The sequence below is a fragment of the Cibotium barometz genome, chromosome 57, assembly GCF_041138505.1.
Source record: "Cibotium barometz isolate CiBa-2024 chromosome 57, ASM4113850v1, whole genome shotgun sequence".
Lineage (NCBI taxonomy): Eukaryota > Viridiplantae > Streptophyta > Polypodiopsida > Cyatheales > Cibotiaceae > Cibotium > Cibotium barometz.
The window spans coordinates 14,072,973-14,145,061 of NC_141102.1; the positions used below are offsets into that span (position 1 = coordinate 14,072,973).

The window sequence follows — 72,089 nt, forward strand, 5'->3', positions numbered from 1 at the left end:
GCTTGAAATGCTGATGGAGCTCCTTCTCTCGCTCCAAAACATGACTCTTCTCAAGGTCAATCCACCAAGGACACATCTCTAGCTCCCACTTGGACAACTTATGCATACTTTGAGGGTACATACACAAAGCCTCGTTATCCAGAGCCAACCATTTCTTTACTCTTACAGACATGACAACCAAATAATCCCTTTCTTTTAAACACACAAAATATCTGAAAACATTGAAAAGAAACATATGATTGAGAATGGATTTTTAAGTTAAAAAGAATGTAGAATTTTCTTATAAACATTTCCAACACTACTTGCAAAAAAGATCAACCTGTAAATCAACCTCTAGGTAGCCATCTGGACCATGTTAGACTTCTTTGTTGCCTTTTCAGCACTTCTTTTTTTCCTTGTGTCTTGGCCTGTCTCAAGAGGGAACAATTTCTTCCTCTTCTCAATCTTTATCTCCTCATAATAATAATAGAGCAAGCAATCATTGGGCACCACTAGGCCATTAGGCTCATCCACAAAATCTTTAAGGACATCATTTGTCCTTTGCAAAATCTTTTCAAGAGTGACCTCTTTTCAAATCCAGCTTCAAAGCAAAAAGACATTGCATCACAAAGGAAAGTATGCATATGACATATTTGCAAAACTGCAAACAACTAAACACAAATAGATATAGAAAACCATGACTTACTATTTATAGATATGATCTCCGTGCACAAGGCCGCCAAATATATTTTTGGTTGTCTTATTTGTCTCCAATAAAACCAACCAAAAGATTTTGGACGCTATTGGTACATCACACAATGCTAATAAATTCAGCTTCTCCAATGTTGCAAAGCTATCCACATCGCACTTTAAGGACCACACCTTAGCCCGCCATGCATCACGATGCTTTGGATCAATAATGGTAAGGATCTACATAAATGGAAACCATTCTTAATACACTATGTCCAAAATCAATATTGTCTTGAAAAGCAATTAGAATCACACTATATTACTCTCAACATTCATGCAATTCACCATTGCAAAACACACTGCAAAATACCTTCCCTATGCGGTCACCATATCTCGTGGGCCGATTTCTCTATCTCCTTAGCTTCAAATTTTTTCACCTCATCTTCTCCCATGGTCAAGCGCACTTGCTTAAGCTTTTTGTTCAAGGCTTGAGTAATTTTAACCTTCACATAACATTGAATCCCATCACATGACAATTTAAAGCAAAGTGTGAGTATTAAGCAAAGCTTAAGCTATCAAATACTCACATTATAAACAAGCTTTCCCAAGTATCTATGAGCAAGAGGGTACCAAGGCGGTTCAGTTCCCTTTGTATTATTCTTTCTAATCAAAGTAATTAACTTTTTATCTCTCTCTAGAAAAGCTTTCATGTAATCATCATGATTGGCAACACTAATGTTGGTAAAATTTACAATCTCGTCCCACAAGGTTGTGGTTACCAAAGCATGAGTATTCAAGATTTAAAAAACGGAAACAAACAATTACAATTTGCCAAGCAAAACGCTACATGATCAAGATCTCAAACATAAATTTATAAGAAACTTACTAATTTATCCTTTGCAGGCTTGCCACCAAGAGAGTGATCTTGCTCACACGTGTAGGATCAATGATCGTACACAATACACGATGGTGCTTTGCTCTTATTTGAGAAAATCTTTCCTTTGATATCTTGTGTCCAAGCCATCGTACGATGGTTGCCCTCCCACACATAAAACATCCTACCCTCAAGGATTTGTAACTCTGGTCTACTTCTAACCTGCTCATCAAACTCCCTGTTAATGTGATGCCAAATAGCATACCAACCACTAGTAATCTCATCATTCACATAGGTAGTCTCTTTTTCACATGTCTAAAGAGAAACTATAAATGCTCCCTTTTCTGGCACATATCCCTCTTTGCCAAATGAAATCTTTAGACTAGAAACATCTTCCCTTAAACCCCTGACACGGGCATAAGGAGTAAGTCTACACAAAGGGATTATAGGACATTGAAAATAACTAAACAATCTAATTTTTTGCATGATGTCCTCACCTTTGTCAATGTAAATCTTATTCTCATCTTTGTTGTCCTCCAATAATGGAGGCACCTCCGATCTCATCACATAAGGCATGATCTCTGCAAGAAAGCTTCTTTGCCATTCCACTCATCCATTGTATTAAGAGAAGTACCTGGTAAAGTGCTACCACCCTTTTCTTGAGTGCTACCTATGATTATATCATCAACACCACATGTGAGCTACCCGGCAAAGAGTCAATCATTGTCTGACTGTCAACCTCCTCTCCATCATATTGAACACACTTAAAATTAGTCTCAACCACTCAACTAATTTGGTCCAAGCTAACTGTTGCCTTAGACTTCCCTTCATTTTCAACTGCTTGTGCCCTTTCTCTCTTGGTACGCTTTCCCCACCACCAGTGGTGGATTGTCTGCACATCAAAAAAATATAAACACAACCATTAATCCTTCCAAACACAACCATTAATCTGAATGGATGAGATGTGAGTGAATGTGATGTGGTCTGAGAATGGATGAGATGTGAGTGAATGTGATGTGGTCTGAATGGATGAGATGTGAATGACTGTGATGTGATGTGATGAGATGTGGATATGGGTAGATGTGAGTGGATGAAATCTGATGAGGATAAATTGAGGAAAGATGTGATGAGATGAAAATGATGTGATTGGATGAGAATAGGAATACTTATGAAATGGTTGTGGAATTAATTAATGTGGTTTGATGTGGAGCAATGTGGAAAGACGAGAGTTCATTATAGAAACTGTATTTTTAAACTGTTTTTAAATGACTGTTTTATGTCAAGAATGCTGGAGAAGCATTTTGACCGTCTTGTGAATGAGGTCGTGGAGACCTAATCTGATAAAGTTGCAACAGCTCTGACAGAGAGTCAATGGAGGACGTCTCGCATAGCAAGGTTGGCCGAGGTCTTGACCAGCCTCGGTTCGTTTAAAATGGTGAGCTTCCAGTACGGTGGATGAGGGACCAAGGAAGCGGCCTATGAGTGAAGCGCTAGGTCACCTGCGAAGGATCCTAGAGGGTGCTGACCATACAGTGCTCAGGCTCTGGGTCACTGCCGACGATACCCACACGTGCATTGTGGGAAGATATTGGAACAAGGAGTAAGAGTTGTTTTCTGAATTCGGGCATGGATCTGGTTGATTGACCTTGCTGGTCCTTAACGGATGAGTCCATGGCAATAAGCTGAGCAAAACCATAATGAGGATGAATGGGATGAGTCCCTGTGACGATGTTCATAACTGGAATGATGTTAATGACTTCAGCAAATCACTATAAGATTAGTGGATTGTGCTGACAGATTGCTACTGTTAACACTTGACCCAGTGGATCAAGTTAAGGGATGTTAAATTAAAAATATGTATAATTGAAAATTCCCATGGAGGACTGTTCAGATAGAAAGTTCGGTCTAATGGACCATTATTGTGATAAGGATTTAAATGATATGATCTGAGTGAATTGTTATCTGATGATGAGTTCTATATAATGGATCTTTATCCCAGGATTCTGTTGGGTTCACCAGACTATAAGGAACCCCAGAATCAGTTGGATCTTAAGGGAAAGAGTTGTCCTCTAATTTTGCGAGATGAGGACATCTCGTGTATTTTAAGTGGGGTAGGATGTAAGATTCCTCCCTCCAGCTTTTGAGGTGTGCAGGTGTAAGAACCTCCCCTTCTGATCGTATAATTATTCCCCTCTGAAATAAAAGAAATATCCTGTTTTGGCCTAGAGAGAGAAAATGTCTAGAGGGAGGTAATTCAAAATTGAGATATTTTTGGATATAAAAATCCTCCTAGTGTCTAAAATGGTTTCCCCTGAAACAGAAATTCAAAAATAACTTTCCAATGTGCAATTGGAATTATTTAAAAATAGGTAAAAAGGACCTTAGCCTGAGGGTTCAGATTTTCTAAAAATTTTGAATTAAGGTTCCTATGGACCAATAAGATTAATCCAAATGTAGGGAGGAGATAAATTGAAGAATAAAAGAAAATCCCCCAAAAATGAGTAAATGCTCACATAAAATAAAGAGTTGACTAAGGACAAGGTTTATTAGTTAAAAAAGAAGAGATATTTAGAGGAAATGATGCATTTTTAACACCTCAACGTGGGGAATTTCCCTCATGAAGGAGGCGCCTATTTCACATGTGTGGATGAGTTTTAAACTCACAAATAATGAGATATTTTCATCTCTCCTCTCTCCTATTTCAACTAGATCCAAAAAGTAAGCTAAACTGACCTAAAAATGGTCAAAAAGTGACCAAACTAATCTGGAAAATTCTAGAATCAGTTTGCTTGGTTAGAGGCTCACTTTTTCCTATAAATAGAAGCCTCCCCCCTTGTAAAAGGTTAATGGTGTTTATGCACTGTTACTCTGCTTCTGTGTCTTGAGCCATTTAACATTGAATTTCTTGATAATTCAATTGTTTTTTGGCCTAATCCTCTCCAAGTGAATTTGGTGGCCACTCTTGCTCTGCAAACAAGAGTAGAATCCTCAATCCCTCAAGCCAAAGGAAAGCTTACAAGCTCCATGTAAGCTTAATTCTTACTTATTTGTGAATTTTAAATCTATGGTTTTCTTAAATTTTATGCTTTGAATTAAAATCTGATGCTATGCCTTGATGGAAAGGCCACCCTTGGTGGAAAAGAATAGCAACACTCGAGCTTCCCCACGGGATGGTTATTGTATCCTTGGTGGATGAGGCACCCCCAAACTTATCAACATCGGAACCCTCGTCCTCCACTTACAATCCATCACCTCAAGTAACCCCTAATATTCATCAACAACTCTCTCACCTTGTTGCACGTCATAATCACCCCCTCAAACCCCATTATGGAGATCCAAAATCTCATTAGCAAAGACAAAGACCACCCCCAAAACCTCAACCTCAGCAACTCTTTAGGAAGGTCACCAAAAAAGAGTAGGTACACGAGTACCTTGGCCAGCATGCCCAAGAAAAATAACTACTAACCACCATTTAGCCATGAGTGGAGATCATCCAAGCAGGATCTCCATGCAATAGAGTTTTACCCAAACCCTGGGAAACCCTCTGTTTGGATCTCAAAAACCTCGCGGACCGCACCCTAATCTCTAAAGCCAAAGAGAGCATTACAGCAGCTAGAAGCTTACCCATAAGTGATGATATGCCAAGCGGGAGCCCCATGCAACAGAGTTTTACCCAAACGCTAAGTCCCATTGTATCCCTGTCAATATGTTGATGCTCCAAGATTCTATTATGGAAACCCTTCTGTGTGGGTCTCAAAAACCTCACGGACCACATCCCAATCTCTAAAGCCCAAGAGAGTTAGGCGAACACCCGGTCAAGCTCAACCAGCCACCAACATTTCATTGGAACCCATTAAGGTTGTTAGAAGCACAAGGCTTCTAGGAAGGGAACCCTTACATTTGGGTTTTAAAGTGAAGAAAACCCGCACCACAAGCCAAAGATGGATTAGAGACTAAAATCCATGCCTGTGATGCAACCCCAAAGCTAAGCAAGAATGGAGAGCAGTGGGTTCCACCTTGACTCTGTTGGAAATCAATAAGCTGCAAACTTAAAAGCCCCTTGTATATATACAATGTAGCACTTCCTATTAATTGTACATACACATCTACCCGCGAATTATTAAAATTTTTGAAACTCAAAACAAAACAAAAAACAATAAAATTAAAAAATTTTCATATACCTCCTACATAGCACATACATACATCCATGCATGTACATGTGCACTCTCTACTTATGATGGTAACATATGCACATCTATGCATGTACACAACCACCCCCCTCCCCTCCCCCTTCTACCCCTCCCCGGCCCTTTAAATTTCTTCCCCCTAAATTTTTGAAATACCTCCTTTTTTAGATTACGTGTACCACATGGCAATGTAGGCCCACATTCCCACATGCCATTGGGCGATGATATAGCATTGGGTGCCATATCATCACCTAAAATAAATTCAAAAAAATAGGGTTATTTGTGCCATATACAAATCCAAGCCCACATTACCACGTGACATTGGGATGTCACGTTATCACCCAAAAAAAACTTGAAAAAGAATGGGTTTGCATATGCCACATATGACAACGTTAGCCCATGTTGCCATGTGGCATCGAGTGAAACTTTTTTTATATTTACTTTATTTTAGAGGGGAGAGAGAGAGAGAGAGAGAGAGAGAGAGAGAGAGAGAGAGAGAGAGAGAGAGAGAGAGAGAGAGAGAGAGAGAGAGCAAGCATAAATACCTCCCCCAAAAAGAGAACCGAGAAGAGAACCTAACCAGGGAGTCGGCAATGCAACCAAAGCTGCTTAATGGATGCATGCTAGATAGGTAGGTTTCGCTCTTGCGCATTAGTTTCCTCTTCTTCCCTTGCATTCTGTGAGAGAGAGAACCACCATGAAGACAAATCTCTTTTTACCTCCATCTAGGCATAGAGAGCTCTTCCTTCACTCCATTGGCAAAGATCATTTTGATGTGAAAATGGAGTGAGGGTACAATGGATGAGCTACATCTTAACTTAAGCTTCCCCTAGTGCTTTCCCATCCTTGAGTTGAATACTAGCACTTTGTTCCCCTTCTTAAAAACCCACATCGGAAGTTGTAATTGTGGCTCTAAATCTAGGCCCAACAACATATGCTTTGGCAAGGCTAAGGTAAGCTCTTGACTTGAACAATAGGCTTGTACATTGCTTGGAAATTTACCTTGGGCATGAGAATGCCCTTCTATATAGTCTTTTAGGTCTACATACATTCTCCGAATTAGAGCATAGGCATGCAAAAATGGAAGCTACATCATCACCTTCACAAGATAATCGTGCTTCTCCAAATGTGGATCTATAATAAGTTGTACCAACCCTTTAGTCAAAGACTAAAGGATCTTGTAATAATGGATCCATAGAAATTTTAATATTATCTACACTAAATTATGCTCTCTTTTGCTATGGTTATAAAGATAGAAAGAAATTTATATTAATGTCTTCAAAAGAGTCATAAGCAAGGCATTCCTCATGGATAAGATATCCTATGGGATTTTTGGTCAAGAAGACTTTCTGGACCTTGCAATGGATCCATAATTATGCTCTCTTTTGCTATGATTTTAGTTTCTAATATTATCTACACTATAAATTCTTCTCTTTCTACACTATAAATATTTAATGAGAGAAAGAAAGAAATTTATATTAATGTCTTCAAAAGAGTCATAAGCAAGGCATTCCTGATGGATAAGATATCCTTTGGGATTTTTGGTCAAGAAGATATCTTGAGCTACTTAGTTCTTAAGAGCATTGGATTCATCACATAGCCTCTCTCATATTGTTGGCCATACCAATGTAAAATCTTGTAACTTTATGTACAATGAGGAAAGTCTTAGTATTGCATGAGAGAGAATAGAAGTTTATGAGCTTCTAGATATATTATTTATGTTCCCAGGGCCATTTGGTTGTGTCCATAGATGACCTCTTACGCAACATACCTCTTGGGATAACCACGATTTAGAAACTTAGATGCTACATAAGCTTGATGTGCCCTAAGGCGAGTGGTCCAAATCCATTTCTAAAAAAGGCAATGAAATCTCCCTTTGATCTCATAATATAAGGGGAATCTACAAATGTAATGCTTCTCTGTCTCCACCTCTAGTGAGCACAACTGACAAATTCTCTCCTCTCTACCAATCTCGACAGCTCTCCCAATATCCTCATCGCATGTGACATATGTATGAGCACATACTAGGGTTTTTGGATGAAGGCATCCTCCGAGGTGGAGAAAAATATATCCTTCTGTAATGGTGTCTCCTTTGGCACAAAGATAAGCTTTAGCAGCTTCAATTCCTTGGACTTCGATGGCTCGAGCCTTGATGAAATCTTCAAACGTTTGAGCCCTTCTATGGTCATATTCCTTCTTGGCTCTTGAAGCGAGAAATTCTTTGTCTCGCTGAGGCTGAGAGAGAGAGAGAGAGAGAGAGAGAGAGAGAGAGAGAGAGATGTGATGAAGAGAAAATGACAATGAGGAGCGCTAGATGAGATCTTTCAAATAATGTGTTATTCAAAGAGGGAAAAAAAGGAGGGGGGGGTTGAAATGTTTATGCACTTATGATAACATTACATCCTATAACCTTAATTAGTGTATTAAAATTTACAGACTTACTCTTTATTTATATGGTTTTGTTATGCCTCTCAACAACTATAATCTATATAGTTTGTTATGCCTCTCAATTGATTCAATCTACATAGTTTGACAAAATCAATTAATTGTTGTATTCTATTTATGCTTGTTTTTTCTTAATTAGTCCCTTTATAACTATATCACCTATTTCTTCACTTTCAGATTACTATTGTTGAAAAATAATCTAGCATAAGTTATAATTATTTTATATTTTAATTTTATAGTATTTATAAGTTTTAAATTTATTACTATCTCCAATACCAATCGTACACTATTTTACTATGGATACCTACTAGCTATCTTTATTATACTATAATTATGACCTAACAACCTAAATCTTACCATTGAAATTATCCTTGCCCCACCAACCTACAACTTGCCCTATGTATGCCTACCCTACATAACTTAAACTATAACAAATTGCTATGTTAATCCCAACATCTATAACTTTTACACCTTTTTATGGGACATTAGAACCTATAACCTTAATGAGTAAATTTAAATCTTGTAAAGTTTTCAATTCATAACCTACATAGTTTTGTTATTTATCTCAACAATTACAATCTAAACAGTTACATAATTAGATATATTCGCTATATTTTATTTTTTTTTAACCCTTAAAAACACTTTTTTTTATTAACATTATTGTTATGTCATCCACATAGAAACTTGTGCAATTGATGAGCCAATGACACAATGCCATGTAGCTTCTTTCCATTACCTTGGAAATATTAAACTTAGGGCTTACATTTGGTCACATGTTTTATGCTATATTCATATGGTTTAGAAGGACAGACTCCTCCATAAAAACCATATCTACCAACAAAACATATCCTTCTAATAAAAGACAATTTTCAACCATGGATTCTCAATTTCCAAAGCCACAGTTATCACTAGTCACCCAAGATTTTGATGTGGATGACATACACAGCACATAAGCTAGTGCATTTTCAACTATGAGACTGAAAAGCTAAATTCAAAGAGGATTTAGCTACAAAAACCTTCAAAGTTATCAAAACCAGGATTTACCCCTATTTTATCCATAACTATCATATCTTGGTTTAATATGGGAGCATTTGTTGGGTCAAGTTGGAGTAAGAAGAGAACCTAGTAAACCTGAACCTGAACCCTGAACAAAGCTTAAAGGACAACCTGAATTCACTAGCCAAACCTCGAACAAAGCGTAAAAGGCAGCTGAAAATCACTACCCATCTCTGACAAAAAAGTGTGTTGCAATTTAATATTGTGCACACGTGAATCAGAATCATATTTCCAAGGCTTGCCTCTTATGTATATTTACACTTCCCATGGTTGGTCATAGAACATGAACATAAGCATGGGCATGCCCCTCCCCTTCGCATACAAATAAATTGTAGCTCATAGTGCAACCCTTCCTACAAAATCACCTCTTCCCAATGAGATTTCATGAGTACAATATCAAAAGCATCTCCAATGTAAAGCATTTAAGTTGCCAAGCCATCAGTAAAACCATAATCTAGCACATGGTCATTCAAGCAATGAAATTCATCAGCAACAAAATGAAATTCACATGTTCAAGCACTAAATCTCTGAATACCATTTTCAATCTGTTAGTTTAATACACTAACCAAAAGGTTACAATTGTTATGAGCATCAAAAGTCTTGGTACATCCAACCCCAACCAACAAAACCTACAAGCTTCACAACAACACAGCTAGAATCCATGCAGTAAAAAATCCCACTTTAGTGTAAGAAACCTCAGTATGCAAGTCCCCCCCCCCCCCCCAAAATATATATATATATATATATATATATATCATAAATTAGTTTTCTGAGTCACCAGATGAAAGCCTCCACTCCCCTTGGGTGCCCATAATCCTTGACACAAAAAGGGGGAACTTCAACCATAAGGGCACGTTTGCATGTCCTGGTTGTTATAGTGCCCATTCAGAATGCAGCTTAATTATCCTTTCCACGACATGCAACCATTGAACGTAAGAATCCGCATTACTACCAATCATAATAGAAAGTCATCCAGCATTAGCATTTGATCTCTTGCATTAGTATCCTTTAGAATCACAATCAAGATCACACCACGCTTCTTTGAAGATCCTCCTCCACCGCTTCTTCTTTATTTTTAGACCTTGTTCAACCATAGCATAATCATGTGGAAAATGCTAAAGGTACATTACATCCCAAAACATTACTTAAAGCCTGGAAGGAGGGCTATTCAGTGATATATGAGCTTGTTTTCAAAAGGACTACTAGCAAGTTGCACATAAAGCATAAATACAAGAGGAAAAAACAGTTTCGATACTTAATGCATGAGTCACTTCCCATTGTCCAAGCAATTAGGGAGACAAAAAAGCAAGTACTTGGGGTGGTGTCGGAAGGGAGAACCCCCTTGGCACACGAGTGCATCGAGTGGCATCCTCATGCTGCCCTCCCTCCGGATGAGCCGTCTTCTGGATGATATGGCATGGTTGCTAACATGGGATGGCCGCTTTCAAAGCTGACCCGCCTGTTCAAGTCGTGCATATATGAGCATTCATAACGATCCTTTTCCAAGGGCACCACAGCACCCTCATGGACACCACCAGAGGAGTGTGTTTGTGAGTTTGAAGCCATGGAAAGCATGATCTTTTCTACAGGGAAATCACGATAATGCTGCTGCCCTCCTTGCAGCAGCAACTGTTGTGGAATGATAGCTTCCTGATGCACATGCTGATGATCGACTGTTGTTATGTTCGCCAGACCCGACGGGTCTAGCGATACCATGTCTCGAGCCTGCTGAAAGCCCCGTGTCTGCAGTGATAGAAGAGAGAGAGCACGCCCAGAGTCTGTGACTCTTGTTACTCCACGAGTAACTGGTGTGGATTCAAGGCCTGAAAACATTTCTGCTCCTGTTGATGATGATGCCAAAGTTAGGCTGTTACTGACGGGAACACCAAGAGGCCTAGGTAAGTACTGGTGGGCCCTCAGATATGATGCATCAGTTGGCATCACAGTTTTTGGACTCTGAAGAAGAAGAAGCGAAAACTTATCATGGGTGAGTGGTGATGAGAGACCCTTCATGTACATTTGTCTCTCCATTCCCGGTGCTTGGATTGTGTAGTCGTAGGTTGGCTGATCTTCAAACTGTGCCTGCGCCATCATCCATGGCCATGTCCCGCTTGATCGAAAATCCCCCGGGTCTTGCCATAATGACATTCTGGAGGACCTTGGTTGGTGCAGGAAAGACCAGTCTGCAAAACCCACAAAAAAAAAGTAGAAAAAAGTCGCTTTCTTTCATCATGTATCTCTAAGTAGTCAAGAAACCCACAAAGCTCCCACCACCCTCGGTTTGTTCATGCACGCATTCCACTTTGCTCACAAAACAGCCAAATCTTGATTGAAGGAGACAAGGAGCTTTACTGGTGCCATGGCTGTCAAATACCTTCGAGAGTAGAACTCCACAGGGGAGAGACTCAGTTCAATCCCCGCTGGCCACCCATTTGTGTTGTGGCCACAGCCACAAGTTAAAAAACCATATTCAGGCAGCAGGCAACACCATGCGCCTACAGGCGGGGAAAAATCACTCCTACAGGTGGATCTAACTCCGGGGGGGGGGGGCCCGCGAGGGGGTGGGGGGGGATCAGGGGATATACCTTCAAGAGTAGATTGCAATCGTGCTTGTAATGCCAAGGGGTCTGGTTGTGGCTTTCTACGACGCTCATTATGCCCAGCAAGTCGCCTCCTACAGCTTCTCTTTGCCTCATCGAACTCAGCTAAGAGATGAAACCTACAAACAGCCAAAAGGTAGTATGGAAAGCAAAGATGAGTAAGGGAAACTAAGCACACATCCACAATCTTAGCGCACACAAATCCTATATCCTTACACTGCATGTGATCAAAACACACAAGAGGCCTCTCGAATTAGGAACAGAAAAATCTGTGCTGCACATCAAGGCATATTTATGCATGGTACACCACGTATATACACGAAAACATAAGATCAGCACGGCCATGAGTGCAAAACTCCTATAAAAAACAATAAGCTTGTTATGTATACTACATAATTCAGCAAGCAACTCCTATATACAAAAATATTTCTCAAGCCATTGAACTGCCAAAAAAAAACCTTACCATGTCTTTGAGCATGCTCTCCTCTGAAAGGTTTCAGAGTCCTAGAGGCATCTAGCCTATGAGAGTGGTATACCCGGAACAAGAGGGCAAATGTGGAAAGCAGTGGGGGAGCAAAAATCAGAAGTGGACAGTATGTACAGCAAGGCAGCCAGCAAGTGTGGGCAGCCTTTCACCACCCATAGGCAGGCCAAAACTTCCTCCAGCCAAAAGCTGAGCATGTGAATAACCCCTACAATTCGTATGGTGGGGTGGAGGGGGGGGTGTTCGTTACCTTGAAAGTCCCCCCTGTTTGTGCGTTCATGCCTTGCAGCAGCCAGGAAGCCACTTTGACACACAGACCAGTAGCAAGATAAGCTTCGAAATCAGCTTTCATCCAGCAACAGTTTCAGCAGCCTACAGAGAGAGGAGATCAGACATTTTCTCTATTCGTGACCTCATTAGTGCACGCACACATGCACATACACTGTACACAATATGTAATAGAGTCCCCTGAAAGCTATTGCAACAAAGAAATTATATATTAAATGACTTCTAACCATAGTCACAAGAAACGTTTCGAGGTTTTGAAGGTTTTTTTCGAAAGGTTTCATCCCTCACTAAAATAACCGCAGATTTCGAATATATATATATATATGTATGTATGTTATATATGTATCTTTCAAAAACCACTAGAATATGGTGTCATCTCACACATTCCAACTATTATCATTTTTGCTGCACCAAGGCATTGTATAATTTGAGATTGTAACTGCCTGCCCCTGTCAATTCTCTCCCATGCCCTTGCCGTCTTCCTCCCTCCATTTCTTCTTCCCCCCACCCTCCCTCACCCGCCATGTTGGAAGAGAGCGCAACGGAAACCTTTGTCTACAGCAGCTGTCACATACGTAGTCGTACATGCAAAACAAGAGACCAAGAGAGGTTGGTGGTGGAATCTCACATGTTGAATTGTGTGAGAATCTCTTAGCAACAAAAGTAAAAGGTGCCCCCTACATCTAAGGACCAAGGGGTCAAAGTAAAAAGTGCCATGTGTCAGCTCAAAGCTTTTCGGAAAGCTTCAAACTTCACTTAAGGAAGCGCCTTGGTGAAGAGATCTGCCACGTTGTCCTGTGATGACAATAGAAGAGGCTAATGTCGCTTGCATGAAGCCTCTTCCACACACAGTGATAATGCACCTCTATGTGCTTGGTCCGTGCGTGAAAAAATTGTTAGCTAATGTGAGGGAGCTCTGCAAGAGAACACGCACAAAGACACACAAAGTTGAGCTCAGAGAGAAACGTGAGAGTAAGACGTGTTGAAAAAATTACTTGATGATAATGAAAGTACACAGTACTAAGTACTAAATACTCTAAGGCGGCTCAAGGCCCAACACACAAGGGTGTGTTCCCACGAGGAAAAAACCTCTGTCCAGCCAGAGTAAAAAGTGCCCATGAGTAGAAGTGTTCACACCAGGACTTCCCGGAGGCCAAATGGCTAACAAACCCCCCTGAAGTGAATGATGTGAACGTGTACAGGGTGTAGCAGACTACCTTGGTAGAGGTAATAAGTTTTAAGCTTTGCAAAAAGCTTCAGACTTCTCTCTCGAAAGAGACTTGATAAACATTGGCCCTTGTACGCACATAAGTCAAGGCTCTCTCTCCTACATGGAGCCTCTCCCTGACATAATGATAATGCATCTCAATGTGCTTTGTCCGTGCATGAAAAACCGGATTCTGCGCCATTGCCAATGCACTCTGGCTGTCAATGAAAATGGTGGTAGAAGACGGATGTCTAATACCAAGTTCTACCAATAGACAGCGGAGCCATACGCACTCCAAGTAGCTATGAATGTTGCCCTGTACTCAGCCTCACAACTAGACGTGGCCACTGCGGCTACTTCTTGCTGAGCCATGAAATGCATGAACTTCCAAGAAGGAAACAATTACCACTGGTTGACACCCTAGTGTCATAACATCCTGCCCGGTCACTATCAATGTAGGCGATCGATCATAAAGAAGACGCATTGCCTTAAAACAATGCAAAGTCCGGAGTGCCTTTAAGATAACGAAAGATACGCTTCATTGCTTGCCATTGCCTAGTGTCATGACAATGCATAAATCTGCTAAACTGTGACACAGCATACTGAATATGAAGACGGGGAGAGCATAGGTAAATAATGCATCCCACAGCCTGTTGATAGGTGGCAACATCGAATGGCTCAGAAGAGTCCTCAAGTGATAGTCATAAGCCTGGTTCCATAAGAGTAGAAACACGTTTGCAATCTGTCATTTGAAACCTTTCTAAGAGTTTCTCAATGTATCTTCTTTGAGATAGCATGATACCCCCCTCAACAACTGGTATAAACTGAATACCCAAATAATAATGCAAAAGCCCCATATCTGTAACATCAAATGCATGCTATAATTCAGCTACGAAAGCTGAAATTTTCCCTTCATCAGGGCCAGTCACTAACAAATCATCCACATAAAGGTTCATGATTATGAAATCATTCCCTTGTTTGTGAACATAGAGGATACTCTCAATAGGAATATTCTGAAAAATATGAGAGAGCAAGTACGCATGAATCTTTTGATACCAAGCACAAGGAGCCTTTTTAAGGCCATAAAAGCTTTACATAATCTACATACTTTATGCTCTACACCTTTCTAAACAAAGCCAGGAAGCTATGATACATAAATCTCTTCCTGCAAATCACCATTCAGAAAAGCAATTTTGACATCCAACTGATGCACCTTCCAACCTTTATGCGGAGCCAATGCAACAATAGTCCGTATGGTAGTCATACGAGAAGTAGGTGCAAAAGTCTCCTCATAGTCAATGCCCTCTCACTGGGCATACCCTTTGGCGACTAAACAAGCCTTATAGCCATCAATCGAGCCATCAGGCTTGCGTTTCAATTTATACACCCACTTTGTGCCAATAGCACTCTTGCCTTCAAGCAAGTCACATAACTCCCATGTAGCATTCTTTTCAATGGAGGCCAACTTCGAACGCATGTTTGTAACCCAATTATCATTCTCTAATGCATCAAAATGAGAAAGTGGCTCCTCATTCAATGCGGTAGCAACAAGAGCTCTGTCAACAAAATGAGATACACCATCAGGTGGTGCAATTATGTGTGCTAATAATGCATCATATGCCATTAAAGGCATTGGAAATGTGGAGTTGATGTCATGTACTGGGAACACATTTACTCTTGCAAATACTTTGTATGTACCTAAAATTCGCAAGAATCTTATTTCAGTCTCAGCACTTGCAAAAGTTGGTCTCAAAATCCAGTTCTCTAGTCATTGCTGCTCCATTTATGAAAGAACAGATTCTGATGCGCTTATGCTCTCTAGTAAATTGAGCAATGATCTTTCCAGGCTTGACATGTATGACAGGAGTAGTGATTCTCATGATGATGCTATGGTTGCTTCCACATCACAGGTTATGCACGACACTGAGCTATGGCATGCTCAGTTTGGTCACCTTAATTTCCCTTCTCTTATGCATTTACAACATCTCAACATGCCATAGCTCAATGTCACGCATAACCTATGATGTAGAAGCAACCATAGCATCATCATGAGAATCACTACTCTTGTCGTACATGTCAAACATGTAAAGGCCATTGCTTCTACATCACAGGTTATGCGTAACACTAAGCTATGGCATGCTCAGTTTGGTCACCTTAATTTTCCTTCTCTTATGTGTTTACAACATCAACCAACATCTGAGCATGCCATAGCTTAGTGTCACGCATAACCTATGATGTAGAAGCAACCATAGCATCATCATCAGAATCCCTACTCCTGTCATACATGTCAAGCCTGTAAAGGCCATTGCTCAATGTACCAGAGGGCATAAGCGCATCAAAATCTGTTCTATCATAAATGGAGCAGCAATGATCAAAGAACTAGATTTTGAGACCAACTTTTGCAAGTGCTAAGACAGAAATAAGATTCTTGCAAATTCCAAGTACATACAAAGTATCTACAAGAGTAAATGTGTCCCCAGTACATGACGTCAACTCCACAATTCCAATGCCTTTAATGGCATATGATGCATTATTAGCACACAGAACTGTACCACCTGGTGGCATAGTCACATGGAACGGAAACGGACAGATGGAACGGAGGTCTGTTCTAGAACGGGAACGGAAACCCGGAAAGAAAATGGGAACAACACATCATCACCATATGGCTACTATTAGCAAGCTAAGGAGATGCAAGGGCATATATTGCCAAGCCTTTTAGATGCAAGGTCATACACCACTCTCATATGATATGATATGATCATAGAAAAATACAAAGATTCTCATTTACTCAAAAATTAGACCCAGAATGCCTTTAGCCAAGGATGCACATTTGTGGAACGGGAACAAGAACGACACAAGTTATGGAACGCGTTCCCTCGCTCCCAAGGCTATGGAATGGCGTTCCATGTTACTATGCCTGATGGTGCATCTCTCAAGGTAGCAAACAGCTTCTTGCATGAAGTGATGTGCTTTGTAGCACCTAAATCAAAATACCAATCAACATCCGACAATGACAAACAGAGGTAGGCAAATCCCTGCATGTGACTACTAAGGCATAGCCATCATGTGCAAAATTTGCTTCCTCGGCACTGGCACCTGCAGTTGCACCTTGCTACTTCTTCTTTTTCTCACTCTCTTTACACTTCTTGCATTCCTCAATTACATGACCAGGTTTCTAACAAAAGTTGCATCTCTTTTTCTTCTCAGTCTTCTCCTCTTTAGACTTAGGAGGATCTAAATGGGCTTGTGCTTTGCCCTTAGGTTTAGCTAACACTAGAACCATGATAGGAGGCAGCAAAAGCCTGACCTGCAGCAATCATGTTGTTTCGGTTGGAACGAGATTGCTCTTCCTGTAACAAGAGAGCTACCAAATCATCAAATTTGTACAAATCTGTATTTCTCTTCGTCAAGAGGCAAAGAGTGGTAGCAAATCCGTATGACTTGCCGTTTACATAAGAGAGCAATCAAGGCATGAGCCTATTCATCTTTAGCATCCCATCTGAGTTGTTCTTGTGTAGAAGGAACAAGTGCAGGTGGTGCACTGCCACTAGAATGAGAATCACTTGTTTCAACAGTGGATCCCCCTAACATGCTAGCTGCAGATGCGGGACTAGCAGGCCTTAATTGAACACCAGATACATATATCCACAAATTCTTTGCAACCAGTACATGCTTCATTATATATGCCCACATGGGACAGTTAGTCCCATCAAGCTTGTCGTCGACAAAGAGCATCTCAAATACACCACTATTAGCCATGTCTCAAAGGTAACTGACAATCTGTCCCAAGCTAGCTGCACAATGCACTGCAACCCCTCAATGTCCACTGAAAGGCAGGCTTCTGTGATGCCCAATGATTCACTGATGACAAGGACCTACAAATGTATTGAGATGACAGAGTGTAGGGATAGAAAACATATCTGAATAGAGGCTTGATGACCAAAACAGACCCCAAAGATGGGTGTGACAATGTTGTATTTCGATGCCAAGTGCACTGAGAGAGAGCACAAGGAATGCAAGATTTAATCCAGGGCTCGATTCAGCTCTGTTTTTGGAGAAGCTGACAATTTGCAAACGGGATTCGATGGCCTAAACAGGCTCCGATTGAGGTGTGCTTCGGCTTGGGAGACTCGACAAAGGACGAGGAACACAGCTATGCAAAATAAAAAAATTGGTTTGAGATTTTGGCTATGCAATGGTGGCACCGCTGGCAGCGGCAGGCGAAACAACGGCTCAGCCGGCGGAAATCCCCAAATATAAAAATTGAGTTGGGAGTTTGCTAATTAAAGGCTGGGTGAAGCCCCTGTGTGTAGGCGACCCTGAGGAGTACGAGGCGGAGCAGACGGCGTTGATGTTATTGGCGACGGCGGCTGCTGCTGCAGATCTAGCTCAGCAACAGCAAAGCGCCCACAGCTAGCAGCACAGCGACCACAACCAGCAGCAGGCAGCACAGCGACCAGCAGCTTCCAACAAGCAATGGGCAATTGTTGGCACGCAATGAGCAACTATTGGCGGACAGTAAAATAACTAGCAGGCAGCTGTTGGCGGGCTCTGATACCAATGTTGACTGATGTGAGGGAACTCTGCAAGAACACACACAAAGACACACAGAGTCGAGCTCAGAGAGAAACGTGAGAGTAAGATGTGCTGGAAAAATGTACTTGTACAAAGTACTAAGACTCAAGGCCCAACACACAAGGTTGTGTTCCCACGAGGAAAAAACCTGTGTCCGCCCAGAGTAAAAAGTGCCCATGGGTAGAGGTGTGTTAGCCTTCGGCCTCCGAGAAGTCTTGGTGTGAACAATCTTACACACGGGCACTTTTTACCATGTGCTAGCAGGGCTTTTTTCCCCGTGTGAACACACTAGTGTGTTGGACACTTTAGCCCTAGGACTACTAGTACTTTGTACTTCACACATTCTTATTATCTATTGAGTACTTCCAGCTATCACATCATGCCTCTCTCTCTTTATAAGCTTGATACAATTGTGTGTATGAGTCTGTGTGTGTGCAGAGCATCTTCTCCCCCATCCAACATTGGTATCAGAGCCTCTATCAGTCCTGTAGCTGCGCACAGCTGATCACAGCTGCCCGCCGTACGCATCTGTTGAGCAGCAACCAACAGCCACCTGCGCCGCCACGAAAATTGTTGTTGCCAACTGCTACGACCACTGCTCCATCGTTTTGCCTGCGTGACCATTTGTCTGTCTAGGATAACCTCATCAATGTTGAGCAATTGTTCCTGCAAATCTTTCACTTTGGTGAGATGATCTACCATGGAGTCACCCTCATCCATAGAAAGAAGATCCAATTGCCTCTTCAAGTAGGCAACTCTTGCCTCGTTGCGTACCTGATACATTGCTTCCAATGTGTCCCATGCAAGCTTCGATGTCTTGCAAGAATGAATGTGCGGAATAATAGTCCTTTTCACTGAAAGGGCTATCAATGACATGGCCTGTGCATCTCTAGAGTCCCATCTCTTCTGCTCTTGTGTGGGAGCAGGTTCTACATCAGGAGCTCTTTGAGCACCTCCCGTTTGAGGCGTAGCTGGCTGTATGGTAAGTGGGCGTGTGTCATCACCACACGATGCCCCAAAGCCCTTTGGCTACCAGCAAATTACGGATCATGAAACTCCAGAGGGAGTAGTTAGATCCATCCAACTTGTCCTCCTGGGTGAGCACACCAAATACATCTGTAGCATTCTGTGCCATGTCAACAAAATATACCTGCAAGCAAACCAAGCACCAATGCACTGCCAGGCAACCAAATGTCCTGTGCAAATGTATGCCTGCGAACCAAAGCAAGTGTAAACCTGCACCAAATTGTCCAATTACACACAATGTGTATACATACGCGACAAATCACAGCTGTAATGCCCAATTACATGCTCCAATCAGAAAAGCCCCAATTTTTATGCACTCCAATTGCTCCAATGTGCATTTAATTGGCCAATTTTCACAAAATCCCCAATTTTTTGCAACTGAAAGAGGCTCAATTTGCTGATTTTGACTTCAATGTTGAAAACCCCCAAATTCCAAACCAAACAAAGTGAATGGCACCACCTGCAATTTTTCTAGCAGAGGGCAGCTTCTGACAAATCCCCAGAATTATTTGTATTTGTATTTGTGTTTGAATAAAAATGTGTACAAAGAATACCTTTGGGCGAGGGCGCAAGTGTTAGGAGGGGAGCACACAGGTGCATATGTTGACGGGCTAGCAGCAAGGCGAAAGCGTTAGGCGGGGAGCACACAGGCGCATATGTTGACGGGCCAACAGCGAGGCGCAGCCGTTGGAGGGAGCTGCCGGAGCTGGAGAGTCGACGAGGGGGAGCACATGGGGTCCACAGACGCGGCGGCGGCGCACAGAGCAGGCGGAGGTGGCGCGCAGAGCAGACGGGCCAGGCGGAGGTGCGCCGAGGAGCCGACGGCGGCAGAGGTGCGCCGAGGAGCCGGTGGCGACGGAGACCTACCCACTATCGCAGCCGGCCGGGCTGGGCAGCGGCGGGTCTCTGCGCAGTACGCGCGCCGGCTGGGCTGGGCGGCGGCGGTGACCTGGGCATTGGCGAAGCCAACAGGGCTGAGCGGCGGCGGCGGCCTGGGTGGCGAAAACCAGTGAACGGCCGGCAAGTCAGAATTCGACGAAATTTCGCCGAGTTTGGTGCAGATTCTCCACGGGCAGAATTCCAAGGCCAGCTCCCAGATCTGATACCAATTGTTGGTGTTGAACTCACACTCACACACACAAACCTGCACATTAGGGTTCGGTGCACGGTAGAGAAGCTCACACACAGAAATGAGAGAGAGAGAGAGAGAGAGAGAGAGAGAGAGAGAGAGAGAGAGCCAAAAGTGTGGTATCCACAAAATGCAAGTCAACCCTTGCATATGTGCCACATCCATATAATATAGAAGTACAAAATATTATATGTAGAGTGTCCTTTCACACTTGATATCCAAAGGGGAAAAACCACATGGAAAAAAGTGCCCTTGGTTAAGCCCTGTTCACACATAGCACTACCATAAGTGAGCATATGCCTACACTCAACCCAAAACTTGTGTAGCAACTCTTTACCTTTTATCATGCATCTTGCATTTCCATCAAAGATCTATTACTCACAACAAGATGTACTATTGTTGCAGATAGATGTCGTAGAAGATAGTACAGTCTATCTTGATGGCTTATGTACAATTTTTCTTGCCACTATTGGTATGGACAAAGAAACATATCACTACTTTCATGTCTTAGACCATGGAAGTTCTATGAAAAAACAGACATTTTAAAAAAAAGCTCTTAGGCTCTTCAGATGTGAATGGATTTGTTTGCCAAAGATGCATGGAGGCTGAATATTCTCAATATTCATATCATGTTTTGGCAAGAAAAGCAACTCTGTTGTCCACCTTTTTTGCCCATGAGCAGCCTTGGACAATGATGATTGCAGCTATGTGTATGACACAGGAAACTTAATCTTTTGGCAGATGGCAATGTACCCGTGGGATTGCTTCTTGGAGAGTTTCAAGGGAAGATACCACACTATCCTTTCACTACTAGATTGATTGTTGATTGGAAAAAAGTCCTCTAGTACTTGCATTGGTCTGGAAGATCTTTAGAGATAGGTAACTCACTGAGATTGGAGAGCATTCACTAGCGCAAAGATTTTCTCGAACCTCTAGCGGTTCATGAGCCAAGGAAAGCCTATTTCTTTCCACTAAAAATATACATCTAATCCAGGATTTGTCTCTCCACATGGCAGAATACTTACATTCCAACAAGCGTAGAAGATATGAAATTTGGGCATGCACTACAGGCCAGTCTAACTGAAAATTAGAGCTTTGTTGCAAAAAATTGAAGTGACTCCAAGTGCCATTCTAGAGAACATATTGTTAGATTGGATGTTGCAGAGAGATGAGCCTTGTTTTCCCAAAGTACCTATGTCACAGCTCATGGCTGCCCGGATATACAAATTGAAAATACCCGTGCCATGGATTGCTGCTCATTCGAACATGCTTTGGAATATGGATGAGACAGATAAGTGATGGAAACAAAATCTCCAATATATTTGGACCAATAAATTGCCATTAACACACAGAGTTTTCCTTTGGTGATGCTTGGTTGAAGTGCTACCGGTTGGTGAAACTCTAGCCAAAAGAAGGATAGCTTCTACCGTGAGACTGTGTCTCATTTACTATGGGCTTGTTTGGATATCAAAAATTTCTTACTCAAATTATCTGTTTCTTTGTGAAACCGATCCCGTCAAGTGGGAAAGACTCCGTTGGACACCCACACGCTTAATAGCACAACTTTGAAACCACAAATTTGAAATGGACAACTTAATACAACTTGAAATTTAAATGAAATGAAATGGAAAGATGGACACCAGCACTGGGGCCGGAACGGGCCGACCCCCCCCTCAATATATGATATATTTATTGGGAGTATTTAATAAATACAATGCTCCATGGGTTCCAAGAACCAGATAATGTCCATGTACATATGAAAACAGTACCAAACAAATAGGCTCGAATTTCGATGTAGAAGCTCGAAGCAGAACGACCACTAGTGTGGTCCAATCGCTACGGTCCTGTGCTTTCACTGGACTCCGCAGAGAGCGCCTCACTGGTGTTCCGAGACCACGCACAAACAGGCGCTCTCGTACTAACGCCTGGCTCTCCCGATCTCAGCACCTTTGGACCGAGGTTTGCCAATATAGCTTGGACAACCCGGCACCGAACGGGTGTTGGCCGGGCGGGATGAATCCTTTATCAGATTTAAATATAAAATACTTTACTCAAATCTGAAAATCACTTACTTGTAGTTGGTTGATAGAAAACCAATACTTGTGGTATGCTGAAGCCACCCTTGTGAGGGACACCGAGACACAGCAGCCTGTCGAGGAAGAAGAGGGGTAGCTGCCTGTGGAGTAGATGTAGCCACCTGAAGACCGCCTGGCTACAACAAGTGCAGCCACCTTGTAGAAGGCACAGCCTCCTGTATGGAGAAGGGATCGCCTGCTTGGGAGGAGGAGTAGGCGCCTGCACGAGAAGAGGAGTAGCCCACTGAAGTTGGTCACACAGTCGCCTGCAGAAAGAAGGCAGCGTAACCTTGTAGTGAGGGTGGAGCTGGTGCAGTCGTTTGCTGGAAGTGGGCACACATCCACCTGCAAGGGGCAGCGCAGCCTTGCTAGAGATGAAACACACAGCCGCCTGTAGAGTAGACAGCCGTCAGCCTTATGGTGCAGCTTGAGAGATAGACAGCTGCCTGTGAAGAGCAGCAGTGTAGCCTGCACAACCTGTATGGAGGATGGAGCGCAGCCTAAGGAGAAAGGCCGCCTGTTGCTGCTGATGGACACTGCCTGCTGGCTGTAGCCGTCAGCTAGGGCTCAGTCGCTGTCTGTATGCAGAAACGCAGCCTTGCTAGAGGTGGCATGCGCAGCTTGAGAGAGGCAGAAGCGCAGCCTGAGAGAAGTAGAAGCGCATGTCGTTTTCTCTTTTTTTTTTTCTACGAAGGATGGTGGAAGAGCACGCCGATGGTGATGATCCACGCATGAAGAAGGGAACCTTTTTTTATTAAAAATGAAAGTGGAGTTTACTCCACGCTTGCATGTGGATGGGGAGTTTGGGTAGGTGCCCATGCCCACCCCCACACTCACTTAAGTGGGGCTCCCCACCTTGGCCCCTAAGTGGGTGCCCAAAGGGAGTGCCCACATTTAAGTGAATGTGAACACCTAACCTTATAAATTAAAAGGTTAGAATAAAATATTAAAAACTACTTGTGCAACATACTAACCACCTGTTCACATGCACCAAAACTCGTCAGAATACAGAGCAGACTTCACGACTCACTGGCAGGCGTCCCTGCTCAGTAAGTAACACGTCAAGCAGGCAAACACACAAATACATGTCATGCGAAAACAGTTTCAAACATGCAAAATATGTGTGCATGTGCAAATAGTAACATGGACATATCTCCCGTTCATGGAACAAGTACAAAATATCTGTCGGCACAAAACTGGCACGACATAAAAACATAAAAACCTGGTCTTCCTATGGAGTGACAGTCCCATAGGTAAGACACAGTTCCAGGCACGAGTCTCCCTATGGTGTGACAGTCCCATAGGCAAAACACGGCACGAATACTGGCTCTTCCATGGCGTGACAATCCCATGGGTCGAACACAGTCCAGGTCATACACGGGTGGCACTAGTCTGGCTCCCGTCCATACGACACCATCCTGCTAACACACGGGTGGCACCAGTCTGGCTCCCGTCCATGTCAGCAAAATACTGGCCTCTTCACATGAGACACTGGCCTGGCCTCAAGTGAACGAGACGCAAAAACTGGAGATGGACCAAATGGTCGGCCAATTGGTGACATCCCCCCGGGCTTCTAAAGAGTTGACCTCAACTGAAAAGCCTCAAGATATGCCTGCAACAATTGTGGATAATCTGCAAAATAATCCTCATTTACCCACTTGGCATCAATAGGCAAATAATTCTTAAACTTCACAAGGTATCTCCTGGAAAGCTTTCCTGCAGGTAGCTTTCTCTCCTTGTGAAAAACAATCTGTTCTGGCTGGAGGATCTCCTCAAGCTCTTCAATTTCTAGCGGATCTTCTGTGTGACAGGCTCATCAGGATCTGGCCCCACATATTTCCGAAATAGACTCACATGAAAAGCATTGTGAATCTTCCAATGACTAGGTAAAGCAAGCCTGTAGGACACTTCAGTGATCTTCTGAATCACCTTGAAGGGTCCATAATAGCGAGGAGAAAGCTTAGGATATGATCCTTCTCGTCCTGGAGTCTTCCGAAGCCTAGCCTTCTCAAATTTCAGCAATACCCAATCACCTTCTTTGACTTCCATGTCCCTTCTATGCTTGTCAGCAGCCATTTTATGCTTATCCTGAGATCTGGCAATGGCTGTCCGCACCTGACCAAAGACAACATCCAAGTCACAAACATATTCATCAGCTGCAAAAATCTCATCCTTTGTTCGAAGGATAGGTGGCAAGACCACTCTGCTATAAATAATCTCAAACGGAGCCTTTCCTGTGGAAGCATGGATCGTATTGTTGTAGGCAAACTCAACAAGTGGAAGATACTTCTCCCATGCACTCTTTTGATCTGCCACATAACATTTCAACAAATCCAACACGGCTGAATTTGCAGCTTCACTTTGGCCATCCGTTTGGGGATGATAAGCTGATGAAAACTCAAGCTTAGTACCCATATTATCAAACAAAGCCCTCCAAAATACGCTTGTAGTCCTGGGATCTCTATCCCCAACAATGGATTTAGGCATACCATGATGTTTGAAAATATTAGCAAGAAAAAGCTTTACCATATGATCAGCTTTGATGGTTTTCTTGACGGGCAAGAAGTGAGCTTGCTTGCTAAACCTGTCCACAATAGTCCAAATAGCATCATTCCCATGCTGGGATCTAGGTAAATCCATAATAAAATCCATCGTGATACTTTCCCAAGGTTGCGAGGGAATAGGCAATGGCTGAAGCAAACCTGGAGGCTTTTGCCTGTCAAATTTCACCTTTTGGCAAGTAATACATGCACGCACATAAGCCTCAATGTCTTTACGCATGCTTGGCCAAAAGAAGTACCTCTGAATCATGCGAGTAGTAGGCATAATACCTCTATGACCAGCATAAGGTGGAGCGTGACATTCGTCCATAACCTTTGGACGCAAATCCTTCACCACACATAGGCAATTATCCTTCATGAGATAACCCTCATTGATAACATAAGAGGCATGTGAATGACCAGCCATCAAATCAGTCCATATATGGCAAAAATCAGCATCCAAATGATACAAATCTCTCATAGCAGATAGATCTCCATGAGAGGCCACTGAGACTGCAGCAACATAAGGCCTCCTAGATAGTGCATCGGCCACCACATTTTTCTTTCCTGGAGTATGCACAATCTGAAAATGAAACATGGAAAGAAAGTTTGCCATTCTCATCTGCTTCTCTGAAAGCTTGGTTTGAGATAGAAAGTATCTCAAGCTTTGATGATCTGTCTTGACTACAAATTCAGCCCCAAGAAGGTAGTGTTTCCAAATCTTTAAGGCGTGAATTACAGCCAAGAGCTCTTTCTCATAGATATCCATATGAAGCTCAGCATCGTGCAAACGACGGCTCTCGTATGCAACTGCATGCCCTTCTTGATTTAGGACAGCTCCTATGCAATCACCACAAGCATCACATTCAACCACGAATGACTTGTGCAAGTCAGGAACAATCAATACTGGACCACATATGATCGCATGCTTGAGTTGCAAGAAAGCATCCTGTTCCTTTGAAGTCCATTTGAAAGCAGTTTTCTTCTTCGTGAGATCATGTAGAGGAGTAGCAATCATGGCGAAATGCCTTATGAAACGCCTGTAATACGAACATAATCCCAGAAAACTACGTACTTGATGTACGTTTTGCAATTCGGGCCAATTCCGAATAGTCTCTATCTTTGCAGGATCCATTGTAACTCCATCCTTGGATACAATATGTTCCAAATAATGAATCTCTGAAAGGAAAAACTCACTTTTCTTGGCATTGACGAAAAGTTTATGCTTCCGCAACTCTTCGAACACTGTGACCAAATGAGTTCTGTGTTCCTGCTCATTCTTGGAGAAAACCAAGATATCATCAAAGAAGACTCCTGTGAACTTGCGATGGGGTCGAAATATCCTATCCATCATACGATTAAAAGTGGCAGGAGCATTGGTGAGACCAAAAGGCATTACCAAGAATTCATATAATCCGAAGGCTGTCCTGAATGCAGTCTTATGGACATCTTGTAGTACCACGCGTATCTGGTGATAACCACTCTTCAAATCAAGTCTGCTAAAGCAAGCTGAGCCATCAAGCTTATCCAAGATATCATCAATACGTGGAATTGGGAATCTGTTCTTGATGGTAAGCTTGTTCAAAGCTCTATAGTCCACACACATACGGAATGATCCGTCCTTCTTTTGAACAAGAAGCACAGGAGAGCAGTAAGGTGAGGAACTGGGCTGAACCAAACCTTTCTCTAAAAGCTCGTTTACCTGCTTCATGATTTCTTCTTGTTGTGCAGCACTCACTCGGTATGCGGGTTTGTTAGGTGGAGAACTACCTGGCACAAGATCTATGCGGTGATCTTCGGGCCTTTGGGGAGGTAATTCACCTGGCAACGAGTCAGCAAAACAGTCGTTGAATGCATTAAGAAAATTCAGCCTATCATTAGACATAGCATCCACACTTTGATGATTTGGCACAAGACTATCACGCACAAAAACCAAGTACGTTGAAAGACTCTTTTTCATTGCTTTATTAATTTGGATGTGTGATACAACTGGGATAGAATCCCCTTCTTTGCCAGCATCAACAAAATGCATGCGGCCTTTATGCATAAAAGAAATCATATTGGACTTGTAGTCTTTGCGGGGCTCAAGCCTATGATGCCACGGCTTGCCCAACAATACATCACATCCATTCAGTGGAGCAACTAGGAAATGCTCATTATCAAGGTAGCCCTGGATATGGATACGCAACTTCCCTATCAAAGGGGTAACCTGCACCTCTTTACCAATAAATGCAACTTCGGCTTCAATCTGAGGTCCCATGTTTTCAACCTCAATACCCAATGCAGCTGCCATTTGCATAGAGATGAAATTGTCAGTTGCACAGTCATCAAACATGAATAGTGCGGGCTGATCCTTGATTTGCCCCCAAGCCTTGCAAACCATACGCTCTTTTGCATCATGACCTGTATTACCTTGCACATCAGGAACTGCATGAACATTTGCTTTGGTGTGCTTGTCCTCGTGCTTTGATTTGCGATCTGGGCATTGTCGGAACATGTGGTCTTTGCTACCACAAGAAAAGCATTTTCCATCCTTAGCATATTGCTCTCTTTGCTCCGGGGTTAAGCCGAATTTGTTCTTCCTTGGGCCCTGTTCTTTAGATGTGTTATTTTCAGCTTTACCACCCTTGTAGGACTCCCGGAAGTTCTTTTTAGGTGGCTGTCCACCCTTTTGCTGATTTGGGACAGCCTTGTCCTTCCCCTTTGAACCTCCTTGATCCTGCTTGATCTTGAGCACGAATTGCTCCGTAGCAAGAGCAGAAGCTGTGAGTTGTTGCAACGTATGTTTCGGGTGTAATTCAATACCCGATCTATATGCTGGTTGCAGTCCAGAACGAAACTTCCTCTTTCTTTCATCCTCTGTGATTTGCATGAAGGGAGTCACTTCCAGCAACACTTTCCAGAATTTGTTAACATACTGTTGCACACTCTCATTATCTTTTTGTTCTAGCCTGTCCCATTTTTGAGTGAGAGTTTGCTCTGCATTGGGTGGCAAGAACTGGGCATAAAATCTATCCTTGAATTCCTTCCAAGTAGAAATGGGATCCTTGGTGATCTTTTCAGTGATCCTACAATGAGCAGCAGTCCCTTTCAGAAACATGCTAGCATGGCGCACCTTTGATTTTTCTGTAAAGTCCTCATCGCTAAAAGCAATGTCGAACTGTGCCACAAACGCTAACACCTTAGAAGCATCATGTTCACCATGAAAGACATCAAATTTGACAGATTTATCACCTGCTTTGAATTCCTTGAGCTTCCTGGCATGAGGCTCATGGTCTTCTCTTTTTCTTTTCCCCTTATCCAACGGGGTAGCCCTATCTGCATGGGCTCCATGGGCCGTCATAGAAGCTTCATGGGGCACGGTGGCATGTGCTCCACGAACTCGAAACTCAGATGCATGTGACTTACCTGCATATGGCATTGTCTCTCCATGAGACAACTCAGAAGGCAAAATTTTTCTGGAAGTAGACCTGTCACCATGAGATACATATCTTGCATGCATGTGACTTTCATGCTCTCCATGAGCACTGGCATACATATATCTATCAGGCTTTGTGCCTTGTGGAGAGGATGCATGTCGAGAGGTGACAGTCACCTCTTCCTTTTGCATAAAAGATTTCAGCCTTTGGGATGCAGGATCTCCATGCTTCAAACGAGGTGGATTTCTGAATTTCAGCTCTCCGTCATCCCACTCTTTGATATCACCTTTGCGAAGGAGATAGGCAAGTGCCAACTCCCTTGGTTTCTTGCCCACTTCACGAGCCATTGATTCAAAAGTTACATCAACCATAGCATCAGCCTTCCTGGCTTCAATAGCACTTTGCAAATGTGGATCTTCATGCAAGAACTTTAACTCTTGCTCTTGAGCCTGCAAAAGTTTTCTCATATGTTCCATTTCAGCCCTCATAGCATCAGGCTCTTGTTCAAGCATAACTGTCTTTCCTGGAGACAGTTGACCCTTGGATTCACTATCAAGAACCCTTTGAAGGGGCTTGTGCCTACCACGCAGGGCATCAGACCCACGAGAAGCACTAGATGGACCCCTCGAATTTGGTACTTCCAAAGGGTTGCCTTGGCTGTCCATTGTGTTTTAAGTTTACTAAAAGCGGGCTGTCCAGTACACAGGTTCGTTTCCCCACTACGAAGAGGGAAACAACCGTGCTCTGATACCAATGAAATCGATCCCGTCAAGTGGGAAAGACTCCGTTGGACACCCACACGCTTAATAGCACAACTTTGAAACCACAAATTTGAAATGGACAACTTAATACAACTTGAAATTTAAATGAAATGAAATGGAAAGATGGACACCAGCACTGGGGCCGGAACGGGCCGACCCCCCCCTCAATATATGATATATTTATTGGGAGTATTTAATAAATACAATGCTCCATGGGTTCCAAGAACCAGATAATGTCCATGTACATATGAAAACAGTACCAAACAAATAGGCTCGAATTTCGAAGTAGAAGCTCGAAGCAGAACGACCACTAGTGTGGTCCAATCGCTACGGTCCTGTGCTTTCACTGGACTCTGCAGAGAGCGCCTCACTGGTGTTCCGAGACCACGCACAAACAGGCGCTCTCGTACTAACGCCTGGCTCTCCCGATCTCAGCACCTTTGGACCGAGGTTTGCCAATATAGCTTGGACAACCCGGCACCGAACGGGTGTTGGCCGGGCGGGATGAATCCTTTATCAGATTTAAATATAAAATACTTTACTCAAATCTGAAAATCACTTACTTGTAGTTGGTTGATAGAAAACCAATACTTGTGGTATGCTGAAGCCACCCTTGTGAGGGACACCGAGACACAGCAGCCTGTCGAGGAAGAAGAGGGGTAGCTGCCTGTGGAGTAGATGTAGCCACCTGAAGACCGCCTGGCTACAACAAGTGCAGCCACCTTGTAGAAGGCACAGCCTCCTGTATGGAGAAGGGATCGCCTGCTTGGGAGGAGGAGTAGGCGCCTGCACGAGAAGAGGAGTAGCCCACTGAAGTTGGTCACACAGTCGCCTGCAGAAAGAAGGCAGCGTAACCTTGTAGTGAGGGTGGAGCTGGTGCAGTCGTTTGCTGGAAGTGGGCACACATCCACCTGCAAGGGGCAGCGCAGCCTTGCTAGAGATGAAACACACAGCCGCCTGTAGAGTAGACAGCCGTCAGCCTTATGGTGCAGCTTGAGAGATAGACAGCTGCCTGTGAAGAGCAGCAGTGTAGCCTGCACAACCTGTATGGAGGATGGAGCGCAGCCTAAGGAGAAAGGCCGCCTGTTGCTGCTGATGGACACTGCCTGCTGGCTGTAGCCGTCAGCTAGGGCTCAGTCGCTGTCTGTATGCAGAAACGCAGCCTTGCTAGAGGTGGCATGCGCAGCTTGAGAGAGGCAGAAGCGCAGCCTGAGAGAAGTAGAAGCGCATGTCGTTTTCTCTTTTTTTTTTTCTACGAAGGATGGTGGAAGAGCACGCCGATGGTGATGATCCACGCATGAAGAAGGGAACCTTTTTTTATTAAAAATGAAAGTGGAGTTTACTCCACGCTTGCATGTGGGTGGGGAGTTTGGGTAGGTGCCCATGCCCACCCCCACACTCACTTAAGTGGGGCTCCCCACCTTGGCCCCTAAGTGGGTGCCCAAAGGGAGTGCCCACATTTAAGTGAATGTGAACACCTAACCTTATAAATTAAAAGGTTAGAATAAAATATTAAAAACTACTTGTGCAACATACTAACCACCTGTTCACATGCACCAAAACTCGTCAGAATACAGAGCAGACTTCACGACTCACTGGCAGGCGTCCCTGCTCAGTAAGTAACACGTCAAGCAGGCAAACACACAAATACATGTCATGCGAAAACAGTTTCAAACATGCAAAATATGTGTGCATGTGCAAATAGTAACATGGACATATCTCCCGTTCATGGAACAAGTACAAAATATCTGTCGGCACAAAACTGGCACGACATAAAAACATAAAAACCTGGTCTTCCTATGGAGTGACAGTCCCATAGGTAAGACACAGTTCCAGGCACGAGTCTCCCTATGGTGTGACAGTCCCATAGGCAAAACACGGCACGAATACTGGCTCTTCCATGGCGTGACAGTCCCATGGGTCGAACACAGTCCAGGTCATACACGGGTGGCACTAGTCTGGCTCCCGTCCATACGACACCATCTTGCTAACACACGGGTGGCACCAGTCTGGCTCCCGTCCATGTCAGCAAAATACTGGCCTCTTCACATGAGACACTGGCCTGGCCTCAAGTGAACGAGACGCAAAAACTGGAGATGGACCAAATGGTCGGCCAATTGGTGACACTTTGGCTGCCAAATTTCCAAGATGTTGCTTCTTCAAGCAATTCTAGATCTTTGGGAGATATCACCAAAGACTGCCTGATTATGCAAGTTTCCTTGCTTGGAGTTTAGCAATCCATTTCAATACTTCAAACTTTAAAGAGATGAGAGAGAGAGATATGAGAACTGTACACCAGATTGGGTCCCGAATTACCCACTGAAGGGCCCCCTATCTCGATAACGAGATAGTTGTCATGTGCATCACAGATGCCATGGACATTCTCAGGGCTAGATCCAAAAGAGGCAAACAGATAAAGACCATGAACCAGTAGAAGATAGGTAGAACCAGAATGTAGGAGCTTCAGGTGTAGCATCTGAGGTGGACATGGAGCAGGACTTGGAGCAAGAAGCAGTCGGCTGGTTCCAGAAAGGACTGTCGGCTGCAGGACAAGAGATGAGTCGGCTGGTTGCAGAAGGTGTCGGCTGCCCATAGCCATGGTCGGCTGACCCAGCACATAGGGGCAGCAGCAGGCGCATCATGGACAAGTAGATCATCCAGTCGGGCAGCGTTTATGGACATGGAACTGGCTGACCAGCAGTCGGCCAGCATAAAAAGGGGTCCAAGACCCATATAAAAAGGCCCCCTTGCTCTATGTTGTAGTCATTCAATCCCACTAGGGGTTTGGATCCTTAGAGGTCCCATGGGGGACAGATTTTGGTGTTAACCACCTTTTTATGTAAGGCAACCCATGGCTGCAGATTAAGGTACCTTTTTGTACCATAGAATATACTGAATTTTCCAGCACCTCTCTCTCTCTCCTCTCTCTCTATACCTGCGTTTTTGCATCAAATGGTTCTCAAGAGTGTTTAGGGCTGAAAATAGACACCCAAAGCTTCCGCGTGTTACATTGGTATCAGAACATCAGGCTCAGCAAAGCTAAACACTGATTCAGTCCCAGATGATGGTGTACAGGTCCAAGGTACAGGAAAGTACACGGATTCGAAGCCCAAGGCAAGAACACAGATCGGGAAGAACTCCCAGGAGGTTTGTTGGTGGTGTTCCACAGTGCCAGATGGGGATGGCAGTTCCGTGAGCCAGATAGGTTCTCAGGTAACGGTCCCAAGGGAGGTTGATCCTCCAAGGGTGATGTGAGAGTGCCAGACTCAGTTCCAGGAATGAAGACCAAGACGGTGTTCAGAGTCAGGGCAGGAATGGATTGTGGACTAGAGGAAGACCAGATGCATAGATCTTCATCAGAGACAGAGTGGTTTGGAGAACAAGCCGGGTTTTCAGAGAAAACGGTTGCCAAGGATGGATGATGACAGAGGGACTTCGGGACAGGATTGGGATGATGACAGTCATCCAAGAGCAGGTTGGATTCCCGTCATCAAGTTTAGCAGAGGGGGATGTCATGTGCATCACAGATGCCATGGACATTCTCAGGGCTAGATCCAAAAGAGACAAACAGATAAAGACCATGAACCAGTAGAAGATAGGTAGAACCAGAATGTAGGAGCTTCAAGTGTAGCATCTGAGGTGGACATGGAGCAGGACTTGGAGCAAGAAGCAGTCGGCTGGTTCCAGAAAGGACTGTCGGCTGCAGGACAAGAGATGAGTCGGCTGGTTCCAGAAGGTGTCGGCTGCCCATAGCCATGGTCGGCTGACCCAGCACATAGGGGCAGCAGCAGGCGCATCATGGACAAGTAGATCATCCAGTCGGGCAGCGTTTATGGACATGGAAGTTTGGAACTGGCCGACCAGCAGTCGGCCAGCATAAAAAGGGGTCCAAGACCCATATAAAAAGGCCCCCTTGCTCTATGTTGTAGTCATTCAATCCCACTAGGGGTTTGGATCCTTAGAGGTCCCATGGGGGACAGATTTTGGTGTTAACCACCTTTTTATGTAAGGCAGCCCATGGCTGCAGATTAAGGTACCTTTTTGTACCATAGAATATACTGAATTTTCCAGCACCTCTCTCTCTCTCCTCTCTCTCTATACCTGCGTTTTTGCATCAGATGGTTCTCAAGAGTGTTTAGGGCTGAAAATAGACACCCAGAGCTTCCGCGTGTTACAATAGTATTTGCTTTATTTCTTTAGAGAGAATGACTGTAGACTGTAGATAAGCCAAACGCAAGATCTCGGAGGATCGGAGAGTGGCTGATTTGTACACTGCTGTAGAAACACCTCGATGACCTGATCTCGAGCCTATGCACTCTTCCCAAGGGCATGAGGAAGGGCTGCACACCTGAGGCTGAGAGAAGAAGAAGGTGAACTGTTCTACACTATGTTAGAATGCTGAAAACACTTATGAATGCTGTGTTACCTTCACCAGATGACTGCTGCATGTATGGATGATGCACAGAAGGCTGGACACTGATGCAAACAGCAAATTCAGGGCTGGAAACTGTTGTAGACTAAATCTTCAGGGCTGGAAACTGTTGTGGACAAAAACGCAATCCTGTAGAGATGCTGTTGGACTGAAACGCATGAGAAACAGAGGCTGCAGACTGCTGCTGTACGGCTGGACAGAAAACGCAGGACTGCTGTACGGCTGGGCAAAAACGCAGGACTGCTGTACTGTTTGCTGTTTGCTGGCGTTGAACTGGGCTGATTTGGATGCTGAATCTGGGCCTGAATTGATGCTGAATCAGGGCTGAATGGATGCTGAAGGCAGGCGCCTAGGGCTGACTGAAGCTATGGTTTCTCAAGGGGCTGAAGAAGCAAGCTTATGGGCTCTACGACTGGATTAGTCTAGGGCTGAAAGCAAGGGTGCTCCTAGGGCTGAGGAGGAGAGCTCTTAGCACAATGAAGACTGAATGAATAACTAAGCTCTATGCAAGCCTATTTATACTAACTGGAGGTTGGTCATTTAATAAAGTTTTATATTTATAAATGCCCAATAATGCAAATAATGCTAAATAAATACTAATAAATATGGAAAAAATACCAAATAAATCCCAGTAAATTCCCTAAGGCTTCGGGGATGTTCTAAATGATGCACAAGCATATGAATGCATATTATGCAGGATGCAAAGTGCTTTCTGATGCAAACCCTAAGGCTTCTACTGACTCTACATGCATGAATGATTCTCTCCAAGTGGGTTAAGGGACTTGACTGACTGACCCACCCGCTAAGGCTGAGGAATGACCTACGTAGCTCGTGCCTAACTTATCCTGGACTGAGGATGTACAATGGGGTCACGGCGTACGACAATTATCATCCTATTGGGTTCTAAAACTGTACAACTGCTGCACTTCTGATGATGAGCCATCTTGTCACCATGCACTGAGTGCAGAGTGCATGTGACATAGGTTGGGTTGGCTCGAAACAGATTCAAGGGTAAGGGAAGGAGAGGACGAGGAAGGTCTACATGTGCAATGCCTAGAACATAAGACCAAAATAATCTTATTGAATTTCATGACAACCAATGTGTTGGACCTCCTAGTGACTTGGCCAGGAGATAATATTCATCAACACATAGGCCCTGCAAGGACTGTTACATGCGGAAGCTTGGACAGGAATTTGTTAACTATGCTAGAGCAATGATTACCACTCTTTAATTCAGATTTCAACAGGAGATAGTGAATGAGAGAGAGACAAAAAGAGTACACTAGATTGGGTCCCCACCTTCCGAAGAACAAGACTAGCTGTCTGCAATCTCCCCTCGGCTCCCTCTGACCTGTGAACAGCATCCTAAAGGCTTGTGTTAGCTTCTACTAGCACCTATGATGCTGTGTTTTGCTGCATACAGCAGGTCACCTGGTGCTTGACCACTTTCTCCTTACGTTTCTGCCTGGGGCTGCTCCTTAGCCAACACTCCAAAGCCTACGGCCATGCAAGGTGGGTATTATATGCACATTATGTGTGCATATATTAGGAGGCTAACCCACATTAGGCTTGTGAGCATGGGAACATGGGAACAAGCTCTAGTGGAGCATGGGTTAGGAGGACTAACCTTAAGGGTTAGGGTTAGGGTCAGGCATCCAAGGGTCACACATGGGAGATGGAGAGTCAAGAGTCACTTGAGGACCCTCCTGTATAATAGGGGCATGGGACACACTCAAGGGAGGCTAAGGCTGTGTTATCTTGAGGCTAGGTTATGATATGATGTTCTCTTGTATAGAGGATTATATCTACTCACCTACCATTTCACACTTAGCTACATACTACTCGATTGGAGTTATACCTCTTGATGGTATGGACATCAAGGTAAAGGTATGATGTACTTCATTATAATTCATGTGTGTATCCCTTGGGCTCGGGGATGGTCGGGTGAATGAGTTTATGCATAACAATTATCTAGAGAGATCTTAGGGTTTTAACAGTGGTATTAGAGCAATCTCTAGTTAATTGTTGTTATTTTTTCTTTCTTATTGTAATTTTTGATATTTTTTTAAGTAAATTTTAATATTTACTAAATAAAAATGTTATTTTGTTGATTTGTGTTGATGACTTGCACGTGGATCGTCGATATGGCGGTTGGAACGCGTATTTCTTCTATTCAATGGGCAAATCGACGTTGCGGGGAAATTCCGTGAGTTTAATGCTATTTTTTGTGGTTTAAAATAAGCATTAATGAAAATTTTTACCAAAATACCACATATTTTATTGTGGATATTTTTTGTAGAATAATGTTACACGCGGAAGCTCTGGGAGTCTTCTTTCAGTCCTAAACACTCTTGGAAAAACATCTGATGCAAAACGTAGATATAGAGAGAGTAGAGAGAGAGATGTGTGCTGGAAATTCAGTATATTCATATGGTACAAAAAGGTACCCTAATCTACAACCATGGGCTGCCTTATAAAAAAGGTGGTAACACACCAAAATAGTCCTAATGCTGGACCCACTCCCTAGTGGAGTGAATGACTCAATCTATGAGCACACTTGGCTATTTATATGGGTCTTGGACACTTGGTATGCTGGGGTCGGCCAGTCATAAATGCATTAAATGCTTTAACGCAACCGACTGGTCCTCCTCCTTGTGCCTGCTCTACTGTCCCTGTCCTCTGGTTCAGCCGACCACTTCGGTGAGCAGCCGATAGCCTGTGTGCAGCCAACAACACCTGTCCTGCAGCCAACAGCCATCTGATCTTCAGCCTGCTCTCCACGTTTTTCTCCAGTCTACACTGCCAAAAGTGCTCTATCATCCTGGTTCTACCTGGTTCATACTCTTTATCTGGCTGCCTCTTTTGGATCAACACCTGAAAATGTCCATGGCATTTATCATGCACATGACAAATAAATTCTCTGATTTTCTACAATTTTTAGGAATTTTTTTCTTTTTTTTGAGCATTTTTATGGTTAAAAATATATTTTTTATACATTTTTGCATGTTTTTCCGTGGGTATGCTATCAAATTTCTACCGATTTTCTGCTGAAATGCAGTAGGGGACAGCATGTTGATGCATGGAATGCTCTCTCGTGTGCGTGGAACCCTCTTCGCCTCTCAATTCTAATTTTTCTTTCTTTTTTTCTCTCCCGCGTGTTGTGAACGCCTCTTAATAGGCACAAGTTGATTAATTTTTTAATAATACTTAACTTTTAATTGTAATTAATCAAATGTTAATTAAATGGTTAATCCTCCTCTCTGATTACAAAGAAGAAGAAAGTGAAGAGAGAATGGAATGGAGAAGAAGGAGAGGAGAGAGGAGAGAGAACTCCCTCTCTGTTTTTCGCGCGCGTAGGGGAGGGGGAGAGAGAGAGGTTTCGTTGCAGGCAGCCAACGAAAAAACGCCACCTCCTTGAAATCGTTTTCTTTTTTAATTTAAGCTTAAAAAGGTTTTATTAAAGCTTTTTATTAATTCAAAACAATGAGTTTTTTTTAATTTTAAAAAAAGCTTTTCAAAAAAGCTTGAAAAAAATAGAGCAAATTTGACATTTGAGAAGAAAAAAAAATCTCTGAAAAATTCTGAATTTATCCCTCTGGAAATTTTCTCTTGGAACCTTTTGACTTTTCCTCTCCCGGAAAACCTGTTGGCTTTCCGAATTCCGAAAAATCTTTTGATCTTTCGGATTCCGGAAACTTTTGACCTTTCACATTCCGATTTTTTTTTGTCTTTTCATTTTCCCGAAACTGTTGGCTTTCTGTATTCCGGGAAAACCGTTGGGATTCCGAAATTTTTTGACCGTTCGTATTCTAAATGCGTTCGGGATTAATTAAAAATTTCAAAAAATTCTTGAAAATTAGTGAAAAATTAGACAAAGGTTATTTTAAATTTCTGAAAAATGCGGAGTTGGTGATTGGCATGTGGCGTGTCCATTCGGACGCCCGTGACCATTCAAATTTCTTTAAAATATATTTTTGAAAATTAAAAAATCCATTTAAATTGTAAATTTTCATTGGATTTGAGAATTATCGGACGGAATTGAAAATTTCGTGAACGATGGAATTTTCAGGAAAAATTAGGAATATTCTAAAAATTATTTTTAGAAATCTTGAAAATTGATATTTTTCAAAATATCAATGGTATTTTAGCAAATCTATTTGCTGAAAATTTTTTGAAAAAATAAAGGTTTGAAATGCCATAAGATAGGTTTAGTGAAATTCAAAATTATCGTATTTTTAGGCCCTATTAAATTAGAAAAAATTAGAAAAAAAATCATGATAATTCTTTTTCTCAAGAATTTAATATTTTCAAGAGTTATTTAATATTGAAGTACGTTTTCTCGTGCTGACATTAGATAGATGCGGATTATTCACATATTATTAATACGATTATACCTCGTATTAGTACATATTTCTGTTTAGATTAATTCTGAACGATATTTTCATGATTTTTTACCATTGTTTAGCCATTCTTTTTGGACATGTTCCTTAATTTCTTCAATGATGGCTAGAATCTATGTTCAAAGTGTGTCTCACCTTTGACACCTTTCCATGATAATTTATTTTACACTTTTTTAAGTGTGGTCTATGCTTAATTTCTTTAGCCTAAGACAAATTCTATCATAGGTTAGTTGATCGGTTTGTTTTGGTGGATTTTATTGGATGTTTTTCAAGTTTTATATCGACTCATCAGGTTCTAGGTTCTGCCTAGATCCCTTGTACCTAGGGATTTTTTAATGAGTATTACACATGTGTTTCACTTGCTTACTTTGGAGTTTTGCTTGAACGACACCACGTTCATATACTCCGGATTGATGAGTTTGCCACCAATTTTAGTGCTTTTTTTGGCATGATTAATGACCATTAGATGGCATGCATTGATTTTTACAATCAACTATGGTTTTCATGGATTCGAGGAGCTTCTATGCTTTTATCCATGGTTTATAAGGATCTTTTGATCTTTTGGATAAAATCATGTGCTTTGAAGGTAGCATTTGCCTTCATTTTTTGCACTTAATTTTGGAGTATATTGCTTGTACTTTTGTACATATTCCAACTTGGATACCTAGTTGCTTATGTATCTAGGTGAGTTATTTTTCTACCCTAGCTTTAGTGTGTCTATTGGGTAGTTATCGTTAGAAAGGTGCCAATAATTCAATTTCTTTTCTAATGATATACTCGGAAAGTGTTATTCCTTGATGTGGTCTTAGGAATATAGAGACAGGTTTTAGTATGTGAAAGTCTGGGATAAGGTCATCTTATTCCTTTTATACAGGATTTTATTCATATTTCCTATATGGCATACTAAGGAGTTTCAAATTAATAACGTATGTATGGGTGGTATCATGGTGGTATGGGACGCTAGCGATCCCTCATATATTATCTTATGGAATAATTTGGGCTCAGGATTGTTGCTTTGCTTACATCACTTAGCATATTGACCTAAATATTCAAAGACAATCTCATTTTCTGAATTCATTTAAAGTTATTGTGTGGGCATTCTCTAGATAAACTTCTTTTATCTATAGCCTGCATGTATTGATGAGTGTAATCTCGTCAACATTTTCACTTGAAATCTGTTTCTTTAGAGTTCAACGAGTTTATCTTGTTGTGTTCGGATTAAGGAAATTTGGATTTTTCTTTTGTTGGCATTTCTTTCTCTAGTTCTGTACTTTAGGTGATTTATACAGCCAACTTGATGGTTTACGGATAGACATATGTGACTTATCGAGACATTGATGACTCTCTATGTTGATATGGGTAACTCAGGACGCCAATAATTCCATGATCAGATGTGGGATACATCGAGCCGCCGATGGATACCTGGTTCCTGCTGTTATAATGCCATGTTTTCCTACTTTATTCCGAATGGTTTACAACAAGGAAACTAAGTATGAATTCCTCTGATCATCCAATTTCTCACATGGCATGATATCTTACTAGGCATGGTTATCTTTCAAATACAGGGACTAGGACAAGATCGATAAAAACTGGGAGTCGCTTGAGATTGTTCAACGCAGTTCTCTTTCTTTTCATTGCAAGAGTGCAATGTTTTAAGAGAGGGGAAGTATGTTATATGCACATTATGTGTGCATATACTAGGAGGCTAACCCACATTAGGCTTGTGAGCATGGGAACAAGCTCTAGTAAAGCATGGGTTAGAACTAACCTTAAGGGTTAAGGTTAGGATCAGGCATCCAAAGGTCACACATGGGAGATGGAGAGTCAAGAGTCACTTGAGAGCCCTTCTATATAATAGGGGCATGGGACACACTCAAGGGAGGCTAAGGCTATGTTATCTTGAGGCTGGGTTATGATATGATGTTCTCTTGTATATAGAGGATTATATCTACTCACCTACCATTTCACACTATAGCTACATGCTACTCGATTGGAGTTATACCTCTTAATGGTATGGGACATCGAGGTAAAGGTATGATGTACTTCATTATAATTTATGTGTGTATCCCTTGGGCTCGAGGGTGGTTGGGTGGATGAGTTTATGCCTGATTTATGCAAAAATAATTATCTAGAGAGATCTTAGGGTTTTAAGAGTGGGAGATGATGATCATTGCAAAGGGCTGAAACACCCTTTTTAAAGGTGCTTAACAATTCAAGACTGGCCGTCCAGGAGTCGGGCTGCCCCATGCACAAGTCGTGAAGATAAAATTGCCTATTTTTACCTTTTTATCCACACATTTCACATGTGGGCAGACCCTTAACCTTGGTGCCTAATCTTGGGCAGCCTCCTAGGTCCATGGCCCCCCTCTTTTGGCAGACCCTCGGGATGCCTACAGCCCATAGCCACTTTGGATGTTTCCAAAAATCCTTGGTGCTGCTAGTACCATCCTTGACAGGCATAGAGCTAATATGACTGACCAACACTCATGGGAACCCCCAAAACCCAACAAAAATACCAAGAAATTCATAGCCGGGAAATTCGTTAATTGCATCTTGACTATCCTCCAAGAGCTACCTTTCTCAAAACATTCCATCCTCCTGATGAGCATCTTTATGATAGTCTAGAACTACTTCATTTCATAACCAACCTTCTGAGTGAGATCCTCTAGCAACACCAAGTCCTCCGTTGGAAACGAGACTCGCTCCAACCCCCATTGCCTCTTGCAGTCTACATAAAATATTGAATGAATCCTCACCCTTGCCCCTGGGTGGCAACCATTTTTAAGACAAGTTCATTGACACCAAGATCACATAATAAAACCCACAAAACCTAAAAGAAATTTTATACACTCTTCAAGTCTTCTCCACTTGAGAATCTTAAACCGTCCAACAGGACTCACACACTCAAGTGCTCAATGTGAATTCACATTTGGCATTGCTCTGTCTTGAGCTCTGCAAAGTTCTCCCTTGCAAATCACAGCATCTCTTATTGCTTATGCAAAAAGTTAGAGGTTAAACTGCACATCATTTCTACATGCAACTAACTTGACACAAAATGTTACCTGCTACACTGTTGGCAAAAACGCTGTTCCAGGCTTGCAACCACCACTTTTCCAGCTTTAGAATGTGGCTCACAAACTTTGTGCCTGCGATGATAATCTTTGGCAGAAGTGAGGTCTAGTTTGCATCCTTCGACTTGACAGCGGGGTATTTGTGATCCAGCCGCCCCTGCCCGGGCCTTCTTGGGACCAGATTTAGGTTTCTGGATTGCTTTGGCTGCTGTGGCTGTTGTAACATCTTGAGAATATGTCCGCTTGCCCAAATGCAGACCGGTAAGAGAATCACCCGAGCCAGCTGAGCCCGTGCCGGTGCTACTGTGTTGCTCTTTTATGAAATGTGTCTTAGTACCATCTGAGGTATTTCCAACACTCATTTCCAGATGATGTTTCATTGCAACAAGAAGGTCCTTCTTTTTGGAGTGCTCAGCTGTGTGATGCTTGTCCCACCCCAAGCTTGGCTGCTGACTTCCTAGCTCCAAAAATCCTGTGTTTCCATGTTCAGCCCTTCTCCAACTATCAAGAACTCCCTTTTGCACTACATTCCCTGGGCTCCCAGCACCACCATCATTATTGCAACCAATGAAAGATCCATTGCCTGTGCAGGTGGTAACAATGGGCGGCCTTCCCTGCCCCACAGAAGCAACATTACTGTGTCCAACCGTGCCACTAGAAGCCATTCCATTGTGTATCTTTGCCATAACAGAGCCCACACTTCTGTGGACGAGTGGGCTCCCATGCCCAGCTACATCTGATGTACCATGTATGGTCGAAGAAGTAGGGCCTGTTCTAGGCACAACAGGGCCCACATCTCTGCTGCTGTGAGGAGGGCCCCCATGCCCAGCTAGACAGGGCTCAGTGTAACTCGGCCGACTGTTTCCGGTTGACTTGCAGAAATCGCTCCCACCCACATGGCCTGGTAAGAAATATGCTTCGGCATCCCAGTCCCAAGGGAAAGAATTAGGATCCCAGGCCATGCATAATCTCTCACTGCATGTAGCGGAGAATCACCAACTTTGGATATGCCCCGCCGCATAACCAAGTGTGTCCACGAAAATGTGCAAGGACCTTCAATGGCATAGGGGGAGACCTGATGGGAAGCCACAGCAAGGTTAGGAAAATTGTACATAATATGGGCACAACATACTAGAAAAACAATGAAGGAGGGCAGCCCAAAGCTGGGGGAAAGATGTATGGAAAATGCGTGATACATTCAGAAGGGGAATGCAAAGATGAATGCAGTGAGGGGAAGAAGAACCATGCCCTCGAAGGGCTTCTGCCTCAATGCAACCTTGCAAAAAAAACAAACAGAACCCAATTCTTTTCCCCAAAAAATAAACAGAACCCAATTCTTTTCGCAATAAAATAAACAGAACCCAATTTTTTAAAATTCAAAACTACCCACGTTCTGAGGTCACCCAAAGGAATCTTTAGCGCAGTTGATAAGCTTCATGTTGTGCTACTGGTTTTGAAAGAACGTGCAGACCTTAAGCCATATTTCTACTGTGTTGTGTGAGAGGGGAGGTGGGCGTTTGCTGTGAAGGAGAAAGCCAACTGAAATGAAATGAAATGAAAAGGAAATGAAATGCCCATCTACTAGCAGCTGACTGTTATTAGATTCTCTCTCCCACACAGCTCACAGGCTCAGCTTAAAGCCTGCCGATTCCCAAGCATGGACCCCGTCCGGACAAACACCACTCTGTTCCGTAATACCGGTTTACCTCAAAACCAGCTTTTAGAAAACCGCTCGGCCTCTGTGGCAACTTCTTGCTGGCTAGAGGCTGCCACCATTTGTTTACATTAATGTGCATTCTGTCTACATAGATACCTCAAATTTTTAGAACTAATTTCTGAAAAAAAATTCTAGTAACATGTCCTTATGCTAATTGTTTCTGCACACATTCTTTCGGGATAGGGTTGTTTTTACACACATTCTTCTGAGGTAGGGTTGATTTTTGACATCCGTTTCGAGCATTTTAGGTTGTTTCAGGGTTGCATTGACCTTGACTTATGATTTTTGACTGGTAGCATTGCTCGTTAGATATCAAAATCACCCATCACTACTATTGCACGTTGATATGAAAGTTAATGAAAGACAGCTCTAGCTTAAAGTTCGAATTTTGGTCAGAAAATTAAGATTCTAGTGTATGTTTTTTTAGGAAACTCATGGTGTACACGTACGAAGTTGAAGTTTTTCTCGTGGTGGTAAACATGTCAATTTCTTCATCACAAAACAAGCCTAGATAGCATTAACAGCTTTCTTTTACAATGCTAATCCAAAACATGCATAGATGTTGGGGATAAGGCATTACGTGGTGGATTGTCCCAAAAAAAAAACATAGATCTTCTCATAAAGGTTTACCCTCTTCAAAATTGTGTTTAAATCAAGCCAAGGAATTTCCTCCACATTCCAATAAACGTTGTCACTAAAAAAACGCATAGAGCACATCAATGTTTACCTCAACCTCAATCAAGCCAAGAAATTGCGTCCACATTTGTTACCATTTAAATTTCAATGAATGAAAAAAGTTATAATGATATTCTCCACTTATAATGTCTCCCTTTAAAGTACTCCACCAAACTTGTTTCATGCAATCAAGAAGTACATACAAAATCTTAAGTCAAAGGCTTTTCTTTTTCTTTTATTATGGTTTCGGAACACATTTCAAGCAAATCCAAGGATAAATTAATCCTCAATCGTAACTCTTTGCTTTAAACATACAAAATTCTAAGTCAAGGCTTTATCTTTTCCTTCATTATAGTTTTGGAACATGTTTTATGAAAGAAAAAATTCATTAGTAACATCTTGCTTTATATTTCAATTGTTGATTTACTTTAAACATTACCTATATATGCTATCAATCTTGTCATGCCAACAATGAGCACCTCACCACATTATTTATAACTCAAGCTTTCACGCATCTTTGTGGGTCCTCCAAATGTGTACATCTAAGTCATAATTCATGCGGGAGATGTTGAAACGAACTTTTTATATAGCATCCAGCGCATGTGTGGGATAATGACTATTTATCCATTGCCCTTGTATTCTTTTGCACGCTTGTTTTGAGCCATTGGGAGATGGAAAATCACATGCTCAAAATCTTCAAAGAAGATCAATGATTTCATCTTACTCGATATGCATGGTGATCTAATAACAAAAAAAATATACGTTTAAACAAGAAGCATAAGAGTTCATGCATATATCAAACCTAAAAAACTCATAAATCATCATTTGATCGGTCAATGCGTAATAAATTATAATTCCACAAATAGTTTACAATTTAAAAACATGATGAGTTTTTATAGTGCATACCCTCCCAATCCATGAAAGTGGCCTACAAAGATATTTGTCCTCAATTTAAGCCTTGATAACATTTCTTTTCATTAGAGTCGAGACATGATAAAAGAACAACCCCATAAATAATTGCCTTTAAAAATGCATTTAACCCTGTAGACTGAGTGTAGAGCGTCATGTCGATAGAAAACGCATCAAGTCTTTCTCTCTTTTACAAGGAAAGGGAAACTTTCCATCTCTTCACAAACACCAAAGGGAAAGGCGAACCCCACTTACTTTACTGTTCATTACCTTTTATGAATGTGTCCTTACAATATTCCAGCACATTTATTCGTGTCATTATAAGATAATGTTTTAAACAAGGGGTGAGTTTTCCAGGAAAAAAGGGATGAGTTGCATGAGCATGGAGAATGGCTAACTCTAACACAAAAGCATGTAACTGTACTAGGAACTCTTTATCATAAGGGTCACATCCTCACCTTCACAACAAGGTAAAAAGAAGTAAGACAACTCAAAAAGTATGAGTAAGAGCTTAAAATGTAGGGCACGTGTCCTTATTTTAGAAGTGACGAACTCTTTTTTCACTCTCTACAGTGTACTCTTTTACTTGAGATGCTAGATGGCTTGTACTTTAAACCCTCACTAGCTATGTACCTTGAGTTTCAACATTAGTACATATGTCAACTCATGTTTTCAATATTTTCCTTCTTAGCACCTTGTCTCTCCACAAAACTTACTCTATCTTTTTTTATAACATAAGGATTAATCATTAGATCATCAAAGCATGTGTAGTATGTGTAAAAGTTCTATGACCACACTGCTCTAGTTTTAATGAAACTATTAAATGAAGAGTCAATTTTGTTGATGTTTTCAATGTATGTGCATGTGAATAAGGTCAATGCCATTGATTATCCTAGAGGTCCATGGAATAATAGGGTAAGCTACAAAGGTATACCGTCAACAAACTTGTGACAAAAGGTCCCACTCATTTTGTACATAGATATAGCTTAGAGTGTAAGAGGGGCACAACAACCCATGTGAGCTTAAAGGGAAACCCACATCTAGCTAGTCATGGTTTCTTGTCCATATGCATAGCCACCACCATATCTGCCTCCCTCCCTCAATCCTTGGGGAGACTTAGTGGGCTATGCCGCCCATGGCCATTGAATAACCCGTAGCCACTTGACTCCCAACGCCTCCAAAGCCACCACACCCATCATAGCCTCCTCTCATAACCACCACCCACCTTCAACCCCTTGGTAGTAGCCATAGCCAGGCACTCAGCCACCTAAGGCCGCTCTTAACCCATTACCAGTCTTAGAGCCCATGGGCAATCATCATCCTCTTCATCATACTAATTTCCCCCTCCTTGTGAAACCCACTACACTCGGTTGCTCCCCTAAGGCCACACCACACCCATCATACTGCCACCATCCATGGCCACTTTAAACCCCTTAGTAACCATAGCCAAGCATCCCCAGCCGCCATAAGGCCACCTAAGGCCGTTGTTAAGCCACTACCACTCTTAATTGATAGGCATCCATCACCCCCTCCACACTCATTGCCCCCCTCCTTGTGAAACCCACTAAGGCCAAGCACACCCAGTTTGCTAAGGCCACCTAAAGTCGCTCTTAGCCCATGGGTAGCCTCACACTCATTTCCCCTGTCCTTATGAAACCCACTATCACCCTTATTAGCCCAAGGCCACCATCTAGCCCACCCCCTTTAACCCAACCTTTGTACATGTTTATAATAATTAACACAACCACATCAATCAAGCTCTCCCCACACATCCTCCTTGCATCCCCTTGGCCATGCCAACCCCATCACACCTACCCAAGGGTAACTTCATCATGCCCCCCTCCTTGTATCGCTCTTAGCTCAAGGCCACCATCTAGCTACCCCTTTCACCCTGCCTTTCTCCCTGCATGTCCTACTTGTATCCCCTTAGCCAATCTCAATTCCATCAAGTGTCACTTCATCATGCCCCCCTTAAACCCACTACCACCCTTAACCCAAGGTCCCACCCTTCAACCTTGCCTTTCTCCCATGTCTCCTATTAATGCAGCCATGGTTGGCAACAAGTTCTCCTCCTTGCATCCCCTCGGCCATGCCAATGCCAACCCTTGAACCCTTCACTTTTGACCTTTTTGGACAAGGCTTGTAAGGACCAAAACACAATAGCAAACAAGTGCCAACAAGCCTAGAGATGACCACACATGTATTGCAAGCACCATAGGGGCTTTAAAAATGCCTAATTGCATTCAAATGTTGTACGGCCATTGTGAAAGCCACCTATAAATGGTGAATATCCTATACGTTTCCACCTATTTCTCTCTTTGAGTGCCACATGACCATTGTGAAAGCCACCCCTAAATTGCAAATGCCTTGTCAACAAGCAAGTGCCACCTCCTCCTCCAAGTGCCATATAAGCATTATGAAATCCACATTATCTCACAAATGTCATGCATGTGCACGAATTCCACAAGATCAGCTTGAATGCCATCAGCACTATGCTTGAATGACACAAAGCAAAAATTCCATGTAGCTCACGCAAGTGCCACCTCATCTTCATGAACTCCGGGTTGCTTGGGATGAATACCACATGGGCACCTACAAGTGCTAGCTCAGCGCTTGTAAGTCTCAAAGGTCATCTCATCCTCTCACAAATGCTGTATTTTCTCCAAGAACTCAAGCTGCCCCCCCCCCCCCCCCCCGCGCGCGCGCGCGCGCTCTTCTCCAATGGCCTTTATAACCTTCTACCTTCTCTCCCATCATTCTCCATGCATTTGCTGACATAGCCTCTTTTTTCCACCACTTTTTTTTAAAAAAATTCCCTTCTCCATTGCCCCTCACAATCTCCTACCTTCCCTCCCATATTCTCTTCTCTATTGCCCCTCACAACCTTCTACCTGCATCTCTTAAATGAAGAGATGAAGGAAATAGAGAAGAGAAAGAAAAAAAAATGATTAAGTTGTGTGTGTGTGTGTGTGTGTGTGTGTGTACTATATAGCTCCAAGATGCCTTTGGTAAAACAACCCCAAAAGTAAATTAAGAAGATGGGAGAGGGGCAATGCAAGAAACTTGTGAAGAAAAGAGATAGACGGGAAGTAGAAGAAAAGAGAGAAGCAGGGACAAAAAGAGGAAGAGAGAAGAGCAAGAAAAGTAAATATGGGAAATAGGTAAAAGTCGCCAAATTTTTCAAGAAGCAAGCAAAAGAGAAGAGGCAATGAGAAATGCAAGAACAATACTTTTTTTTAGAGAGAAGATTCAGACAAACATGAAAGAAAAAAAGAGAGAGAAGATTCGGACAAACATGAAAAAAAAAAAGAGAGAGAAGATTCGGACAAACATGAAAGAAAAAAAGAGAGAGAAGAGTCGGAAGACAAAGAGAATTTGAGAGCAGTTGGAGTAAATCAAAAGGAGAAGCAAAAGCAAAAGAGACAAAAAGAGAGGAATCATACTAAGAAGACAAAGAAAAAGAGAGAAGAGTCGAACTAAGAAGATAAAGAAAATTTGTGAGAAGTCAAAGTAAATTGGAAGGAGAAGCAAAAGAGAGAAAAAGAGAGAAGAGTCGGACTAGAAGACAAATAAAATTTGAGAGGAATCAGAGTAAATTAGAAGGAGAAGGAAAAGAAAAAGAGAGAAGAGTTATACTAAGAAGACAAAGAAAGGAGAAAATTTGAGAGGAGTTAGAGTAAATTGAAAGGAGAAGCAAAAGCAAAAGCTAAAGCAAACATGGGGGAGAAAATCACACTCTTGAAATCTAGGAAGATGTAGACACACCAACTCTCAAGATGTGAACACTTCTTTTAGTTCCATTGAGTTCAGAAGCTTCCCTTGAACCATGGGTTTCATTCTCATTGCATTCAGGCACGTCAAACCCCTAGAGCCAAGAACTCTATTTTAGGCTCTTCAAGCTTCATCAAGTGGCCTTGAACTTTCTCAAAGCACCATGTGCTTGATAATCTCCAGTTAATAGAGGTCTTCATTAAGGTCAATGTAGATCCACATCATGTTAAAGCTAATGGTTCAAATGAAGGCTCAAAATCAAGTCACCTCACCCATTAGCAAACCATGCCATCAACCCCCATTCTTAGATACCCTTCTATTGTTGTCATCATTGAGCATTGTCTGGTTGACTTGAGCTCAATGGAGTTTTTTGCTCCCTTCCCAATGGCTTACTCTGTAAGTTGTAGCCTGCACCGATGTGTTTACCTCCTCAACTATTAGATTTGTGCCTTTAGTCGACTGGCCATATAGTAGGCACATTGTGTGGGGGATGGTCAATGTTCTTGTCCATAGTCCATGTATGCATAATGTCATTATTGTAAAACCACATCATTTGACTAGTTTTCCTAGCAGCATAGGAACTTGTTGAAAAAAATGATAGTGCAGGTACTCCTTTTACACATCCTACAATTATGTGACCACACTTACTACTACCTATATAACCCAAACACTTTACTTTGCTACCTTTTTGAGTTCTCCTAATTGACCAAAATGTCATGTGTATGGGTGCTTCCATTATGATTTTGTCACTCGATTCATTTATTGCGTCCACATCTTTATCCATGAATTGTATTTTCCTATGATGTTGTGAGGTGAAAAAAAGAAACTAACACTAGGCCTCTATAGCCTTCCACCTCGCAACTTTGGAATACAACAACAATATGGGGGCACCAGAGACGATATCACACACGTCTCACTACACTCAACTCACTCTCAACCTATGGGAATGGCCAGGTCATCGAGGCCGGAGCTCGGCGGCTCAACGTATCCTCTCCTGCAGAGCCGAAACCATAGACAATGGGGCACCACAATCCCCAACACAACACACTCTTTCTTCACACTTCACCCTTCCCAAACCACCCACAAAATCACTCCTTCCATTAAACACATAGACAAGAATCCACACAGGTTGCCATTCAAAATTGAAGTCACACACATACCCACAGCCACCCTTTTCTCTGCTGCAGCACCTTCACATGTTGGCACCACAGTCCTTGCAGCCACAGCCAGCTAAAAACTCATGAACCTTGCGCATCCAGCTTTTCCTTACCAGCCCGTCGCCAAGGCCACCCTTGTCTTGCCTGAATTCAGCACCTGTCGATGCTTCCACATCCGGCGCCCTCTGCAACAACTGCACCAAGGCGGCTCTTTCTCTCATACAAGGCGGCTGCCTTCCTTTTTCGCGTCTTTGCAGCTGCACTCTAGAGCCCCAGCACCTCGACCCAAGGCGGCCACACCTGCGAAAACCAACCCTTCTCTAGCTCCCGGGTCTCCCCAGCAAGGCCGCTTTCCACTGTTGCTCCCCTCTGGTGTCTGCCCAATTCCAGCAGCATCACCTGCGCTACCAGCTACTCTCACCTGAGAGCTTTTGCATCTCACCAGGCGGCTCCCACGCGGCCCACACCAGCCCTCGTAGGCTACCCGCCAGCCCCGCTGCACCTGCACACTACTCCTCTGTCTCTCGAGCGCCTCCGCAAGGCGGTCTCGTCCCTTTATCTCACCAAGCGGCTGTCTGCACAAGCACCCGCCAGCTCTCTTCACTCCTGAAGCACCCTCACAGTTCCTTGCCAGCTTCTCTGCGCCAACCACTGCCACACATGCCTTTTGCTATTCGCCCGGCCTCTGCTCTCCGCTCTGCAGACGATCACCACCTCGAGGACCTCAGGTTCTCTCGAGCCCTTCTGCGCTTGTCACCCCTTTCTCGTACCCAAGGCGGCCACTTTTCTTCCAGTGCCTGCGTGCTGCGCATCACCCACCTTTCCACGCCTTCGCCAACCTTCTACCATGTGCTGGCCGCAGCGCTGGCATCAAGGCAAGTTCCACGTGGTCTCCTCTGTTGGTCACTTCAATAATATTATTTTTTCCTATTTTGCCTAAAAAATGGCCACCATCTATGCCTTTTCATACCAATGCTCAAAGCGACCTTGGCCCCTTAATCATTAATTGCTCCATGCTTCCATACCTCTTCAAATATAGCCTTCCAATGCCCACTCTATTCTTGGACGTATACACATTTCAAGCAACCGAATAGCTGATATCACCTCCAGCCAACCACATTCCGGAAAAACCTATACAAGCCCATAGCCAAACCATTCACCCAGAGCATCTGGCAACGCATTCAAAAGCCAAGTCTTTATTCACACCATGCACACGTATGTACACAAGCCCAAAACACCTTTCAGAAAAACGCCTACCAACCCCCCCATCTGCTTTTCATGCTCAGCAGGGGCAGCAAAAAGATAAAGTCCAATAGCTATCCACCAGGATCAAAAGGAAATCTTGGTTCATCTACCTTCCAATCCTTCAAGCATTTTCCTTTGTCAATAACCATTGATATATCCTGTTATGGTCTTCCACTTTCAGCAACCCCCTGGGCTCTTCATATATGGCTTCATCAATATATACTGCATTTCCTTCTCCATACCAGCTCACATGGTCTTGTGATGGAAACAACCATTCTTCACCTCTACTTCCTTCTGACACATTTGATTCCCACTCATAATCATATATTGATTTAACAAATACGTGATCTTCAACTCCCACCTCATGATCATCCAATTTGCAACCTGCATCATTGGCTTCCAACTCTCCCTCTGGACAAACTGCCAGACCAAGACTATAGCCAAACCACTCATCCATATGCTGAGCATCAACATGTGGTGTGTCCACCATAAACCCATTTCCCTTCAGCCCATCAACATCAAACACAGCAACTTCATGCACTGTAGACTCATCATTGTCACTTCCCTGTAGTTTCTCTAGCTTCAAGACCATTGGTGATCCTTCAAGATTCTCCACATCTTGCACAGGCACCCCTACCAAGTCTAAGCTCCCTAAACTCCCAGGTAAAGCATCTTGGTCCCCTCGACCAACAACAATAGCCTCACATGCATTCTCACTACTGACAACCGACTCATTCTCTTGGGCATGACAAGGAACACACACCTTATGATCAGCAACCGCACCTGCGAAATCTATCACGTCATCATCCAAAGTAGCATCCAACTCATCATCAGTCACACCATCACTCCCTTCCTGCACAACTGGTATGCAAGTAATCTTCTCCAAGGAAGCCAACTCCAACAGATCATCCAATGCATTATCAAGAATACAGTCTAGCTCATCATCCAAAGAGTATTCCAAATCACTTTCCACAACAGTATCGACATACGATTGCAAGGACATCTCTTCCTCTACACAAATTGGCACCTCCATCTCTTCATTCGGCATAATAACGTCTTCGTCGACAACCCCGCTTTCCAAAAACGATGGCTTCTCTTCAAGACCTGTCAAGCACTCCTTTTGCTTTGGCTTTTTAACCTGTATGGAATCCTCATTCGGACACCCTTTCAACCACGAAAAGAACCCTGACAGCTTATCAAGCATACATTTATTCACCTGCTTTGACCTTGAAGGCATTCCTTCCAGCAAAAAAGATTTGGCATCCTTTCCAGCATTAAAGAGATCCTCATGCACACCCTCTGAATGCATACCGAGCTCTGCCATCTTCTTCATCTTCCACTCCTTATCCCTTGCAATCTGCACAGCATCCTCAAACGTTTTGGGTTTCTTCCCTTCGACCTTGAGCTTCAACGCAGGAAGCAAACCACTTACAAACAATCCTTTCTTCACAAACATCGGGGAAACCTCACTCCGCAAAGAAAAGCACCATCGATCCCACAACCCTGTGAACACATGCAAAAAATCATCCACGTTTTGTCCTTGTCCCTGTCGCAAATCATTGAGTTCCTGCCATAGCACACTCGAGTCTTCAACTCGCTGGAACCGCTCCAAAAGAGCCTCTGTCAATCTGTCTAATGTCAAAACACTAGGTGGTACAGCCTTAGCTTCCTTTGCTTCAAAACCTTTGAGCCAATCTCTAGCATCACTCTTCAAAAAGATCCTCAAAAGCTTCAACACCTGCTCTTCATTATCAACAAGGTTGCTAATGCACGCAACCTCGAACCTCTCAAGAAAATCTGTTACATCTTCATTAGAACCACCAAAAAACTCCGGATACATCAACATTCTGAAAACCAACACAACACTGCAAGAAAAAGTAGCTAGCGAGTCGTGCTCCTATGGGGCATAGCAGAATTACTCCTTGCTAATCAACACCCTCAAAAAACTGAGCTCTCCTCAGTGGGGGCACCAAAAAGAATGTGAGGTGAAAAAAAGAAACTAACACCATGCCTCTATAGCCTTCCACCTCGCAACTTTGGAATACAACAACAATATGGAGGCACCAGAGACGATATCACACACGTCTCACTACACTCAACTCACTCTCAACCTATGGGAATGGCTAGGTCATCGAGGCCGGAGCTCGACGGCTCAACGTATCCTCTCCTGCTGTTGCAGAGCCGAAACCATAGACAATGGGGCACCACAATCCCCAACACAACACACTCTTTCTTCACACTTCACCCTTCCCAAACCACCCACAAAATCACTCCTTCCATTAAACACATAGACAAGAACCCACACAGGTTGCCATTCAAAATTGAAGTCACACACATACCCACAGCCACCCTTTTCTCTGCTGCAGCACCTTCACATGTTGGCACCACAGTCCTTGCAGCCACAGCCAGCTAAAAACTCATGAACCTTGCGCATCCAGCTTTTCCTTACCAGCCTGTCGCCAAGGCCACCCTTGTCTTGCCTGAATTCAGCACCTGCCGGTGCTTCCACATCCGGCGCCCTCTGTAACTGCACCAAGGCGGCTCTTTCTCTCATACAAGGCGGCTGCCTTCCTTTTTCGCGTCTCTGCAAAGCTGCACTCTAGAGCCCCAGCACCTCGACCCAAGGCGGCCACACCTGCGAAAACCAACCCTTCTCTAGCTCCCGGGTCTCCCCAGCAAGGCCGCTTTCCACTGTTGCTCCCCTCTGGTGTCTGCCGAATTCCAGTAGCATCACTTGCGCTACCAGCTGCTCTCACCTGAGAGCTTTTGCATCTCACCAGGCGGCTCCCACGCGGCCCACACCAGCCCTCGTAGGCTACCCGCCAGCCACCACTGCACCTGCACACTACTCCTCTGTCTCTCGAGCACCTCCGCACGGCAGTCTCGTCCCTTTATCTTACCACTCACTCAAGACAAATCGCAAGAGTTCTCATAGCACAAAGGGGGATTGTATCATTTCACTATGAGAATTCCCTTTTATACAATTGGCTGTTATTCACACTTGGGCACCCAAAACTTACTAACTAAGGCCTTAGGTGGCCCGTATCTCAAAACAACTTTTATAGTGCCTTTATATGATACTTATTAATGTCCTCAATTGGAGGAGCATCTTTGTTAATCTAAAATAAGATTAACATCCCCCCCTACTGATGTAGGTTTTGTCCTTAGAACCTTTTACCGAGGTCGAAAGATAAGAGCTGGTCGCCGAACTCGTGTGTAGAAGTTTCGGCATGATTAAAGCTTTTTCAGGGTTCTTCTGAATGCTGAGTATGAAGTCCAGAACCCAGTGTCCACCATGTCTTCAAACGTGATGTGCATATAGCTGGGAAGACACCATAGTAGGCGATGATAATATAGCATCATGGCTCTTTCATTGGGGCCTCTGGTCATGTCAAAGCAAAGCTGTTCTTTCCAAATCCATCGTACCTTTCCCTTGGTTGATCGATAAGGACTATGATCAACTTCATGAATATGATAGTAGCCACGATGTCTGGATTAGGAATTATGCGCCATGCTCGTATCCATGTGAGCATTTGTTGTCGCGTGTTGGCTTGTAATATCTAGGAAGGTAGATGGAAAGAATTACAAAAAATTATAGCAGACATGAGAATATCTTTGCTCTGTGTCGTGGAATTGGAGTGGAGTTAGCCTTCGCTTGATGGGCATGTAGAGCGGATTCACTCGTTGGGTTGGCGGGGGGAGCACTAGTAGTACTGATGACTATATTTGGGGATCATCTCATATATTCCTTTCACCAATCCAGTTGTATACCAAAATCCTCGAGGCAGGATTGGTATCATCTGTGGTGATGGCTGTATAGCCTCCCCTTGTATGAAATGGGTGTGCCTTGTGCCACCAAACAGTAGCCAATCATGAAGGTGACAATCTGGATTTCCCAGCAGGTCAGCTAAGTGGGGGTTTGCCAGCTTTGTGTTCTTAGCCACATTCTCCCATAATGTGCCTTCTCCCCCGATTGGTAACAGCTCTTCTAAGCATGATCCTTTGGGTGGGTTCAAATGATGTGATTTGCATCAACACCTTGAGCATGAGTTTTGGCTTTAAAAGTGGGTTTCTTGCTTTGATGAACCCCTTGTATTTCTACAGATGTCAAGGACTCAGGGACATTTATGTCAATAAAAAATTCAATATCATCCTGAGGTTGTATGTTACGTACCTCATCAAGCAGTTGTGGTGGAGACATATTGGGTGCCGGCATCTCCTCGGGGGGCGAGAGGGTTAGTGGGAATATTAATAGGGATATAAGGTAAGCTAGAGTGTGCAATCTTCCTCAGATTTGTTAGTAGGAGCTACACTCGGAAAGGGATTGAGTAATTTACTTGCGATTGAAGAGAACACGGGATAAGTAACTGAAATAGAGGAGCCTTGTGTCTCTTCTTGACCCTCTCCTGAACTGGGGGGTGGGTCGGTGGGCTTGTTAGTTTTCATAAATTCTTGGAGTTTAGTTATATCTTCTGTGGTAATATTACGATATTCAATATGTTGTTTATCAAAATTATAAACCACAGTAGTGAACATAGATTCCAAATGCTGATGGATATTTTGATAAAGTTTTATAATACCAAAAGGATGATATAATGTGGATTCTAAAAGATTTAGATGATGATGGGTATTATAAACCTCTATTTAACCGTGGTTAATGGCCCATTGATAGCTTCTTACAACAACCTCGTAGTTGGCCAATGTTATTGGGATATCATCTGGGAATAAACAGGTTAAGTTTATCGACACTATCATCCAAGATGTTTGATTGTTGTGTGATGTAAGGGATATAAAAAGATATTACCTGGGTTGGTTAGTACTATATCCCCTCGAAGGATTCCCATTATGATGGTGGGGTTGGCATCTCTTTCTATATTTTGACGAATGAGTGTAAGGTCTCCTAGACTGAGGTCTTATGTGAGGTTAATCTCATATGGAAGGAGAGAAAGGGTTAGTGTAGATAAAAACAATGTTAGTGTTTGAAGAGCGGCTTGAGGAGTTACTAACAATAAACCTATCTCCTAAACCTATCTCCGAGGCATGTTCGATGAGGAGTCGTAATTCATCAATTGTTTCCATCCTCTGAGTCCTTTGTTGCATGGTGAGCTGGCGTTCTAGTTCATGTATCCTTGATTCATTGGTGGAAAGGAGGTCAAAAATGGTCCTCTTGTACCTCTCTAGCAGCGGCCAGCTCCTTATGTCTTCTTGTAGCCTCTTCTTATGCCCTTCTGGCAATGGTGGCCTGTGCATTAGCATCTTCAATATGCTTTAGCCTCTCCGCTGCTGCCAAGCTCTGGTTGCTACTTAGTTTGCTGATGTACATGTTCAAGAACTTGCTGGTGGGATGGCCAACATATGATCAATCTCCATAGCTTTCGCTTGGATCACCTCATTTAAGTCTTTGATTTTGTTAGCATGGGCTTTGTTTTTATTTGCTCCCTTTCAGTTTGAAGGCTAACCACTCTTTGTTCAGCTGCAGCAATGGCTTCATTTAGCTCAGTGATGTGCCTCTTAAACCCTTCTTCCTTGGCTTTGAACGTGGCATGGGCATCCTTAAGTTGCTGTGTATGTTGGTCTTCTCTCGCATGTGCCACTTTCTTTTGAAGATGCTCCTTGGCATGGTCTACTTATACTTTGAGCCACTATCTTGCTGAGCAGTTTGTTGTGCTCCTCTAATGTTTGGAATTTGTTTTCATGCTCTTATGCTGCTTTTAAGCTTTTAAGTATTACCTCTCTGTGTGTTGGATCTGTTGTAGCCATTTGTTCCTTAAGCACTTGTACTTGATCATTCGCTTCGTATAATTGTTTCCATAGGGTGGCATTCCTTTCATGGAGCACGTGAGTAGTAAGTAATTGACATCACCATACCCTTTGCTCTTATTCCCACATAGAGGCACTTGTGGAGGCCGAGCCCTCTGTTTCGCAAAATTGCAGTTGTAACATGTTGTCGAGGCCTTCCATGGTTTCCTGTAGGAATCGATCAACCTCTAAGTTGTGAAAGAAGGAACCTTCTGTTATTGTGCCCTTATCTTCTATTTGCCTCTTCTTGCTGGGGCTTGTAGTAGGCTCTTCTGCTCTCTTTCTCTTTTCAGCTTCATGGCCTTCCTCTGTGGCCTCTGGTTTTGTTGATGTAGCTTCTTCATACTACCTTACAATTATTTCTATTTGGGAAACCTATTGTTTTGGAGCTTCTTTTGCACCAATCTCTACTGAAGGTAGCTGATCTGAGATGTCAAAGTAACGCAGTGGTGAGAGGTTTGTGAATACCATCTGGGCAGGGCTTGAGGGTGGTGTGGGATGTAGCAACTCAGGAGCTGTGCTTGTTGGTATGCTTATCTTTTCAATTCCTTGTGCTTCTTACTGCTCCAGCGCCTGCTTCAATGAAGCTACCTCTTGTGCTAATTTTGTCTCTAAGCATTGGGATTTAGCTTCAACCTGCTAGAGGATCCCCCTCATCCTTTTGTCCTTCTTAGTTCTCTTACCCTTCTTCAGCTCTTACAGTAGCGCCTTAGTGTCTTTTAAGTGTGCTTGTCCCTATTTTGCAGCTCTTTGAGAATGATAGTAGATGGTTCCAAGGATCCTTTAGCTTGGGGTACTTGTGCTTCCTGAGTGCCTTCTGGAACTAGAAGGTTAGCCGCATGGCCGAGCAATTTAGTAAGGAGATAGGGGTTACACACCTTTGATTGGTGTGGCTTGAGGTAATTCTCCATTTCTCAATGTATGTACCACGCCCAATCTTCCTCTTATTCTTCATGGACCTTAGCGATGCGGTTTAGGGGTACCCTATTATATCTGTCTAGGGGTTTTACCTGCATGTGCATGGACATGGCTCTACAAGCCTTTTCATCTACTTTATCCCTTATATTGTCGTATTATGCCCCATTGGAGTTATAGGAAATCCTCTTCAGCATGTATTCCATGGGCATATGCTTGAAATTGTGTACATGTGTCGAGATTGGTGGGGGCAATTGCAAAGCATCGCGTATCAGCTCCTTTGTGATGAGGACCTACTCAGTGGTGCCATCTAACTTTGTTATTGTACCTCTGTTGGTGGCTTTGTCATATGATTTCAAATACTTTGCACATAAGTTTGTGTTGAGAGTGCGGGGGAGGATCTCTTCCATTCATCCAAGTCCCACCTTCTCCAGCTTGTTTTTGACCTATATATCCTCCAATATCTGCAAACACTCTGGGATGTGGTACTGGAGCATGATCTTTCCGTGAGCTGTTTATATGTCTTGCTAATCACAGAGCCCTGGAACTTCTATGCATATGGCCCAAGATAGCTAAGCTTGGTGCCGTGTGATGCTCTCTTCTTTCTTTCCATTGGTGACCATGTGGTACTGGCCTAAGCGATGACCGGATTCCCTTCTACTTCTGAGTCTGATGTAGCGGAGGAGGTCATCTGTAACATTGAAAAGAGTCTCAGTCATAATGACTGGTAGGAGCTCGTGGTCCTCCTTTTTTTTGTTTTTGTTTTTCTTTTGTGTGGTGTGTGTTCTGATGTGAAGAGTGTTAGTGGGGTGAGCAATAAAGGGTGTGTGTGGGAATGAGTTCTAATTTGTGAAGGTGCAGGCTGTGAAATAACGGTGCATGAGAGGTTAATATGTGAGATGTTAGTACGTGAATTGTTAAGCCGTGAGAGGCTTAGCGGGTGAGATGCTTAAGCCGTGAGAGGCTTAACGCGTGAGATGCTTAAGCTGTGAGAGGCTTAGCACGTGAGATGCTTAAGCTGTGAGAGGCTTAGCATGTGAGATAGCAGTTTCTTATTTCATGAAACAGCAAAATTGGGGTGTCATGATTATCAGTGTGGGAGAAGGAGTGTTAGTGATGTATGTGTGGTGAACAACAAATTTTAAGTGCTCGGTGCAAAGTTATCCCACCCGAGCGGTTAGTGTGGACTCCGTGAAATAGCAGACTGCTATTTCACGGGTTAAGAGCTCATGCCATTGTGAGGTGATTTGGGGGGAGATGTTACATTCTTGTATGCAAATGATTTGAAAAACAAGAAGGGGAAGGAACATATGCAATCTATTAAGGAGATCTGTAATTGATTAAGATAGGAATACTGAAATGTGTTCCAATCTTTATCCACAATGCTTTTATTCATACGAATGAAACCGAAGGTGGATAATGTTCTCCTACCTAAGATCGATGGTTGAAAGCAAGGCAAAAGGGATGAACATTGACACGAACGCAACCCAGTAGGCAATGAAGACCAATGCAAGACGATGAAGATCAAGAGCAAGAAGATCACATGGAGGAGGTTGAGGAAAAATGCACAAAAAGGGAAAGAAGAAGTATTTATGATTCAACCGTCAGTCCCAATGGGGGCTAGCTTAAATGGGTATGACACGTGTCCGCTTGCAATTGGTGGAGGACTTGTGACTGTTTCACGATGTGAACTGCTAGAGTCGGTTCATGACATGAACCTTTTTGAAGTGTTTCACGACGTGAGACATTTTTGAGCGTTTCATAGTGTTGATCCATTATGCATGTAAATTTTGATACCCTATGGCTTCCTATATGCTCAAACACTCAAGGCCACACATTATGCATTCAGAGGAGGAGGAGAGTACACGTGAAACAAATGAACATGTTTTACATTGATGGAAGCAAACTCAAGGTTACTTTTTGAGTTTGCTTCCATTGATGTATTCTTCCATTTCTACTCCCTCAATGGTTTCAATTTGGACTGACCCCTAAGAGGGATAATTTTGGACACTCTAAAAGGTCCTAACCCTCTATATTTGAGTTTCTTTTTATTGGTGCTTTCCTAGACCATAAATGGGGGACAAGGTCCCCCATTTCCAATTCCTTGTGTTTTAGGTTATGGTCAAACTTATGTTTTCTTCGTAGTTTCTCAACGATAAGCCCATGTGATGCAATTAGCCTGGTTTCATTAAGTTTTTATAAAAATCAACCAATCTCTTGGCTAATGCATTTTTCAGTAAGCCTTTCCTGTATTGCAATTTGCAGGCTTGAAACTAAGAACTCCATTGGCATTATCGCATCAATGCCATCATAAGCTAGACGGAATGGGGTATATCTCGTCATCGCTACGATGCACAATAAACCCATGGAGCTGCAGTTAGAGCTTGTGTTCCCAATCTGTGCTACTAGCTTCTAAGGTTTTAGTCAAGATAGCACATAAAATCTTGTTTTGGCTCTCTCTGCTTGACCATTTGCTTGTGGATAATAAGGTAATGATTTGCATGTACTACAAGGAATCTTGTATAAGTAAGTGTTCAATCACCTCAATTATGAAATGTGAACCCTGGTCACTAACTAATTCAAGTGGGCAGCCAAATCTAGAAATGACTTGTTCATATAAGAACTTGGTTGTGGTTTGAGCATCGGCTCATTTAGAGGCTCTCACCTCTGCCTACTTTGTGAAATAATCTGTGGCCACGATCACATATCGGGCTTGTGTGACAGATGTGTTGTTGGACTAATGGGTCCAATAGAATCAATCCCCCATTTCTCAAAGGGTTGTCTTACAATTATAGGGGTGAGTGGCATCCTATCTTTTTGTTGTTAAATAGCAAATCTCTAACATTCCTTGCATCTTTTCACAAACTCTATGGTGTTCTCGAATAACGTAGGCCACCATAGTCCTGCGTAGCTTCTCCAGTGAAATGTCCTTTGGCTATTCCTAAGTGTGCTTCTTCCAATATCATGACAAATTCATCTTCTCACACACTTCTTCATAAGATATCATCCTTGCCTAGCTTATATAATTCTCTAACAATCAATTGATAAGGTGCGGCCAGCTTAATAAGTTCACGCATTTTATCCTTGTTCAAAGGTCGATCTTGTGAAAAACTATAAACTAGATAGTTTAAAATCTCCTTACTCCACTCAGGCACCATGTCAAGTTGGAACAGATAAGTATCTCATCATCAATGCTTCCAGTTGTAGATTCTCTGTTTGCAATTCTAGATAGATGGTCGGCCAACACATGTTGTGTCCCTTTTCTGATTGTAACCGTAAAGTTGAATTCCAAGAGTAAAAGTAAACAGCGTGTGGTGCAAGGCTTGTTCATAATAGGGCCTAATGGTCCACAAAGAATACAAATTTGTTTGCCTGTAAGTAATGTCAATATTTCTTTACAACATAAACCATGGCCAACTCTTCACTCTCCATAGAGGTGTATTTTCTCTCTGCATAGATTAGTTGACAACTTGCAAAGCAAACTGGGTAATCTAATTTGAATTCCCCAGGTTGTGCCAATATGCATCCTATCTCAAAATTCGATGCATCGATGTGCACGTGGAATACAAGGTCCCTGTTGGGTGGTCGTAGAATAGGTGCACTTGCCAGTTCTTTCTTCAACTTATCGTATGCTTCTTGGCATTCCTCAATCCATTCAAAGATAATGAGTAGTCTATACAATGGTCTGGCGATTTTAGCATTGAATATGATGAAGCATCGAAATACCCAACGTGGCCCATAAACCTCTGTACACCTTTGTAGTTGGTTGGTGGGAGTAATTCCAAGATCAATTTTACCTTGCTCTCATCTGTGGAAATATCGTTTTTAGACACAATGTACCCTAAGACTTCAACGTGCTTAACCCAGAATTGACACTTCAAAGGGTTTACAGATAAACGATATAATCGACATCGCTCAAACACCTTTCTCAAGCAAGCCAAATGTTCAATCCAGTGTGAGTGTGCACACAGATCATCAATGAATACCTCCATCTAGTTTCGCAAGTAGTCCTTGAAGGCCATGCACAACATCAATTATTGGAAGGTTGTTGGGGCATCGGGGTGAGGCCAAAAGGCATAACCTTATATAAGCATATGTTCCCCACATTGTATTGAAGGCCAGCACAAAATACAACATACTCTCCCATTGTGCAATAGAGTCTTGCTCTTGCTAATCTCTCACCCTAATGCATGCTAGTGAGTGTGTGTGAATGATGTGAGGTGAGAGGAGGGACGAGTACTCGTAGTGTAACGCGGCGGTGTGACAACGCTTGCGGGAGGTACGGTGGAATTGTTTCTCAAGGAGTTGTAGAGCTTGGAGACCTCAAGGGTTACGGGTCGGCCATTGGAAAGATCCTCAACGACAGTTGTGGTTCCCCAGGTAATCTCTTGTTGGGTGTGTTTCAAGAGGGATTAGGGTGAGCCTTAACATTTTTGGTGCCACTGTCAGGGAGCCATCCCTTGGCTTTTTCCATCGTTTTTCCTCTAATCTACGCATTACCCATTTCCCATTATCTTGATTGATAGTTTCCCACAAAAAATATGTAGATTTGATGGAGATTTGTGTGTGTGATTTTGTGAGAAATAGCTCTCTTGTTTGTTTTGTACAGAATACTTTTTTTTGCTCAATTTCTTGTTTTTGTTTGTTGTTGTTAATGCAGCTTTTAATGTTCTTAGGACTTGCACATATAGTGTATTAGGCTTAGTTTACATCCATTGCATCAAACAATGCAATAAAATACAATTTTTAGTGAATGTTAGCTCTCTTTAGTGTTAAACATAGAACTAGAACCATTAATTTTAGCTTAATTTATGTGTTTTTTGTTGGAATTGTTTGCAATAGAGTGTTAGCAACCATTACGAGTAGCTTAATTCTTTCAAAAATTTCTCAAAAATATTAAAAACCTTTTGAAAATGACTAATTTTTTTAATTTACTAGTTTTTGTCATTAAGAGTAATTAACCCACTCCAAGAGACAAAAAAATTTAGAAAATGTGTTATTTGGGGTCTAAATTGATCATGTGAGTAGTCGAAATTAGCATTTTTGAGTGTTTTGAGAGCATCTAGATGCATCAAAACACCTAATTACATCAATTGGAGGAATTTAACTCTCTTTTGCTTAATTTTACCTTAAAAGGAGAGACCAAAATGAAGAGTCTAATTAATCTCCTATTTTTTATTAATTTACACATTTTTGGATGCACATAGCTTGGCATTCCCTTGCTCTATCCAATGATGTGCTCAATTGTGTGAATTAATTAGGGATTAGTGGTTAATTAGAGTTCTTGATTAGTGTAAATGAGGAAAAGATTAGTGAAAGAATTAATCCTTGATTAGTTTTTAATCACCTTTTTACATAACTCATTAAGGCTAATAGCATTCAATGAGGAGATGCCCATGAGTTGTCAAATTGTCCATTTTGGTTGGGAGGCATTTATGAAGGGTGTAAGGGGGTGTCATAAAAAAGGTTGACTTTTTTTATTCTCACTTATCTTTTTGGGAAAATGCCCATATCTCCTTAATTTAAAATTCAAAAATATCCCCCTCCCTAAATAAGGAAATTTGAATTTCCCACTAGAATTTAAAAAAAAATCGAAAAAATGGTTCACGCGTGAACCATTTTCTGTACTCTCACGCCTTAGGGGTCCACAAATTTTTTTTTCCAAAAAATGGTTCACGCGTGAACCATTTTTTGCACTCCCATGCCCTAGGGGTCCGCGCCCAAAAAAAGAAAATTGAAAAAAATGGTTCTCGCATGAATCATTTTCTGCACTCTCACGCCCTAAGGGTTCACGCCCTAGGGGTCCATGCAAAAAAATTAAATCGGTTCACGTCCTTATAGCAATTCACAACATGAACCCTTAAGTGTTTCACGGAGTGAAACAGTCCCTACGCAAAAAAAAAAAATCTCCCCGTGAAGTCTGATTCATGGCGTGAAACCCTAAGCATTTTACGATGTGAAGCACTAGGCATCTCAAGACGTCAAACAATCTTTTTTTTTGGATAAAATCCGTGAAGTCTTCTTCACGCCCTGAGCTACACCCTACTAGTTCACGACGTGAAAGGCGGTTTGTTGGCCAAAAGAAAAAGAGACTCTGGAATACACCCCTGTTTGGAGGCTCGTATCTCCTAAACTGTGAATCCAATGAAGGCGCTCTAGTGCTCATTGTAAAATCGACATCGAGCTCTTCAAATTTGGTTTTGGCCATATGAAGTCAAAATCGATCATTTTGGCCTCCTACCAGCAGCCTCGAAATTTGACCCGAAAACAGAGGCAAAAAACGGCCCGAAAAGCACTAAAAATTGTAATAAAACAGCGCGAAAACGACTTTAAACCATATTCGGACTACTTTTTGAGAGTCTAAATGACAAAATCACGAACGACTCAAAGATACAAAGTTGTAGTACTCCAAAAATACTACAACTCTCTCATATAGAGTTTTTCCAAACTCCTTTTGGAACACCCTAAAAAACGTGCTGCAAAACAGGGAAAAAATTCTCGGAATTGTTTTTTCCGTCTCGAGACAATGATGGAAAATAGGTTTTAAGACCTTCTCTTCCATCTGGGAAGTTATTACCATCACATGCACCTTTTTCAGAGAAATATCCCTAAGAGATTCATGTGCGTGTAGCGCCTAAGCTAATTAGGGCAAACGGACACTCGTTTGACCCAACGAAGAGTACACTAGGCCTCTTGAGGCTGTAATGGGCTATGAGGAAATATAAAAAGAAAAAAAAACATGTGTGCTTGCTCATTAAGGAGCAATTAAGGAATCAGACACGACAACGATAGAGGGACTACGCGGGCCGGTACTCTCACTGAACCCAATGGTGGCTAACATCTTCAAGCCATTGAGATCTATGCCCCAAATGCACCTCCCAATGCCATTTACCATGCCAATAACAAGAGTGCCATTGGGTTCTGCACCCCCTGTTACTTCAATCCCATCGAGCTTTGGTACTTTACCTAGCATTTCCACAAATCCTATAGGTACCAACCCTTTCCAACCCCTGGATGCCCACACCTTGGACATGCTAACTAGTCTAGGAAGGGGGGTAGCCCAAGGACTCAGCGAGTCCCTACCATCAAGAGCACTCACATACGGCCTTAATGACTCATACAAAAACACAGCCATGCAGATCTTCAAAATTATGGGTAAATATGCTGGAACAACTGATCCTGTTCAGTTCATTCAAACTGGCCCACCACCAAGGTACATGCGTTGAACCTATGCTTAGAGGGAAAATCTAGTCGATGGTTCATCACATTGATGCCGGCGATCAAGACCAACTTAGAACCTTAAAGTCAGCCTTTATCCATGGCTTTTCAAGACAAGGTGATCGGTGGAGTGCAACGAAAGAACTCTATTCAATTAAGCATAAACCAAACAAAACCATTAGAGACTTTATCCTTCGAATAAAACTCTTGGACTCACGATGTGAGTCATGGGAGAAATAAAACGATTCTCAATTGAAGAGATGTTTCATAATGGGCTTAAAGAATAACAACTTACACAACTTGATCATTGTATCCAATCTAGAAATATATGATCAAGGTTGTAAAGAAGCAATACGTTTAGATGACAACATGATGGAAGATGATCATGATATGAGGTGTTCCTCATCTAAACCAAGTCAAGCAATGGCAAAAGAACGATCGATCTCAAAATTGTCATTCCTAGAATTCTATGCAGCCTTGCTGAAAAGCTTTCAATCGATATCTCTAAGAGAGGATGAAATCCTTAATGCTTCTACAAGTGGAGCGAAATGCGTTGTGTCTAGTGCAATCACTCTACGACTATCCCAATCCCCATTGTGCATACAAGGCACCTGTTTTTTTGTATTGCATATATTGTAAATCCTGTGGTCATGATACTACAAAGTGTCCCAATTCATCAACAATTGACTCAAAACCTCCATCTCCCATGCACCAAACAGAAACAGTCCAAAGGGTAGAAACTGCTAGAAGTAGTTAATTAAGCACTTCAGTGTTCTATTATCGTGGACTGCATAAGGCAGCTGATTGGACAATTTGGGATACTTCCATACCCACACTCAATGACACTTTGCAACCCATGTGTGAATGATGTGGCATTGATCACATATTCTAGGATTGCCCAAAAGGCGAGTTGCTTCATTGCAACCTATCTCACAAAATACAACTCTTAACATCTTAAGTGTATAAAATGGGCAATTGTCCACGGTACCCTTGAATGTGCTTACGCGATTGCAAGCCAAGGCACGAGAAATGGTAAAAAAGAACACAAAAGACAATACTTTGAAATGGGTAGAAGAACATGCCTTAAAGAAGAAACCAAAAGAGAAAACAAAACCTTCTAAATCCAAGAAAAACAAGGGGGCAACAAACTATCCAAACCAAAGCTGAAATAAAGGACAGGGAAAAGAACCTGTGGAGGATATAACCCCAAACGATCCAGAAGCTCCATATGATGCAAAAGCATCCACCTTAAAGGACACCACACAAGCCACAACACCCATATATGTAACACAGAATACAAAAGCCCAAAAGAAAATTCATTCTTGTCGCATGGGCAAACATAATGAAAACCTAACAATCCAAAGAAAGTCAAAAGATGAAACAAGTTCTAGTATGTCACTTAGTGAGGATGAAACAAGTTCTGATTCATCACTCAATGCACTTAATAGACCAATCAAGAAACTAGAACCCACCCGACCACCCAAAATTAAAAATCATGATCATATGACATATGCGGAATGCAAAATGCAAGCTCAGGAGAGCATGCTTAGCACGGTTGAATGTCTTACAGGATCACTGGTTGTGATTGAACCTAATAATGCCAATCCTAAAAAAGCAACCAAATACAAAACCCAGAGGAGTACCGCTTCCCCTTTCAAGAGGAAGATTTACTCTCTACAAAAGAGTCATTAGAGATAGATTGCATGAATTATGCGGTTGAGAAAGCACAGGAGAAATTCGATAATTCCCTTACAAAATTTATGTAGTCTCTCAAAACCTCATTTGGAGGAATGCTCTTCTCTCATGGTGGTGAAGCCAACATGGCATTAGCACTTGCACCTTTAAAGGATAAACATGAGTTATACAAAGACATAAAGAGCTACATAGAACAAGACTGTGAGGATTCACAAGTTTCCAAACAAAACTTAGTTATAATTGTTAGAGGACCAAGTGTGCCATTGTACACATTGGGCACTCTTGAAAAGGCCAAGAGCCAAAAGAGGACGAAAGTGAATGGGAATATGAAACAAAAACGGGATCTGAAGCTAAAACACAAACTGAAACATCCATGGTTTCTCTTGAATGCTCTTCTCTCATGGGTGAAGCCAGCATGGCATCAGCACTTGCACCTTTAAAGGCTAAACATGAGTTATACAAAGACATAAAGAGCTCCATAGAACAAGACTGTGAGGATTCACAAGTTTCCAAACAAAACTTAGTTATAATTGTCAGAGGACCAAGTGTGCCATTGTACACATTGGGCACTCTTGAAAAGTCCAAGAGCCAAAAGAGGACGAAAGTGAATGGGAATATGAAACAAAAACGGGATCTGAAGCTAAAACACAAACTGAAACATCCATGGTTTCTCTTGAAGATTTTATTATGGTATGGTTAGATTTCCCTATAAGCAGCAATGATGTTAAGCGTAAACGCGCATTGATTAGCTCTCGAGCTCATGACAATAGACACTTGGGTATCATTGGGACAACCTAAACTCATCCCTACCAGACAATGGTCTTGCAAGAGCAGCCAATGGACAAAACATTGACGTTCCCAGTTACTTTAGCTATGCTACTCAAGATGTGGAATTTACATTCCATGTTACCCTAGATTTCCTTGAGTATGATGTCATCCTTTGTGGAACTTGGATACTTGATTCGTTGTATTCAATTGTTGATGAATCCATGCAAACAGTCAACCTTGAACACTCCTGCAAGCATTGTATAATTGCTATTACGGGAGGAAGAGACCTTGGAGGAGCTGGAACTTCCAACATATCTTACTGAAAAGATCCATAGGATTCTGGTTGTGGATCGGAACTTTCCAATAAAATCACCACAGCTTAAGAATAGCTTTAACATGAGAACACAATCTCATGACCCTCCAGTTATGGGATTTGTTAGGTCAACCGACACTCACGGCTCATCCTAGAAGAATTCCCTTTACACAGAAGACTTGAACATGCCATGTTTGGGGTACTTTGAACATACAATGTATATTGAAACTAACCCCCTTACTTTTAAGTTTTTTTGGTTGAGTATGTATTGGAAGCAGATTTGATCTTGGGGTGTAAATGGACTATTGCTACCCAAGCACCAGTGTGCTTTGCCAATGATAGGGTCATCATGATGGTCAACAACACAAAGTTGACAATACCATACTGCAAGGAAGAGGATCCAACCCTAATGGATTTCTATGATGTTGAACGCAAAAAGTTACAAGCCTCTCACGAAAACCCCTCTACACAATAACCTACCATCATCTGTGTCAATGACCGACTCTGATAAAGCATCTACTCCTTCAATCCCATCCTCACCAACAAAGTTTGATGCCAAAACCTCTCAATCAGCTATTCCTAAAAAAATTCCCCACGCGCAACCATCTATCTCTAACAAGGAACTCAAAGGAAAAGCCCCAGAGCCTATGTCTCTTCATTGACAAACCTCACCAAAGGAGACAACCGCATGCTCAAAAGCCTCATCATTGACAACCAAGAAAAACAAGGGGGCAACAAACTATCCAAACCAAAGCTGAAATAAAGGACAGGGAAAAGAACCTGTGGAGGATATAACCCCAAACGATCCAGAAGCTCCACATGATGCAAAAGCATCCACCTTAAAGGACACCACACAAGCCACAACACACATATATGTAACACAGAATACAAAAGCCCAAAAGAAAATTCATTCTTGTCGCATGGGCAAACATAATGAAAACCTAACAATCCAAAGAAAGTCAAAAGATGAAACAAGTTCTAGTATGTCACTTAGTGAGGATGAAACAAGTTCTGATTCATCACTCAATGCACTTAATAGACCAATCAAGAAACTAGAACCCACCCGACCACCCAAAATTAAAAATCATGATCATATGACATATGCGGAATGCAAAATGCAAGCTCAGGAGAGCATGCTTAGCACGGTTGAATGTCTTACAGGATCACTGGTTGTGATTGAACCTAATAATGCCAATCCTAAAAAAGCAACCAAATACAAAACCCAGAGGAGTACCGCTTCCCCTTTCAAGAGGAAGATTTACTCTCTACAAAAGAGTCATTAGAGATAGATTGCATGAATTATGCGGTTGAGAAAGCACAGGAGAAATTCGATAATTCCCTTACAAAATTTAAGTAGTCTCTCAAAACCTCATTTGGAGGAATGCTCTTCTCTCATGGTGGTGAAGCCAACATGGCATCAGCACTTGCACCTTTAAAGGATAAACATGAGTTATACAAAGACATAAAGAGCTACATAGAACAAGACTGTGAGGATTCACAAGTTTCCAAACAAAACTTAGTTATAATTGTTAGAGGACCAAGTGTGCCATTGTACACATTGGGCACTCTTGAAAAGGCCAAGAGCCAAAAGAGGACGAAAGTGAATGGGAATATGAAACAAAAACGGGATCTGAAGCTAAAACACAAACTGAAACATCCATGGTTTCTCTTGAATGCTCTTCTCTCATGGGTGAAGCCAGCATGGCATCAGCACTTGCACCTTTAAAGGCTAAACATGAGTTATACAAAGACATAAAGAGCTCCATAGAACAAGACTGTGAGGATTCACAAGTTTCCAAACAAAACTTAGTTATAATTGTCAGAGGACCAAGTGTGCCATTGTACACATTGGGCACTCTTGAAAAGTCCAAGAGCCAAAAGAGGACGAAAGTGAATGGGAATATGAAACAAAAACGGGATCTGAAGCTAAAACACAAACTGAAACATCCATGGTTTCTCTTGAAGATTTTATTATGGTATGGTTAGATTTCCCTATAAGCAGCAATGATGTTAAGCGTAAACGCGCATTGATTAGCTCTCGAGCTCATGACAATAGACACTTGGGTATCATTGGGACAACCTAAACTCATCCCTACCAGACAATGGTCTTGCAAGAGCAGCCAATGGACAAAACATTGACGTTCCCAGTTACTTTAGCTATGCTACTCAAGATGTGGAATTTACATTCCATGTTACCCTAGATTTCCTTGAGTATGATGTCATCCTTTGTGGAACTTGGATACTTGATTCGTTGTATTCAATTGTTGATGAATCCATGCAAACAGTCAACCTTGAACACTCCTGCAAGCATTGTATAATTGCTATTACGGGAGGAAGAGACCTTGGAGGAGCTGGAACTTCCAACATATCTTACTGAAAAGATCCATAGGATTCTGGTTGTGGATCGGAACTTTCCAATAAAATCACCACAGCTTAAGAATAGCTTTAACATGAGAACACAATCTCATGACCCTCCAGTTATGGGATTTGTTAGGTCAACCGACACTCACGGCTCATCCTAGAAGAATTCCCTTTACACAGAAGACTTGAACATGCCATGTTTGGGGTACTTTGAACATACAGTGTATATTGAAACTAACCCCCTTACTTTTAAGTTTTTTTGGTTGAGTATGTATTGGAAGCAGATTTGATCTTGGGGTGTAAATGGACTATTGCTACCCAAGCACCAGTGTGCTTTGCCAATGATAGGGTCATCATGATGGTCAACAACACAAAGTTGACAATACCATACTGCAAGGAAGAGGATCCAACCCTAATGGATTTCTATGATGTTGAACGCAAAAAGTTACAAGCCTCTCACGAAAACCCCTCTACACAATAACCTACCATCATCTGTGTCAATGACCGACTCTGATAAAGCATCTACTCCTTCAATCCCATCCTCACCAACAAAGTTTGATGCCAAAACCTCTCAATCAGCTAGTCCTAAAAAAATTCCCCACGCGCAACCATCTATCTCTAACAAGGAACTCAAAGGAAAAGCCCCAGAGCCTATGTCTCTTCATTGACAAACCTCACCAAAGGAGACAACCGCATGCTCAAAAGCCTCATCATTGACAACCAAGAAAAACAAGGGGGCAACAAACTATCCAAACCAAAGCTGAAATAAAGGACAGGGAAAAGAACCTGTGGAGGATATAATCCCAAACGATCCAGAAGCTCCACATGATGCAAAAGCATCCACCTTAAAGGACACCACACAAGCCACAACACACATATATGTAACACAGAATACAAAAGCCCAAAAGAAAATTCATTCTTGTTGCATGGGCAAACATAATGAAAACCTAACAATCCAAAGAAAGTCAAAAGATGAAACAAGTTCTAGTATGTCACTTAGTGAGGATGAAACAAGTTCTGATTCATCACTCAATGCACTTAATAGACCAATCAAGAAACTAGAACCCACCCGACCACCCAAAATTAAAAATCATGATCATATGACATATGCGGAATGCAAAATGCAAGCTCAGGAGAGCATGCTTAGCATGGTTGAATGTCTTACAGGATCACTGGTTGTGATTGAACCTAATAATGCCAATCCTAAAAAAGCAACCAAATACAAAACCCAGAGGAGTACCGCTTCCCCTTTCAAGAGGAAGATTTACTCTCTACAAAAGAGTCATTAGAGATAGATTGCATGAATTATGCGGTTGAGAAAGCACAGGAGAAATTCGATAATTCCCTTACAAAATTTATGTAGTCTCTCAAAACCTCATTTGGAGGAATGCTCTTCTCTCATGGTGGTGAAGCCAACATGGCATCAGCACTTGCACCTTTAAAGGATAAACATGAGTTATACAAAGACATAAAGAGCTACATAGAACAAGACTGTGAGGATTCACAAGTTTCCAAACAAAACTTAGTTATAATTGTTAGAGGACCAAGTGTGCCATTGTACACATTGGGCACTCTTGAAAAGGCCAAGAGCCAAAAGAGGACGAAAGTGAATGGGAATATGAAACAAAAACGGGATCTGAAGCTAAAACACAAACTGAAACATCCATGGTTTCTCTTGAATGCTCTTCTCTCATGGGTGAAGCCAGCATGGCATCAGCACTTGCACCTTTAAAGGCTAAACATGAGTTATACAAAGACATAAAGAGCTCCATAGAACAAGACTGTGAGGATTCACAAGTTTCCAAACAAAACTTAGTTATAATTGTCAGAGGACCAAGTGTGCCATTGTACACATTGGGCACTCTTGAAAAGTCCAAGAGCCAAAAGAGGACGAAAGTGAATGGGAATATGAAACAAAAACGGGATCTGAAGCTAAAACACAAACTGAAACATCCATGGTTTCTCTTGAAGATTTTATTATGGTATGGTTAGATTTCCCTATAAGCAGCAATGATGTTAAGCGTAAACGCGCATTGATTAGCTCTCGAGCTCATGACAATAGACACTTGGGTATCATTGGGACAACCTAAACTCATCCCTACCAGACAATGGTCTTGCAAGAGCAGCCAATGGACAAAACATTGACGTTCCCAGTTACTTTAGCTATGCTACTCAAGATGTGGAATTTACATTCCATGTTACCCTAGATTTCCTTGAGTATGATGTCATCCTTTGTGGAACTTGGATACTTGATTCGTTGTATTCAATTGTTGATGAATCCATGCAAACAGTCAACCTTGAACACTCC

The 72,089-nt window shown here is 42.4% G+C and overlaps 1 protein-coding gene across 1 annotated transcript; it reads right to left on the bottom strand.

Annotated features, from left to right (window-relative positions):
• Window positions 1-10,268: 10,268 nt before the first annotated feature.
• LOC147606465 (uncharacterized) lies at window positions 10,269-42,934 on the bottom strand. Its single transcript, XM_086791818.1, has 4 exons — window positions 42,629-42,934; window positions 41,230-42,313; window positions 11,817-11,950; window positions 10,269-11,414 (listed from the first exon to the last, which is right to left on the bottom strand). Exons 2-4 carry the CDS (start codon window positions 42,198-42,200, stop codon window positions 10,603-10,605), a joined length of 1,917 nt encoding a protein of 638 aa, XP_086647944.1. The 5' UTR covers window positions 42,201-42,313; window positions 42,629-42,934; the 3' UTR covers window positions 10,269-10,602.
• Between the last annotated feature and the right edge of the window lie 29,155 nt (window positions 42,935-72,089).

Bases quoted from the DNA above. Each gene is read 5' to 3' on its own strand.
- LOC147606465 (XM_086791818.1), bottom strand. From the start codon at position 42,200: ATGGCCTGGGATCCTAATTCTTTCCCTTGGGACTGGGATGCCGAAGCA. The intron at 11,951-41,229 runs GTAACATTTTGT...GGCTGTTTGTAG, and splicing joins TTTTGCCAACAGTGTAGCAG to GTTTCATCTCTTAGCTGAGT. The intron at 11,415-11,816 runs GTATATCCCCTG...TGGGTTTTGCAG, and splicing joins ATTGCAATCTACTCTTGAAG to ACTGGTCTTTCCTGCACCAA.